This window comes from Primulina tabacum, chromosome 2, assembly GCF_025594145.1.
Source record: "Primulina tabacum isolate GXHZ01 chromosome 2, ASM2559414v2, whole genome shotgun sequence".
In the NCBI taxonomy this organism is placed as follows: Eukaryota; Viridiplantae; Streptophyta; class Magnoliopsida; order Lamiales; family Gesneriaceae; genus Primulina; species Primulina tabacum.
Genome location: NC_134551.1, coordinates 7,652,456 through 7,713,403, shown reverse-complemented (window position 1 = coordinate 7,713,403; position 60,948 = coordinate 7,652,456). Strand labels below are relative to the sequence as shown.

Genomic DNA, 60,948 nt, shown 5'->3' with positions numbered 1-60,948 from the left:
CAAGGAGTTGAATTTATAATTTAAATAATAAATTCAAATGTTGAATTTATAATGTATTTAATTTATTAAGCTCAAAAGTTGAGTTTATTAAGTATTAAATTTTGGAGGTGATTAATTCAAGGAGTTGAATTTATACTTTTAAATATTAAATTCAAATGTTGAATTTATAAGGGATTTAAATTAAATGTAATGGGTATATGTATAATGGGCTTGCAGGAGTACAAGACCAACATACATATTATTAAAGTTCTTAATTAGACTTTAAAATATTAATTAATTAAACTAGTTGGACTAGGATAATTAATTGATTAAGCCCATTAAGTGTTTAATTTAATTAATGGGCCCTAAGCTTATATATATGTGTATTATGCTTAGGGTTAGAAATAATTCATTCACAATTTTTGAAAAACCTTAGCCTCCCTCTCCATGGTGTTTTTCGAAAATTCCTCCATCTTTCTTCTCAAAATTTCGGCCACTCCCTTTTGGGAATAGTTTGAGCCGTCTCTCAAACATTGATCTCCAACGCAAAATATCTTCCATATTTTCTAGTGCAAATTGGAAGAGGAATAGATCATCCAGTCGTGGACCTAATTAGAAGGAAAGAAAGGAGTCTCTTGAAGAAAGTTCGTAGGGATTCATCAAGAGCTAATCCGTTTATACCGGATTAGTTGGAGCCACGTGATTTATTTACCAAAGGTATAACTTTTAAACATCCTATGAATGTTTATGATAAAATCATACGAGCGCCCAAAGCAAAACATATTTTGATCGTCAAAATAAAATAAAAATTTTAAAACTTCCGCTTGCGTTTGGGCGTGTAGAAAACCGAGATCCAACATATTCAACATTCTATTTTTAGATTTTTTTTATATATTTATAAACTTTCATATTTTAATCATGAATTTGTTCATTTGTTTTTTTTTTCATGTTTAGGTAGAAAGTAGACATGTCATTTGAAACATGTTTTTTTCATGTTTACGTAGAAAAGTAGATATGTCATATGAAGCCTTTCTAATTTCTCTATTTTCAGATCACGAAGTGTCTGCACCAAAATACGACACAAAGCAAAAGAAGGGAGCAACATCTATTAAGGATTAAATCAAGTATTAAGGACATACCCGAATCGAGATCTCAGGGTTCAATTGGCATGCAATTTCTGAAAGAATTGTTGGTCATCTCCGTTGTAAAAGCCGGAATTTATGGAACTATTGCCACCAAAAATGTGTCCACCGACCTTGGAGACCCCATCCTCGCCTTGAGCTAAGGCCAGTTCTCGCTGACACTGAGAGATTTCGCGTACGTTCTCTTCTTCCCTGCAAGCTACAAGATTACGGTCCTAGCTCGTATATTACATCAGGAGAGCAATAATGCTTGGAGTAGGTGCGAGCTACCTATTTGGTATGTTAACTATAAAAATTAACATGAGACCGTTTAAATGATATCATTTTATACAAATCTCTGATTTGATCTGATTATGAAAAAACACTATATTTTATGTTAAAAATATTATTTTTTATTTTAAATATAGATCAATTTAATCTTTTATCGTAAAAATAAATATGTGAGATTTTTTAAAAAAAAAAACATACTCGATGATTTAAACTTTTAGCGGTCCGACACGTTTTCGGAGAGTTTTTTTGACATACTAAATAAAAAAAAAAATTTAAAACAGTCCGACACAGAGTTTTGCGTTGCCATATGGAGCCAAGCAAGCCCACTATCATCAGTACCGTCACCGGTCGTACCTTCACGCCTTTGCGATGGTCGAACGAATATTGTATATGTAAAACAAAATTGAGCTCCTAAACCCTAATTTGGAAAACTCCCCGTATTTCGCTTACTCGTCGACAGGATTGCTGAAGAACGATGGACCCCAAATATAGCGGCAACAATCAACAAGATACGCCCCGTATTCCTCATGCCATCTCACCCAGTTACTATTTTTCAACAGAGCAAGCTCATGGAGGTCGTACACTCCCCCATTTCCTCTGATATTCGATTTATCTATTGGGTGTTATTTTTCTTCATTTTTTTATCTACCCATTTAGAATACATTTACAGTGTATGAGTTTCTTTGCACGTTATGTCCTTCCGGAGGATGATTGAGTTGTTTGAAATTTGATTTGTGGGGATGCATTTTTTAGTTTGATCTATTGAAAGTACTTTGTTAGTTGAGTTTTATTTACAGCTGGAGGAACAATTCTCTATGTTTCATGTAAATTAGCTTGTTTTGGAATTTGTCATGTAACTTTCGAATGTTTGGTTTTCATTCAGTATCATGGATTTCTTTTGTTTTGTGTTTTTTCTGTCAGCCACCGATAAACTTTCGAATATTGTTTATTTGATGCTTATTTTCACCTACATAGCTAGGTAGCTTCTGAAGTGAGAATTAACATGTAGTACACGTATTAAAATAAATCTAAATAAAGACGAATGACAAAAATAAGCCAAACGATTCCAATATTTTAAAATAAGAGGAAAAAGTTTGTTATTTCTTTTTTTTTTTGGTTAAATAGATTTTAATGTGTATAACATGAGCTTTATTCTCGTCACATAAGCCATGTAGAAGAATATTGATGCCAAATAAGCAATATTTATAGATTTTGTAGTTTGGGGGCAAAAAAAAAACCTAAAACAGAAATAAAATCAAGATTATGGAGGTAAACAAAACATTTATAAGTTATAAGACTAAAACCCGAAACAAGCCAACTTACCGGACTAAAATTGCAGTTTTCTCGTTTTTAATACTAACATTGAATTGATCATCTCGTTATATTAAAATAAAAGATAAATGTTACTCAAGGTATAACATAGACCCGTACTCTGTCTTTTCACGGATTTGAATTCTATGCTGTGGCTGAAAACACTGCACCAAACACCTTTTACACGAGATGATCAACTGATCATCTGATGGATCTCACACTGTCGGATAAATTTGAAATTTTACACGAGATGATCAGATGATCATTTGATGGACCTCACACAGTGTCAGATAAATTTGAAAAATTATCAGACGAAAGCTGGTGGTGTGTTTTCAGCCACAGCAAAGGATCTAAATCCGTCTTTTCACTTGTTAACTTTACCGTGAAAAGCTGTTTTATTGGAAGTACTGGTTTTGTTATGGGATGTCACATTAACTTTTTGTATTTTATTAGTAGTTTTGTAGTTTCCCTATTTTGATAAAAATGAAAATTGATATTAATACATGATGCATGAAATTCCACTTCCGATGGGTTAGTTTTGACTATTTCATGTTGTTTCAGCTGGGCGTATGGACCCAGAATTTAGGCGGCTTCAACATGGATACATCCGAAACAACTATCCCCATAATCTCCATCAACATCACCCTCAGGACATGCACGAGGTAATTCGAAGGGAAATTGAAAAGGAAAGGATTAGGGAGGAAATAATCATGTCAGAGATTGTAAGAAGACGTGTTCTGGAAGCGGAGGTGAGGAGGGAGTTGATGATGGAGAGGGAAATGGCTATGCAAAGAGGCAGCGATGGGATTCCATATGGTTCATCACCAGTAATGAGGTTGGAATCTCCAATGCAATCTTCACTTTTGGGGACAAGAGCAGAAGGATGGTCTGCAGAGGAAAGACTTGGCATGTCACTTGATGATAAGGAAAAGCAGATAGGGAGGCTTGAAAATGGAGGATTGGATGCTTCGCCCTTTCAGAGGACTGCTGACCTGAGGATTTTAGAGGTTAAGCCTGCATCAGAGGGTAACAACGAAAAAGAAAGAATTCTTTTGCTGGTTAGTACATCCATCTGTCTATTGTGTGTGAGTGTCTAGGAGCTAAATTTTGTGATGACCCTGATAATGTGTACCGGCAGTCGGTTTTAAGTACGTAAAGGGTAATTTAGGTATTCACATGTTGGTATTTGAATTTTCTGGCGCATTTTGTTCACATAATGTTAACCGAAGCTTTTTTCCTTGATAAAGTTGGATCGCTGGATCAAGTAGAAGCAAATATTGGGGAAGAATATCAAGCAGACATCTTCGAACCATCTGGTTTACTACAGTAATAAGGACAGTCAAAGTGATAATCCATAGGTGTTTTAGGTGCATCGAGGAATGCAAATAACATGAATGTAGTTTGCATTCCTCGAGATCATTGGAAGAAGGTTACACGTGAGAAACTTAGACACTATATGATGACCCTCTTGGCTATTTGGTACCTGTGAGTAGATGCATGCCGAATGGTATTTGTAATTTTTGTGATGATTTATGGGTAAATCATTTTTAAAATATGCCAAAACGTGTGGCAAATATGAACTAGGATACGGCATTTACTGTTGTTTCAGCAGGCTCATTTCTTATATTGTGAATGTAAATGAATGGGGTGATTGAAGTAGTAATTGTCTCTATTTTACCTAAGTTCTTTCAACTAATCTAGTGTATGAAAGTTAAACACAACATATTTATCATTGTCAACAATCAGTATATGAATGCAACACATGATGCCATCTGAGTTTTGAACGGAACAAACCATGAACCATCTTTGAAGTTGCCTAAAATGGGATGCGGGAGAAAGAATGTATGGGGTGAAGTTTTTGATCAAAACTGAGTGACCCGGGAAGTATTAATTATAGGAGCGCTTTTACCTAACATTGCAGTGTCTGTGTTCTATTAACGAATTTGCTCATTAAAAGTATGACTTTTCTTTTTTCTTTTATTTTTTGCATTGTTGGTTTCTGTTTCTTCCTCAACTATATGTTTGGTTCTGCTCAGGTATTTGTTTATATGATTATAAACCAATACCTACTTTTTTTGGTTTCTTTGCTTGAATTTTTGTTCTTCTCCCCTTCCTGGTCATAATTATTTGTGCCGCGTAGATGTGGGAAAGGTGAAGAAATTTAGCGATTCATTAGAAAGATTATCCCATTTCTTATTCTTCCCCTCATTCACCTTTCCTACAATGACTATGATAACATTATGGGTTTTGTTTGGATCTTGTAGACGAGGCCAGATGAAAATGTATCTGGCTCTAAAAGGAAGGCCGTAACACCACCTGAAGAGCTTCCTGCTGATATTATTGCAAATAAGAAATCTAAAGAGAAGTGGAGCTGTACCCTTTGCCAAGTAAGTGCCACCAGTGAAAAGGCTCTAGAAGATCATGTGCTTGGAAAGAAACACAAGTCAAAAGAGGCTGCATTGAAAGCTCATAGGGGTGGGAAAAATTATAGCATCGGACTTTATTCCAGTGAAGCTACCAAGTCAAATCCTGTTGTTGGGACCATTGATCCAGGGGAAGAGGAAGGGGTGAAACATAAAGCTCAATCTTTGTTATCTGAGAAGGCGGGGGAGGCATCATCGAAGAAAGATGATTTGCCATTGTTAGAAAACTCGAAATCAGAACATTTGAAGAAAACTCAATCAGAAGTGATTCGAAAAGTTAAAAACAATGAGGATGATCCAAAGAAGAAGGGTTATAAGTTTTGGTGCGAGATATGTCAGGTAGGGACTTTATCTGGTAAAGTCATGAACGGCCATAAAAAGGGAAAGAAACATATCAGCAGATTGAGAAGTTGTGTACGAAATGGTGGAACTGGCTCAGTCAACCAAAAGAAGAGTGCTACAATATCTGATTGTGTGGAAGAAGCTTCTGAAAATGGAAAAAACGTAAATTCAGAAAAGTTCAACCAGGCGTTGGATCAAGCTAGTTCAGAGGATCACGTGCTGTTAGATGCAATCGATTACAGAGAACATGAAGGAGAAACCTTGAATTCTGACGATATTATTAAGGCTAATTTGGATGAAAAGAGGTCCAAAGGTCACCTATTTTTGGATGCAGTCGAGCAGGAAGATCACAAGCAAGTAGGCATAATCAAAGAAGAAACCGGAGATGTAAATATCGCCAAGCCAGAAGGTGGCTCAAAAAATGATGAAGATGAACCCGGAGACCAAGAACAAACTATTTGTTCCATGAGATCAATCGCAAAGCCTCAAGTCTAAGAATATGAATGTTCTAGTGTTTGAAACGTTTATCTGTAGTGACTTTCCTGTTGCTTTCTCATCTTATTCTCTCAAAATGGTTAATGGCTTTTTACATTTTGACGTGTTTGATGAAACCTCTAGACATCCTTGTGAGTTTATTGTCCTCAAACTCGAGCAAGATTATTTGTAAATTGTCCATTTTTATTTTTATTTTTGAATTATGTTTTTCATTAGCTTGTTGGTGTTTACTGGATGCTATAGTTTATTCAACAGTTTGAGATTATAATTCTTAATTCAAATTTAGCATTAAAATATGTATGCGATTGATACAAAAAGAAGAGACAAATCCCAGAAATCACAGCTAAAAGTTTCTCCTCCTTCCAACAGATGATCTTCCTCTCCCAAGCCCTAGCCTCCAACTTGCAAAAATCCCTTCAGTGATGAATTTGGGTTCCTATCTTCATATTATTTTTCTTTAAAAAAAAACCTTTGAAATCTTGATTTTCCATAATTTTCCGGATTTTTCAACACTCTCGCATGGGTCCGTCTAGCCGTGGGTTGGACGGTATCAATCCTTTAGATTTTCTTCAACCCACGGCCAAAAGCACTCACATATGGGTTCTCTTGTGCTTTCCACCGCAACCCACAAGAGCGCGAGTTTGGCCGTACGTTGGGCAGTGTCAAATTGCTTAAAAACACTTCACGTCAAGCGTGAAGGCACACTTGCTTGAGTTTTTTCTTTGCCTTCGATTCAACTTTGGTTATTTTTTTCTTCAACTTTTCCGACACTTCCTTACGTGACATCTATTTGTTGACTTTTATCTTCTCAAAAAAAGCTCGATAAAATTTAAATTTGAAGAACAGAAAGTTTCATCCCACATAATTCAATTGATCACCCAAATCCTCATGTTAAGACGAAGAATAGAACTACGTGCACAAAGTTTCTCCTATTGACTACACATAATTTATGATTTATAGTTTTGGCCAAAAACTATCCATTAATACACTCATCTTCGTGTTACTAAATTTTGTCAAGCAAAAACTTGTATGAGACAGTCTCATGGGTCGTATTTTGTGAGACGGATCTCTTATTTGGATCATCCATAAAAAAGTATTACTTTTTATGTTGAGAGTATTACTTTTTATTGTGAATATTGGTACGGTTGACCCGTCTCACATATAAAGATTCGTGAGTCCGTCTCACAAGATATCATCTACTCATTTTGTCAAGGGCATCTTGCATTGAATAAAACTTTATTTTGACGTATTACACTGTATACAACATCATCATATCGATGTTTCGACCAGAAAACACTAGGGAATTTACTTATTTAAAGCCAAGTTAGAAGTGTATTTTTAAAAATGATCTTTATTGGATTTTATACAATTTAAAGATATTAAAATACCCTTTTCTTATATTTTTCTCTATCATAATATTTATTACAACTTAGTGAAATACTATTTTTTTCGCCAAAATAACTGAAATAAATTTATTCCATTATCTCTTATTTATTTCTTAAAGATAATATTTAGTGACTGTTGAAAAATATATTTAAAATGTGTGTATTGAATATTTGAATGTTGAAAATAAGAGTTGTAAATATTGAAAATTAGTGTGTGATGATGTATGTAATGATGTATTTTATTTTTGGATTATTTGTAAAGATTTAATATAAATAGATCTCTCATTTGTGAAGAAAATCACAATTGAGTAGAGAGAAAAATATTATAAATTGTGTAGTTTGGTAAATTTTGAGAGTTTGAGATTTTTACTTTTTACCATAAATTTTTACTTTTTCACAACACGTTATCAGCACGAAGCACTAAAAATCCTCCATCCTTTTCCAAGCTACAAACAGAAGTAAAAGGTAACAAAAGTAATAATATTTATTTTACTGTTATTTATTTATTGTGTATATATTTAATATATAATATAATGTTATTATTAATAATAAAAATAAATTTTTCAAAAACTTGTTATAAATCCTAGGAGGATGTTAAGACGACATCCCACACTCCCGGTAAGGGATACGACAAGTATAAAAGCCTATAAGATTTTTAAATAAAATATCTTATGACACATCATTATAATAATATGATATGATATACATAATTATTTAAATATGTCTAATATTATATACACCATATTATTACCATAAAATTATACAAATACATACCTTTATTTTTTTATACAACAACGATCATAAACGGTAACAAAACGGCTAGTTTTTGCCCTATAAATATGATCTCATAAACACATTCAATCACTCCAACTTTCTCTTCTTCTCTAAAAATTATTCTTCACTAAATTTTCGAAGAAAAAAGAAGATGGCTTTCTCAAGGTTATTTTTAATTATTTTGGTTATCATACTCACGAGTCTTTTATTTATCGGAGAATATCATCCTCGTGTGTTTTCTTTATTTTTACAAATGCTTGTACTTGTTGTTTATCCATTACTTTGTATTGCAATATTCATTAACTAATAAAATGCATCGTAATTTTTTTTAGTACCACCAAGTCAAATTTGACAAAGCTCGAATTTGTTGCGCTCGACATCACGGGAAAAAATTATATGCCATGGACTCTCGATGTAGAAATGCATCTTGAGTCATTGGGTCTAAGTGAGACAATAAAAGAAAATGGCATATCGACATCACAAGAAAAGGCAAAAGCCATTATATTTTTGCGTCGACATCTCGACGAGGGATTGAAATGTGAATATTTAATTGAAAAAGATCTCATTGCTTTGTGGAAATGATTGAAAGAAAGATTTGAACATATAAGGGAAGTTATACTTCCGACCGCCCGTGATGAATGGAATATGTTAAGATACCAAGATTTTAAGAAAGTCAGCGATTATAATTCAGCGATGTATCGAATAATCTCGTGGCTAAAATTTTATGGACATGAGGTCACAGAATCGGAAATGCTTGAAAAAACATTTTCCACGTTTCATGCATCAAATATTACTCTACAGCAACAATATAGAGTACGTGGATTTGCGAGATATTCTGAACTCATCGCCTGTCTTCTTGTGGCGGAAAAAAACAACGAACTATTGATGAGAAATCATCAGTCCCGACCCACTGGATCAACAGCATTTCCAGAAGTAAATGCTGTAAGTAAAAATGAATTTAAACCTGAAAACCAAAATCAAATTCAAAGACAAGGTTTTGGTCGAGGTCGAGGTCGAGGTCGAGGTCGTGGACGTGGACGTGGACGTGGAATTGGCCGTGGTCGTGGTCGAGGCCGTGGTTTTGAAAACAATAGAGATAGTTATTTTTCTAATTTATCTCAAAAGAGCGTCCCAAACCATCCACAGAAAAGGCATCATGAGAATACAAGTGTTAATGAGAATCACTCAAAAAGATATGAAAGTTCTTGTTTCAGATGTGGTACTCCAGGACATTGGTCCAAAATTTGTCGAGCCCCTGAACACCTTTGTAAACTTTATAAAGAATCATTAAAGGGGAAAGAAAAGGAGACCAACTTCACTGAACGCAGTGACCATTTGAGTGATTCAACTCATTTTGATGCTGGTGATTTTATGAATGATTTCTCTGGAAATGATCAATATGTTGGTGGGATAGAAATGAACAATATTGATGCTGCAGATTTTCTCGATGATTTCTCTGAAAATGAACAATATAGTGGTAGAATATAAATGTACAATAATTTATTTTTCATGTATCCATATAATGTTTTATTGTATAATTATGATATGTGTTATATTTAAATATATATTGCCAGTAATTTTATTTCATTGCATATTTTTTTGAAGTTCAAAAAATGGAAAATGCTATGAGCAAAGCTGAAGTTTGCATACCCGATAGTGGTACAACGCACACTATCCTCCGAGATAAAAGAGAATTTATAGAGAAACACGATGATCACAAAATAAAGAATGATGTTCCTGAAGAAACACATGATGATCACAAAATAGAGAATGATGTTCCTGAAGAAACACATGATGATGAAAATATTCTGTCAGAACCACAAACTGACGAGAATCATGAAATCTCTATCAATTACATTAATACTGGAAAAATATGGAACCGAAAAGATATAGAAGAAATTGATGATATATTTTCTTATAATGTGGCAATCGACATCATAAATGATAATGAAGATCATGAACCAAAATCTTTTGGTGAATGTAAAAATCGGCAGGATTGGATAAAATGGAAAGAAGCCATCCAGGTTGAATTGGATTCGCTAAATAAACGTAATGTTTTTGGACCTATAGTCCTTACACCTGAAGGTGTAAAACCTGTTGGATACAAATGAGTTTTTATTCGAAAGCGAAATGAGAAAAATGAAATAGTGAGATATAAAGCTCGACTTGTTGCATAAGGTTTTTCTCAAAGGCCTGGAATTGATTATGAAGAAACGTATTCTCCCGTGATGGATGCAATTACGTTTCGGTATTTGATTAGCTTGGCGGTATCTGAAAATTTAGAAATGCGTCTTATGGATGTTGTTACAGCTTACTTATATGGATCACTTGATAGTAATCTATATATGAAAATCCCCGAAGGATTTAAGATGCCTGAAGCACAAAGTTCAAAACCCAGAGAATGTTATTCTGTGAAATTACAAAGATCATTATATGGGTTAAAGCAATCTGGTCGAATGTGGTATAATCGACTAAGTGATCACTTGATGAAAAAGGGATATGTAAATAATTCAATATGCCCTTGTGTTTTCATTAAGAAAACAACATCCGGATGCGTAATTATTGCTGTATATGTTGATGATTTAAACATCATTGGAACGAATAAGGAAATTCAAGAAGTTGTGTCATACTTGAAGGAAGAATTTGAAATGAAGGATCTTGGAAAAACCAAGTATTGTCTGGGTTTACAAATTGAACAAAAAGAATGTGGAATGTTTGTTCACTAGATAAATTATACAGAAAAGATTCTTAAACGTTTTAATATGGATAAATCAAATTCTTTAAGTACTCCAATGGTTGTTAGATCATTAAACATAGAAAAGAATCCATTCCGACCATGTGAAGAAGATGAAGATATTCTTGGTCCAGAAGTACCATATCTAAGTGCTATCGGTGCCCTTATGTATCTTACAAATTGTACAAGGCCTGATATATCTTTTGCCGTAAATTTGTTGGCAAGATTCAGCACATATCCAACAAAGAGACACTGGGACGGAATTAAACATATATTCCGTTATCTACGAGGAACGACAGACTTGGGACTTTTGTATTCAAAAGATGCTAATCCAAGTATAATTGGTTATGCCGATGCTGGATACTTATCTGATCCACACAAGGCACGTTCCCAAACTGGATATGTTTTTACTCGTGGAGGCACTGCAATTTCTTGGCGTTCACAGAAACAAACGCTCGTAACAACTTCATCAAATCATGCCGAGATTATTGCACTACATGAAGCAAGTCGTGAATGTGTGTGGTTAAAATCAATGACCCAACATATCCAAATCTCATGCGGATTATCATTCGACGAGAAGCCTGTGATACTATATGAAGATAATGCTGCATGTGTTGCTCAAATGAAAGAAGGATACATAAAAGCGACAGAACTAAACATATTCCTCCTAAGTTCTTCGCATTCACCAAGGAGCTTGAGAAGAATAAATGTATTGATGTTCGTCACATTCAATTAAGTGAAAATTCATCAGATCTCTTCACAAAGGCGCTTCCTACGTCAATATTCAGAAAGCATATATATAATATTGGGATGCGCAACCTACGAAATTTGTGAAGAATTGTTCGTGTCAACATGAGGGGGAGTTTACGTGACTGCACTCTTTTTCCCTTGCCATGGTTTTTATCCCACTGGGTTTTTCCTAGTAAGGTTTTTAACGAGGACAGTATAAAAACACGTAATGAAGACAATCATTATGATCATCAGCACAAGGGGGAGTGTTGAAAAATATATTTAAAATGTGTGTATTGAATATTTGAATGTTGAATATTTGAATGTTGAAAATAAGAGTTGTAAATATTGAAAATTAGTGTGTGATGATATATGTAATGATGTATTTTATTTTTGGATTATTTGTAAAGATTTCCTATAAATAGATCTCTCATTTGTGAAGAAAATCACAATTGAGTCGAGAGAAAAATATTATAAAGTGTGTAGTTTGGTAAATTTTGAGAGTTTGAGATTTTTACTTTTTACCATAAATTTTTAATTTTTCACAACAGTGACAAAAAACTAAAGATTGTGCGTTTATCGCAATCCACCACTTTGACGTTAAAATAATGATTCCGGATATATTAATTTTCTATTTCTTTTATTTTTAAGTAATAACATTAATAAATCAATAATTCATAAGAAAAAATTAATTAGACTATTATTATTAAGAAATAAATTAACATTAAGAATATTCCTGATAAAAATAATATAATAATAGAAACATATCGATGAAAATAATACTAATGTTATCTTAAAAACTAAAATATTAATAAAACTAAGTATAATAATAATAACAAAAGAAATTATCGAAACTAGGGTTGAACAAATTTATAATAAAACAAAATAACCGGCTAAACTAAATCATATATGGTTTTTTTAAAAAATATACATATAAATTGGTTTATTTTTAAAATTTTGATTACTTTTTTATATTAAATCGAATAAACTGATTTTTTTTAATAAAATTTTCCGACATGATTCTGACCATCTAGTGAAAATTTCGTATTTTTCAAATATGTTATGATTTAATATGGATTTTTTAAACTTAGAACCATGTCTATTGGGATACAAATTGATACAAAACTGATTTTAAAATGATCAAATATCTTATTCTTTATCTAAGACATAATTTAATATTGTCATTATGAACATAGGGACCAACTTTGTTTTTAGGAATATTCGAACAACAACTGATTACTGTCATTCTCCTCGATTATACCTCAATTGGCTCTTGACTTGACATTTTTAATAAATATTTTATCAACTACTGCTGTATTTATATTTATTGAATCATTTTGTGCATTTGATAATGTATTGGTCATATTGTACTATATATTTGATTCAGCTATTGACTGAATAAATAAAAGAATGAATGATTGGAACTTTGGACACATGACAATCATTGTAACGGGTTGTTAATCCACTAGACAACGCAAATTCAGTCCGAAAAATAAGTCAAATGAGCAATGGGTTTAAAACTCAGCTGTATAGTTCATCTGAACAATGTGACTCCAGTTCAGAAATATGAGTCCATTTTAGCTTGTAAATGATCGATTGTACAAATTTTATTTGAATATGTGGGAAAAGTGCTTCATCGAATAGCCCACGATATTCAATTAGAATTCAATCACGGTATTATATTTGACATGATATTTCATGATAATAATTTACCATTGTTAAATGTCAACTTTTGTTATAAATATATAAGATCATATTATGTTAGAGTAGGTGTCCGACAAGCCAACTTGTGGCTCGGGCTTTATTGACTCTAATGTAAAACAATCTTTATTTTAATAATATTTTACGATTTTATTCGATTATGGTATTATACTTTATCTGTATACCCATGCAAGCTGCACAGATAAATTCTTTGAATATACAATAGGTACCATGAGGTCTGCGTCGCAACGTAAGATCATGAAACTCTTTAGGAAGTGTACCGTATATTCTAAACAGGTTCCTAGTCGAATCAATCGCCTAAAACAAGGATAAATATCGCTCGAGCTTGAGACTAGCATATGTGGTGTAAACGTCATGTTTCATTGGCAAGGGCATGAAAATGTTCATTCACACAGATGGGTGATCATATAATGATTCACTGAACAATCCTCCCTCGGACTATCCAAGTGGTTCCCACTTATCCAGTGGAATAGTCCGGAGTTATGATTGTGCAACATTAGTCCTTTGACTCGGGACAATGTAGGGGTTATACGTACTAGCATGCACTTTGATCCGTCTACCGACTCCATCGAGGGTCATCAGGTGGCGAGGTTGGTGCAGTTTCGAAATACGTAGGAGCAAATTCATTTTAGTCGGGGATTCACCGTTCGTGTAATGCCTGAAATGAATATCACAAGTTGTTGATTTAGTAATATGATATTACTAAATAATTAACGATTTTTAAAGAATGAAATATGACATATGTTGGCCATATGAAGTCCAAATGATTTGGAATTTGGATATAACGTAGAAAACTCAAAGATATAGAAGTTTCATGTTTTGAGTTTTGGAAATTTTGATCGTTTGACTGGTCCAAAAGGATATACCGGTGTTAAAATGTTAAATATATTATATTATATTATTTTATTAATATAATATAATATAATATTAAAAAAATAAAAAAAAGATTGAATCGGTGGAATTCATATTGAATTCGATTGAACTGATTGAATAAACGAACAGAGATAGGAACAAAGAGAGAGAAAGAAGAGCACAGAGTTTTGAGAATTTCTTTTCGATCGTGCAACTTATCGATTTATCCAATCGACGAACCGACTTCAGTTTTAGGATCGTTGACACGAGATCTTCGATTTGAGGTATAAATTTTATAGTTTTGGTGATGTTTGAAATTCGTCGATTTCTGAAATAAATCTGATAAATTGTTAAATCATACTGAAATTGAAGATTGTTGAATAGTGTTTGATTTTAACGAAGTAGAGAATATTATAGTAGTGTTATTTTGAATTATTCCCAATTTATTATAATTAGGGATTTTTAATCGTTGGATTGAGATTGGAGAGTTGTTTGTCAGTTGTTATTAATTCTGATTATTTATTGGAGTCTACGAAGTATAGGCTACACGTTGATATAAAGTTTTCGTAATTTGACGGATGTTGTAAAATAGCCTATTATTTGAAGTAAATTAATTAGGGTGTATTTGATGGTAGTATTGTGAATTAAATACATAAGAATATTAAATTGTTGAACAATACAAATTTATAATCGAGTTTTATATTTTGTTGAATTAATTGTTGTTGGGCTATTTGATGTTATATGTTGAGGCTGTTATGATTGTGTTGATACGGTGACAATGATCTGATATTGGTGTTGAATTATTTAGATACATCACAAGCTTCGGGATCAAAGAAATAGCCAGATTTTATATATACTCGATTATCAGGTACGTGTTGACGTACGAGCATATGTTGTTATTATTTAGTAATGATGAATACTATTGTGTTAAACGATGATAAATCACTGGATTGGGTTATTTTATATTATATATGTTGTTGTTTATTATTGTCGATTTTGTTGGCTGTCGTTGTTGGGAGAATTCACGTTGATGTTGTTCGTTCAACGATATTGCTGTCGCCGGAGTTGGGGTGCGACGTATCGTCGTCGTTGTTGTTCGTTCGACGATATTGCTGTCGCCGGAGTTGGGGTGCGACGTATCGTCGATGTTATTGTTGCAATGTGATGTTGTTGAGGTTGTTGATAGCTATTGTCCAGAAACGGCAAAGGGAGTATTTCTTTTATCATTTCAGTTATATCTTATGTTGTTGTTAATATAACTGTTATGTATTGCGATGATGATTGTTGTGTATGCTCACCCTTTGGGGACTGTTTCTGTTGGACAGGTTACAGGACTATGCCGTGAGACATGATAGTGGTGAAGGACTAGGTGTGTCTAGTCAAACAGGCCTGTAGTTAATAATAGATAGAGACAGTGTAGTTTATTGTGTTATTTGAGTTATGTGTATGTATTTATTATATTGTTTCTGCTGCACTGATGTAGATAGTGCGATGAGTGCCTTATTTTGTCGTATATGCATTATATTATTACGTCGTTGAAAAGAAAATTTTTATGCATATGACGTCACATGTTGTATGATTGCGTGGCGAGGTTTGGGGCACCAGAGTTCGCCTGCGGGTGAAGATATCCTATGTGATCTTATGAGTTAATAGTGCAAGGAGTCTATGGCCAGAGCAAGAAATGTACTTTAGGGAAAGATGTTTTCCTAGTTCCACATGCCATGCCACTATTATTACTCAAAGATAAATCGTATCGTTATCGAATCCATATGCAACTCTCGATATACCAATGGTTGCAGATTCGACCGGGATATATGTGTTGAAGGGACCGTACTGTACGCTAACCATGACTAAAGGTTCTTGCTGGCAATATCAGTGATACCTAGGGGATCATGGGGCGATGCTACTAGACGCTCTTACCATGATCCGATGGGTGCAATCAGAAATGAGTTCTGACATTCTTGATCAAGGAGTTGATGAAAAGAATGGGGTAAACTAGGGTAAACCCGAATAAGAATAAATGTTATTCTGAATCACATGGAAATGTGAACCCACGGCTAGCTGTATCCCTGAACCATTGAGGGTCACACAAGTATCGGATTCTGTGTTCCCATTCAGATAGTCAAATTTCAAGGAGTTGGAATTTGGCGACTATAGTTTGATGGAGATCAAACAAGAAGCTTATAAAGAAGTATATGAGTTGATTCAATAGGATGGAAGAAATAGAAGTTGACATGATTGCTAAATAAGGAATGAGATGTGAACTACCTATTTTCTGAAGTGTTTTGTGAAGGAGTTCACTAAAACTGGCAGCTGCCTGATATGATAAGTGAAAATTTTGATCTTCGAAATTTTCAATTTTCATTATATGAACAAGATTTGTATCCTTGATACATCGGCACTCTCGGATCGTCAATCGAGGTTCGAACTAGCAAATTGGATTTTCTTAAATTATTGATTAAGAATCAATTATTATTTAGCTAATTATGGATTAAGAATAAATAAGATTTATTCAAAATCGTCTCCAATTTTCTCCTTGAAAAGTGAAGGAAAATTTCGGCCACTTTTGGTGTCTTCTACCGCCGCGCTTCGTCTCCGGATTTTGAAAATTCGGAGGCTACAGTCTCAACACATAAATTTTTTGGATTTTCTAGTGCAAACCAAAAGAGGAAAATAGTTTTCGATCGTGGACCCAATTAGACGATCAAATGAGAATAGCCGTTCGTGAGAAATTACAAGAAGGGCTATATCCGTCTAAACACCAGAATAGTTTGGAGTCCAGTGTTGAGAACGCAAATATATAATTCTAAACACCCTATGAATATTTTTGAACACACGACGCCCAAACAAAATATTTAAACTTCCGCTGCGTCTTGGGTGCGAGAATACGATGTCCCAACATATTATTCTCTCAACATGTGCTCAACTACTTAACATATATTTCATTCTTATTTATTATAAAGTTCATATTCGGAAATGAAACAGTCATTGTCCAAGGAAACAAGGTGCTCTACCTTTCGTGAGAGATGGGAAAGTCATGTAATTACTTTTGGAAAAAGTAAAGCAATGTAAACACTTTCTTTTGGTTAAAAGTTAAATGATTATTTTAATGTAAATTGTGTTATATATTGTTTTATATATTTTCCAAAAATCATAAGATTCTCTTGCAATATATCCGTAAGAAATGTGGTTTCGGATAAGAGAAGCAAGAACCTCCCGAGTCGGGTGCCGCATGTTAACTAAAAATAAAAAATAAAAAAAATAAGCAAAAGTTAAAAAGAAAACTTTTGGAGAGGAGAAATGTATCATATGTATGGTAAAAACTTGTATAGGGCCTGGGCGAAACTTATAATATGGTCCTCTTGTATTGATTCGAAATTCAAATGTATATTAAAAAAATTGAATAGCAAAATCAAAGTATACTCGTTTCTTTCAAAACAAACTTATCCATAGAGCCTTTCATTGATTGGGTCATCTTCTTTTCTGTTTGCTTTTTTTTTTCCTTTTTGAACTTCCAGATGGGTATTTTCTAGGCATCCTATTTCTTCAAGTGATACTACACCAAGAACAACCACAAAAAAATAATTGAACTATAAAGAATTATCCTTCATATTCATAATTATAAAATTATCCAAAAAAATTCACAATGAACTATTAAAATTCAAAATGCATGTGCTAATTTAATTTAACACCAGTTAATTTAGCAATTCAAAATCAAATTCAACAAAAGTCCCAAATTTCAAAATTAGGTTTTGAAAATTCATACCTCTAATCTTCGACGATAAAAAATTTACTAAGGGATGACGAGGAGCAACGATGAGTACTGAAACAAAATTGAGATGATAGAAGACAATTGGAATGGAGGTTAGAGATTGGTCAGATCGTATAGCTTCATCCGCCGAAATCAAAAATTGAGTCTTACGATTTGAGTATTGAAAATGCTGCTGTTATAATTTTTTTATCATATTTAGGTCTTATTATATATATAATATAATTAAAGTAATTATTTGGGTCCCAATACTATTATATATATATATATATATTAAAAAAATTTGGGGCCCCCATCAAAATGGGGCCCTGGGCATGGGCCCAGTTTGCCCTTGGAAAGGGCCGGCCCTGCTTGTATAGGACGGTCTCACGGGTCGTATTTTGTGAGACAGAGTCGTCCATGAAAAAATATTATTTTTTAAGCTAAGAGTATTATTTTTGTTGTGAATATCAGTAGGGTTGACCCGTCTCACACATAAAAATTCGTAAAACCGCCTCAAAAAAACCTACTTCATATGTAATACATTAAGATAGAAGAAAGTAAATTAGTTTAAAGGAGAAATCTGAAATTAAATATGATTAAAGACTACTTTAAGGGAACTCACGCGTTTCATGATGCGTGTGGACTTCGTAACCTCCTTTTCCCTCTCGAATAAGAAAAACATGTTTTTCCCAAGACGCTCACAAACCAAACATCCAAAGTCTCCTCGTCAACGGGGATTGCTGAAGAATTATCGGCATGGATCCTTCATATCAAGGTGGTACGTACAGTCTACCAAGATCTGATCTTCGATGTATGTACAGAATATAAATATATATGTAGTGTGCATGGGTTTATACGTGTATTTCGTTCTTCTAGAGGATGGTTGAGTTGTTTGATGAGATGAGAATTGGTTCTTTAGTTTGATGTATTTTTTCACGTGTACCTTTACACTGAAAAAAAGTATGCAAAGAGGAGGCGTATGTGTAATGATTATTAGCTAATAAAGGTGTTTTTGTGGAACCACTGGTTTCATTCTGGAATTTCATGTTAGTTTGTCTAGTATTTAGCATATTTTTATGATACTGATACTTGTGCATTAGACTTGAAATACCGCTTCTGATGCGTTAGTTTGAACTTTATTTCATGTTTGATTTATGTTGTTTCAGCTGGGTATATGGACCCAGAATTTAGGTGGAATCTGAACGGCTACGGACGAAAAGAATATCCTCATCCTCAAGATATCCATGATGTGATTCAAGGGGGAATCGAAAAGGAAAGAATTAGGGAGGAAATAATCATGTCAGAGATTGTGAGAAGACGTGTTCTAGAAGCAGAGGTGAGGAGGGAGTTGATGATGGAGAGGGAAATGGCTCTGCGGCAAGGCATCGATTGGTTTCCATTTGGCTCATCACCAGTAATGGGTTTGGAATCATCAATGAGGGCTTCACTTTTTGTGACAAAAGCAGAAGGATGGTCTGCAGAGGAAAGACTCGGAATGGCACTTGAGGATAAGGAGAAGCTGAAAAGGAGTGAGAATGGAGGATTGGAGACTTTGCCATTTCAGAGGGGGACTGCTGACCTGAGGATTTCAGAGGTTAAGCCTGCATCAGAGGGTCCCAAAGGAAAAGAAAAAATTTTTTTGCTGGTCGGTATACATCTCTATCTTTTGTGTGTATTGTCTAAGAAATAAAAATTTTGTGATAACCCGAATAATGTGTTCCAGCTTTCAGTTGTAAGCTCCGCCGCCTAAGGGTCATTGGAGGAGTTTCACATGTTGGTAATTAAATGCCCATCAAAGCTTTTTCCCTGTTAAGAGTTGGATTCTTTAATCAAGCAGAAGCAAAAAATTGGATAAGATTTGAAAGCAATCTTAGAATCGATCTCCTTTAATACCTACATGATCTACCACATTTTCTTCTATTACATGTAACGAAGATCGCAAAAGTGATCATTGGTGTTTTAAGGCACAACAGAGTCGAATCAAAATTAGAGTTTAGCATCACTGAGGAGTTGGAACATGAAAGTAGTTTTGCGTACATCTATATCCTCGGAAGAAGGTTACAAACTTAGACATCGTGGGGTTACCCTCTTTTCTGTTTGATGCCTGCATGTAGATATAGACCTAAGGTTACGGGCACATCATTTTTTACGCCGAAATATGTTGGCAAATAGAAACGAGGACACTGTCATTTACTGTTGTTTCAGCAGACTCATTTCTAATCTCGTTGCCTTCTACATTGATTAATGTTGGAATTGTCTTTTTCTTTTCTTTTTCCCTGGCCACGATCATTGGTGCCTTCAGATGTGGGAAAAGTAGAACACTCGGTGATTTATTTGATAGATTATCCCATTTCCTATTCTTTTTTCCCCTATGTTTCCCACCTTCCCGTATTGATTTTGTTTCAATCTTGTAGACCAAGACAGATGAAAATGCATCTGGATCGAAGACGAAGGATGTAACAGCCCCTGAAGTGGTTAATATTGAGCTTCTTGCTGATGATATTATCGCAAATAAGATAGCTAAGGAGGAGTGGAGCTGTGCCCTTTGCCAAGTTACGGCCACAAGCGAAAAGGATCTAAATGAACATGTGCTTGAAAAGAAACATAAGTCGAAAGTGGCTGCATTGAGAGCTCAGGGGACTAGAAAAAACTATAGGATTGGTCTTTTTCCCAAGAAAGCTACCAAGCCAATTCACGTGAAAGAAAAGGGGTTGAAACTTAAAGCTCGATGTTTGTTTTCTCAGAAGGCGGGGAAGGCAACATCAAAGAAAGATGATTTGCCACTGTCGGAAAACCCAAAATCAAAGCTTTTGAAGAAAACTCAAGCAGAAGTGATTCGAAAAGTACAGAAGAATGAGGATGATCTGAGGAAGAAGGTAGAAAAGAATGAGAAAGTCATGAACGCTCATAAATTGGGGAATATTGAGCTTCCTGCTGATGTTAGTAAAAATAAGAAGTGGAGCTGTGCCCTTTGCCAAGTTATTGCCACCAGCGAAAATGATCTAAATGAACATGTGCTTGGAAAGAAACATAAGTCGAAAGTGGCTGAATTGAAAGCTCTGAGGACTGGAAAAAACCATAGCATTCCCAAGAAAGCTGCCAAGTCAATTCACGTGGGAGAGCAGGGGGTGAAACTTAAAGCTCAATCTTTGTTTTATGAGAAGGTGGAGGAGGCAACATCAAAGAAAGATGATTTGCCAATCTCGGGAAACCCCAAATCAGAACATTTGAAGAAAACACAATCAGAAGTGATTGGAAAGTTGCAGAAGAACGAGGATGATCCTAGGAAAAAGGTAGAAAAGAAAGAGAATGATCCGAGGAAGAAGGGTTGCATGTATAGCGAAGTCATGAACGCTCATAAACTGGGAAATATTGAGCTTCCTGCTGATGTTACTGCAAATAAGAAATCTGAGTGGAACTGTGCTCTTTGCCAAGTTTATGCCACCAGCGAAAAGGGTCTAAATGAACATGTGCTTGGAAAGAAACATAAATCAAAAGAGGCTGCATCGAGAAGCTCAGAGGGCTAGAAAAAACTATAGCATGGGACTTTTTCCTAAGAAAACTACCTAGCCAATTCACGTGGAACATTTATCATTATTTTCATGTGCTTTCTTTTCTTATATTTTGATTCTCAACATGGCTTGTGGCACACTGAGATTGTATTTCTTAACTCAAATTTAACATTATAGTAAGTATGTGGTACCCAAAAAGAAAACAAATCCTATAAATCACGGCTAAAAGTCTCCCCTTTTCTTGGCGGAAGCAGGTGACCACATTTTCAGAAATCAACGGAGGAGGACTCAAGAAAAGTTGAATGAAAAGAATGCAATTGTTTTAAAAAACGTACGTCATAACGAAAGTACTGTTGCTTTGTTTTATAGAAAACTGAAATAGCAAGTATTATTGCAAATTAGACATTTCATATGGGATCCTCAAAATGAGTAAATATTCTAGTATTTATACTTGATTAATGTAGTTTACAACTAAGAGCGGAGGAATAATTCTGAGTATACCAGCAGAACAGAAGAAGCAAATAAGAGGTTTGGGGTATTTTGGACCAGACACACCTCGATTTGAACTGATGAGATTCGCCACACCTGCATCTGATTTTCTGGCCATCTCCATAGCGTTGAAACACAAATATATCCAAACTTTATTATTTCCCTAGAATCAAATATAGAAGCCACTCATTCAGAGCAACAACTCCAGCAAATATTTCTTGTTACAGACAACTGTTTCTAACATATATCTTGGTATGGTTACAATACTAGTACAAATCTAGGAATCCTCTATACGTTAGGAATTGCACAAGGCCGTATGCTAAAAGGGATTTGATTACCAGTCACCTCACAAACTTTTTTCCGTTGCCTCAAAAAATCTAAACTCTCAATGCAACAGGATCCTTCCATGATATTTTACGCTTTCCCGCGTGTGACGGACCCTCCCCGGCATTTCGGCAGATGGATAACTTTAAATCAGTTTGTTGCTCTTCATTACCTCTAATCAAACTTTTCTTAGCTTCTTCAAACATTGCTGCATCAGTGCCAAATTGGAATTCCTCATCCCCAGTCTAAAAAATCAATGAAATAATTACCATAACAATTCTCATGAATTTTGAATGTTCACGACTTGGATAAAATTAGTTACGTACCGAGATCTCATTCAAGTCAAAGATTGGAGCTCGGCTATACAAAGAAGCTTCTTTCCCACTAAGACCGCTATCTAGGTTCAAATCAAAAGTCGTACTCGAATTACTCAGAGCTGCCTCATCTGTACCATGGATTCTTGCCTTAAGGTTTAAATCAAGAAATGGGGTTGTGTTCTGAGATAAAACATCTTCCCCGCTATTTTTCCTTCTCTTGTGGTTCATACCAGAAACGGTAATCAATATAGGTCGAGCAGCTTCATTTCCAACATGTAATATTTTGTTATCACGGCGATCAATCACTGTGGAAGCACTACGTAAAGCAGCTTCCTTACGAAAATTATGTTTCTTCTTTGGCTTTTGTTCTGTAATTGGTGGTAATCTATGGACAGTAGCTTCTTTCACGATTTTGGTTCTCTTAAGCGGATTTGGTGATTGTACATGCTTCCTTTCTAGCGAGGAATTCATAGCTTTTGTTTTCATAAGAAGCTCATATCTTCCCCGTAAAAACCTGTGGATTGTAAAGGTATCAAATTATGAAAAAACGATTCTAAAACAAGAAGCAACCAAACCAACTACATGCAGGGATGGACCCAGAAATCGATTGAATGGGGAGCAACAGAATGCTGGGGGGATTCAAGGAGTCCGAAATAACAATTTTCCTCCTGAAACCACTCTTGCCAGTAAATTAAAAATTAACGCCACGTTCCCAGAAATGCAAAAGCAGTTTGGTTAGATTGCGTAATTTACAGAATTAGGTGAGTATTTGCATACCGAACTTCAGCAGCAAGTATCAGCTTTCTCTGTTTTGCTGCCTCCAATTTGCTTCCCATTACAATAGCTTCCTGCAACATGATACAATTACAACTCCTTCTCTTGTCTCTGATAATGAATTTACTACTACCAAATCAACAAAGGGATTTGAAAGTTTAGAGAAGGAATTTCAAACTTGGGAATCAACAAAGGGGTTTGAAAGTTTAGAGAAGGAATTTCAAACTTGGGACTTCAACCATACACATATTTGGTATGCCTGAAATCTATTACAACTGTTAATGCATGAGCTTAAATTTAAAAGATATTTGAGATCTCTCAAAATCAAAAGTACTTAGACAATCAGAATGGATTTCAAAACGAATATTTGGACTCCTCGATTTATATTTAAATTTCCCAAACACTAAGATCGCAAAAAAAAAAAGTCATATTTAAATTTGACTACATAGGGTACTAAAATCACATATTAACAAATATACACCACCAAATTTACAATTCTCCATCAATTGAATATGCCTCACGCGTCATGGATGTGTGAGGACTTGGTAACCCCCTTTTCCCTCGAATAAGAAAAATATTTTTTCCAAGACGCACACAAACCAAACATCCAAAGTCCCCTCCCCTCGAATTTGAGAGAGATACTCCACATAGATGAATAGGCTAAATACAAAAAACAAGGATTTGGATCGGCCTACGTAAGGGGAAGTAATCATTTGAGGACGTAAACCAACTCCATTCAGTGACTCCAATTCAGCTTTCAATAATTTAATCCATTGATTTTATTAGGAGAATATGACTTCCCATTTAATCAATTTTAAAAAGTAACTTCGTTACCAACTATCAAAAATTCCTTAAAATGTGAAAAAAACAATAATGATAATTTTTATCTATATTCATTTATGCATCAATACAAATGATAATATGCAACGAAAGTAAAGGAAAAGAACACATAGATTTACGGGTTCCAAATGCAACTTAAAAAGTTTGTTTGGATGGCTTTTATTTGGATGGAAGGATATGGTGAATTTTAGATTTTAAATTCTTATCAAAATTCACTCTTATTTTTTGATGATTTTCAAATCCTTCAAATTCAATTTTTTAAACCAAAACTAAATTTACACAATTTACATGATTCAATCTCAACACAAAAAGGAATTGAAATTCATGACTCAATTCCTAGTCTCAATCTCAATACAAAAAGAAATTTGAAATACATGACACAATTCCTAGTCGGATTTGGTGAATTTCAAACGGTTCCCTCAACATCTTAAACTTTTATTTCCAATCATTTTCCAAATTGGAGTAATCTGAAGTCCAAAAAATCATAAACCCACTCATCAAAAGCAAATCTTTCAAACCAAATGCAATCTAAAGTTAAACGTTTAAAGAAATTGTTTTGATATATATCTGGAGAAAATTAGCACCACTATCCATCCTAAGTTTAACAAAACAAGAAATCATTTATAATTTATATGAAGTTGAGTACCACGAGGATAAAAGCAATGAAAACATCCTTAGAAAACAGACATTCACTCCACCTTTCCATCTTATACATGAGCTAATTAATTATCCAAAGGAGAATAAACAAAGAACTTGAAGAAAAAAGGGAGGACGTTGACACCAAATTTCATGGATCAAATGGTTTATTAATCATTGAGAATTGTAATCATCCTAAGAACAGGTATCAAGAAATCCGGGCCGGCTCTCAAATTAGGAATAATGAATACTTCCGGTGAAGTGTTCAAAATCCAAAATACCAACAAGAAACGAACTGACTTCTAGATATCAACATAATATCAAGAAACGAATTAATTGTGCCAAATAACAGATAATCAATCTTAATTTTGAAGAAAAACGTCATATAAAGCAAAAACATATCCCCATAAGAGGGAAAAACATATCCCCGACTGTCTAAAAATGTAAGGAAGAATCAGAAAAGAGTAATTCGGTGAAAGAAAACAGATCAATCACACCATAAGAAAAATCTTAACACCGCAAAGCAGAAGAAACCGAAACCCTCAAATCCAAGCAAACCACACATACGAGACCAAACCCACCACGAAACCAGATCAAATAAAGCAACAGATCCTCAAAATAAACAAAAGAAAATCAACACCCACAAAGGGAAAACCATACCCTTCGCAGCTCCTGATAGTCCTGCATAAGAGCCTGATGCCTGAACCTGGACTTGGCATCCTCACACGCTCCGACGCCATAAAAAGGCGTTTGACCCAGAAACACCTCTTTACTCTTCCTAGACATCAGATCCCAGATCAAAGCAAGCCCCTTCGCCAAAAAATTGTGATCTTGAAAACAATTAGTTGATAGATTAAAAAGATAATTGAAGGGTCAGCTGCATAACAAATAGATAGAGTTGAAAACAAGAAAATGAATAGATGGCGATAGGTATGAATAGCAAGAAAAGAGAAAGGGTTGGCAAGCAATAAAGCAAGGTGGTTTGTATGTAAGCAAATAAAGAAAAGATCAGAGTAATATAGATGTGTAAAGGACAGGAAGAGAGAAAAAATTGAGGGGAAGGTGGGAAGGCTCTTTCTTTGCTTTGCCTTTCCCCCTGTTTTCTCTGTGAAAAACTCTGACCGATGCAAAGCCCGAAAAAGCCCACACATATCGGGCAAAAAATAAAAATAAAAAACATAATTGCATGGGAAGACAGTGAAGTCGATGATGAAGATGGGATTTTTCGGGAGATGGCAGAAGGGCATTTGTGGGAAGAAAAATCCGCCTTTTGGTGCTGCGTATGAAGTGGGATTACGTTAATTTTGAGGAATTCCCGAAGACTTTGTTTCCCCATAATTTCTTGCTTGCACATACATAAATAATGGTCCAACTGGGCCATTAGAGAGAAGGTTTGGTTTGGTGGTGTGTGGAGTCTTCTTTTTCTTTATTTTCTGCTGCGTATACACAAAACGTGTCCGTATACTGGAGGAGAGAGAAAAGAGGAGTCTTTGATGTTAATGTAGAGAGAGAAAGGAATTGGGATGAGATAGATGCTGGAAGATGCTGCAAAAGCGACAAGTTAAAAGGGAAGCTGGAGAAGAGACTGGAGAGAGAGAGAGAGAGAGAGAGAGAGAGAGTAAATGTCTCTTGTTGTGTGTTTTTATTTATGTTTTTGTTTTTGATGCCTTGTTTCGTAGGAGTAGTTAGTTTTGGGATGAAATTACAGTTTTAACCTTGCGTCCTAAACCTCATATTTCAGTTAAAATTCGAACAAACTTCTTCTTATACCTTATGGTATAAAAATTCAAGAACATTTATAGAACCTTTGTCTACAACAATCAAAACAGATTGGTGAGACGGACTTACCCGCACAACTCGTCATTATGTGGGCTTATTCGGATCGACCGTCTTTTTGATGGATTAAAAAATTATCAATTCAATCTATCTATTTTAGGTAGTGGACTGACTTGACATACTAATCAATTTTGTGTGTAATTTGGCAAGTTAAACCGGGCGAACTTGTAGCCAGTAGCAACCCATATTAGGTAGTCGCTATCAAAATTGCCACAACTTATTTTACTTATTTTCAAAAATACATCTCTTAAATTACATTATGATCCTCACTGATTTCTATCAACTTATATATATAAAAATTCAATAGTAAAACAAAAACTTGTCCAGATTGAGACCGAGTCAAGATCAAAATCCAGGAAAAGCTTGTCATTTAGTTAGCATAGGAAGCTACAACCCCCCCTATTATTGTTTATTTTGGTTGTTTTTTTCGAGGTATTTACTTGGTGTCCCGTGGTGGAGGGTAATATTGTAATTAAACACGCCAATACCCGAATCCGCTACTTTTCCTACCCAAGGGGGAGGAAGAAGCCATTCATATTTGTATATCATCAAATTTAAAAGTCAGTTTTATCGTTAACTTAAATTGTATAATAAATTCAATTAAGTTCAGGTTTTATTTTCAATATTATTTAATTTCTTTTATTAAATTAAGCTAAGGTTAAAATTGATTTTAAAATTTGATAATGTACCACAATAATAATTTATAAATATTTCATGTATCGATTACGTCATTTAAAATAGTTCATGTATCAATTTGACATATAATAAATGACAAAAACTTGTATGAGACGGTCTCACGGATCGTATTTTGTGAGAATGATCTCTTATTTGGATTTTTCATGAAAAATATTATTTTTATGTTAAGAGTATTACTTTTTATTGTGAATATCGATAGGGTTGACCCATCTCATAGATAAAAATTCGTGAGACCGTCTCACAAGAGACATATTCTTAATAAATAGTTCTATACCAAATTGAATTTTAATCTTTTTTAACATATTCGGGTAATATTTCAACCATCCAATACCAAATTGCTTATACAACTACATCTCAATGGCTTAATCACAAGGATTTCAAAAAGAAATTATAAATTTTGTTATATATTTTTCTATTTGTAAATCTTGGTTTTTTTTATTCTATCAAATTTCAGTTTTAATTCGCTATATTTATTTTTAAAAAATTTAGTTGTTTTGGTGTAGCGCCATGTCAGCTAGCCAAAAATTGACATATACAAGAACAATACTAAGATTTGACTATATAAAAGTTTAAAATTGTTTTTTTTTAAAGAAACAAATATGAATTACCAAAAATTGCATTTTTCTCATACATAGGCATGCGAATTAATTCTAAAGAAAAGTCTATCTAGGTTCATACACCATCCCCAATTTTTATGGATTGGAATGCTTGATTTAGCCATCCAAATTATAACTTATTGATGAGATGAGTCAAAAATTTAGAAGCTAGATTGAAAATTAAGTATTATATGGCTCTAAGTTATTTGTTTTGGTTGAATTATGCAAAATAATATTTTGTATATATATACATATATGTCAGCTTCATCGATGTCTCAATTGTAAATTTTGAACAATTAAATTTTAAATAGAGAAAATGCAAAAACTTGTGTGAGACGGTCTCAAGTGTCGTATTTTGTGAGACGGATCTCTTATTTAGATTATCCGTGAAAAAGTATTACTTTTTATGCTAAAAGTATTAATTTTATTGTGAATATCGGTAGGATTGACCCGTCTCAAATATAAAGATTCGTGAGACCGTCTCATACTCTTGTGAGATGATCTTTGTCTGTGTTTACTTATCAAAATATAATTTTTCTTAAAATTCACGGGCCGTTAATAATTGAATTTGGACATGATTTTTAGTCATTAATGACAAAAAAGATAAAATAATATACGGTCTATGTTCCTTCTCTTGTCTTTTATCATAATAAAAAAAGCAAAATTTGTACAAGGAAATAACTAATAAGCATGATTAACTGAAATCAACCATAAGTCAAAGGCTTAAAGTTGACAAAATCAATGACTCTATCAAATTAAATTGATCGGTTTTTATTTATTTAAAAAAATTACATTAACCAAATCGATATAAAATTGGTTATTTTAGTCGATTAACCATTCGAAAAAGTATTGCATATTTGATAAATCAAATATACACTTAAGTTAACCCTATACCATTTCAATCACTTGATATTAAGATATAATTAAAGATAAAAGTTCAATAAAAAAAAATCAATAATTGAAAGTTAGTTGTATCTAAATTAGTTGTTTAGCCAATTAATACCGAACCGATTAAACCGATAATTTACAAGATCATAACCAACGAATCCGATTTAGATTTTTTTTTTCCCATTTATATCAGTAACACGAATTATAAAAGTAAATTACTAAAGTACAATGCAGCAATCAAGCATATTATAATTCATAAATTTAAATACAATTGGAATTGAATGATTATCCTAATCTAATAACAGCCCCCCAACCTATTGTTTTGTTTTCTTTTCTTTTTCTTTTCTTTTCTTTTTTAATTATTTCTTATATATGAGAAGCATATTCTATATTTTGTGACAGCAACAACTTTAAGATTTGGGCAAGTTCTTGCCAGACAAGAATGTCTGGAAAAGAATAAAAGCTCTCCTAGGTTGAAACATAGGAACCTCATGCCCTGCTCCTCTAACCGTGGCAAATGTTAGACCATCATACACTTCAGTCCATCCCCCAACCTGTAAAACCATTTGCTGTTATTGCCTTGCATGATACCCAAAATATGTTGAAAATGACTCTATAGTTGATGATATCTCTAGTATCGAACATCAACGCCTCTTGCGCCGGGCCTGAGCGAGCATGATAGACCATGCTAGTAACTGTTCCGCGTGTTTAAATGCTTTACACCCAATTCGAAGTGAAACACGGTATTGCACATAGTTCATTGTATGGTAGGTTCGTTGTAAATGAAGTGTCCTTCGGGAGGATGCAGAATTTACAGATCAATGTTGATTCGATGCATGTGGTTAATTCTGGCCCGTCGTTGATAGCAGATGTGTGTTATACACCTGCTAGCATTGAACAAGCCGGGAAAGATCATAGGAGTGGCTGCTGATGGTCAAAAAGCAAGAATGTGGCAGTTTAGGGGGCATAGAACTTAGGTAGTATCAGAATGGAGAGTTGGAACATGATGTGTATTGGGGTTAACGACACTGCTTATTTAAGGGTGATTGCAAAATCCATGTTGGTTTGTGGCAGATGTAAAAGAGTTTACAAGATTGAGCGGATATATTTTTAACAATAAGTTAACCATGTTCGCAAGTCGAGAACCGATATAAGATAGCAGAGGAACGTCAGGGATAGAGGATCAAAGTTATGTTGTAGTCCCTGCTATATAATCGAAGAAACAAATACAAATTTTACCTGATTGCCGGAATACCAAGGATACCACGGAGTTTTGATCTTGAGATTAAGATGGCTCAAGGAAAACCGAGTCGCTGTCACCGGCACCACCGAATCCGTGTCTCCACTGCATTAAACACGAGAAGTTCCGATATTTAGGATTTTTGATATTGTGAAAAATGGAAAATGGCAAAACTGGTGCCAGGTTCATATTAACCGAAAGTCCAAAACACAGATTTTTGGCATATATTTATACCTAAATACCCATATTCTAAGCCCGGCAGCGATTAGTTTTCTGTAGATTGGCAACATTGAAAAATCCGTGTCCTTCCAGTTCCGTAAAAGCACGTCGCTGTCACATAAATGAGTAAAAAAACTCCATCAAATATTTTATAATTCAATTTGTTGCTTCTTGAACTTAATAAGATAGATAAATTGAGCTTGTAGAAAACCTGCAAGCAGTCCATTTGTATTTAATCCCCGTGGTGTTTGCATGGAGGGCCTTCTGCACATCTGGCCGGTTATAGTACTTCTCAGCATAGTTCTCGGAACAGGGGTCGTACCCAGAAAATCTTGGGCGTAAAAGAGTGTTCTTGAGCCTTGGAGTATTCCTAATATTTGTCTTTGTCGAATTGCACGTTGGCGCATAAATGTTATACTGATCTATGTCACCAAATTCGTGGTTCATGGCATAATTCAAAGCTTTATCACATTTGTGTGATGTTTTCACTAACTTAAAATCACATTCTTTCATGATTAATTTATAAGTTCTATCTGATATCATGGAGTGGCTCCACCAATATGTTACGGTTCCGACGTTATCGTAGTAGTTGTCTGTTACAGCGTTCCCAACCTGCATACATGATTCATACACATCTGATTCTGTACCAGTTCATAGTTTTGCAACTAGGGAGGGATCAAGTACAGAGAAGAAAAAAACAAATGTATTCAGATGGTAAAAGGAAACTTACAATGAACCCTTTCAAATTGATGATTGGATGGGAAGATTTCTTGTTATAATCGTATAGTTTATGTGCTAATTGTGGGACATAGTGCCCTATGGAAAGCGGGAAATTTTGTTAGCATTACGAGAGACGACTAAAGTAAGAACCAACGTGGTGGCGATCAATTTACCTGCATAACTCTCCCCAGAGATGTAGAAATCTCGGTATTTGTATTGTGGAAATCTAGACATCCATTTAATGAGGAAAACTAGAGCATCCTCAGCTGTGATGAAATATAGGAAACCTTGATTAGTTGCGTTCTAGCAAGATTCTAGCTGTGTCATTTTCTTACAACATCCATGTTCTGGTTTATCTGTATAAAGTAAGTAACGAGTGTATACCTGTCCTTTTGTCCCCAGAATCTCTTAGATTAGAGCTTGTGTTCGTATAAGAGAAGCCAACACCAGCCGGTGACTCAAGAAACATAATATTTGCCACTGCCACCGTAAAAAATTCACAAAAAAACATGCACTTAAATATATATTTGAGACGACTTTCCGATCATATTATAAGTTTGATCAGTTTACATAACAAGTGATCATCCATCTTCAATTAAAAGTGGCTAAATTTAATGTCAGTTTATGCTCATTTGTACCTCTGTTCCAAGCGTATTCGTTCAAATAGAGAGATGAACCGGTCTTGTTAATTCGAAATGGCCCTAACTCCTCAGATGCTCCATATGCAACAGATGAACATCCAGGTCCTGAACAATCCAATTTGATAGTTAACAATGTGATATTTTTGAACACATCCCATTTTATCAGTTAACATATGTTCCATGGAAGTTTCAGCAAGGTATAAACTTCTGTTAGATAAACATGGCCTGCAGTTTGATATTCCGTGACAAGCGTGATAAAGGAGATTCACGACGCCACAACTTTCTTGGACCAACTAGCATTACAAACAACTACAGTTGGTGACAAGAATAGTTTGTGTACTGATTATGTTGATCTGTGCAGTTCAGACATTCTTGCCGATGATCGAATTATCAAAGTGGTCCGAAGAATGCAAGTTGGTTATGTGTATCAATAAATTTACATGTTAATGGAATACATACATAATAATGCAGCATGCAAGTTAAACCACAGAAACGCAAATCATAAATAAGATAAACATAAAAGGAGTAAGCCAATGGTAGTCGGTGGCAACTGATTTACATTCGTTCTAAATATAGATCAATGGTAATATTAATTTATTTGAAATTTAATATTTATTTAGATATCAGTACTGCTCTTGAATAAGCATGAACATAAAATAGAAGCTAAGGAGTCATTGACAGAAGGGTGTGGAGAATGGTTGCAGGGTAGGAAGGAATTCCAGATAATAAATATATACAATGTAGAAAGAAAATGTTACACAGGAGGCATTTTCAATGACCTCTTTGCCTCACCTACCCGTATAGCCATACAATTAATGAATAATAATTTTTAAATTTCATCCACCATCACATAAAACAATTAGAGTTAGTAATAACATCGTTTGTTTCATGGAATGAAATAATGAATGATATTATAATTTATATCATTCATGCATGAAAGAATTATGTAGTCAGTGAAAATTGTGAATGGTCAATTTAATCTGGCAGTTTTAAATATTTTGAAAAAAATTTTAAAACAAAAATAATTATTTAAAATATATAAAAATTGGAAAAATCAGAATTTTTTTCTTAAAGTATAAAAAATACAATATCATTTCACAAATCTTATAATATACAATGAAGTTATCAACGCAGACTAAAGACAAGTTTACAGCATTGAACATGCTTTAAGGTGTTGCAGCCACTCTCGACATTGTGTGTATTTTTATAGAGTAGGTCTCTTGTGAGACGGTCTCACGAATCTTTATTTTTAAGATGGGTCAACCCTATCGATATTCACGCTAAAAAGTAATATTTTTTAATGGATGATTCAAATAAGATATATGTCTAATAAAATATGACTCGTGAGATCGTCTCACACAAGTTTTTGTCATTTTTATCTTAGATTAACTTTAAATATTATATTTCAGGATTTACTGAAAACTATGATGCAATGATCGTGCTGATTTCAAAGATATGTTGGTCTGGGAGGAGTGTTGGTTAAAGCCATAAATTTTTTTTTCCACTGTCAGGCCGCGTGACAAGGAATCATGATGTTTAAAAGTTGGCAACTTATCCAACTTTGTGGAATTCTAGGTTCTAGCTAACTCGGTCTATCAACTCAACCACTTTCGAATAAAATTAGAGAAATATATAGTTTTAAAGCTATGACACACAGGAAGTTGTGTATAACAGTGGAAATAAAAATTAAATATTGATAAAATATTATATTTGTGAATATGGAAAAAGGGCAGGATTCTCTATAATTATTGAACATTACGGTAACAAATCAGTCAAGTCATCGATTGGGTAACAGTTGTAATGAGACAACTGGAATGAATCTTTTATATCCAAATATCGGAGATTGAATTGTTATAAACAGACCAGTTTGTGTTAGAATTTCGTGTGTGTGTGTGTATATTAAGGTTTAAATGACTTACAGATTCTATATATATTATCTTGATATTGAGATAGTGTTTCCCTGATTAATTTTAACTAAGAACATTAAATTTTTAAGATCTTATGGTATATATTTCGGCATTCCGCTTATTTTAATGCAACACAAAACCAACATCGTAGAGCACTAAATGTGCCTCATATGATGCAACACCACTCGATGTAATGATTCAGATGACGTGACAAATTGTGAAAATGTTTGAGTGATTATTAGAATCTAAGCTAAATGTAACATAAAACTCATCGATAACAAGGAGCTTACACAAAGAACTGTTTTATCTTATTTTGGTTGGGGAAGTAGGAATACATAAAGTTAGTATACTCTTTACACGATCCAACAATATTAGATCACGTGAATCCATCAAATTTATTGAAAACTGACATTATGTATTGATGATCCAAAAACTTTACGATGCAAGAAACATTTTACTCGTAACTCGTATAAGTTTGAACATGCATAGGATATATTATGGAAAAGCAAGGTTAGAAAGTTATTTGACTTTTTTTTTATTTGTTGGTATTAAGCAAGTGAGGGGGAAGAAAAAGTAATGGAGAGTTCGAAAGTCACTTGACTTGAAACGTGGTTACATATATAAAAACAAAAGTATATTCCATTCTACCAAACTACTTAAACAAATAAGTCCAGACATAAAGCCACGATCAAATGGCAGCAGACCTTTTAGTGCACTTTGCTATCATTCAAAAGGTTTTTTTTTTGTTTCTTTCTTAATGTTTGAAAGTTCATGGAAAAAAAAAACTACACATTTCTTGGTGTATTTTCTAACCCTTAGACATATAAAAATCATATGAAGGATGGGCAGTGGCATAAAAGGGAGCTGTCACGCGTTCCTTGTATGCATTGAAGAACGAAAAAATAAAAGAAAAACTCAACACCTTTCTAAGCCAACGGTGTCAAAATCAGATACGATTTACCAACTCAGCACGGTTCAACCCGAAAAAAATCAGGTTTAAGTTTTGAGTTTTCGGGTCAGACCAGGTTAGACACGATATCTATTGAAAAAAATGATCGGGTTGGATTGGGTTCGGGTTGACCCGAAAATTTTAATTTTTTTAAAAAATTATAATTAATAAATATTGCCTACATTTTTATATATTGTATGTCTGAAAAAATATTTATTGTATATTTATATCATAAATTTTCATAATATAATATTTATTTTGAATATTTTTATTTTTTAAACAATTGTTTATATGATTTAGTAAAAATATTTTATTTTTCTACCATTAGACTTTCAAATTTAAATCTATACGTGGGAGATTTTGTTATTATGTGTTTAAATTAAAATATTTTTTTTTTGAATTTTATTCAATTTTTTTTAAAAAAAAAACTCAAAATCGAGTTAATCAAGTTGATCGAGTTAACTCGAGTTTGAGTTCGGGTTGAGATTTTTCGAGTTGGGCCGAGTTGAGCAATTTTTGAATAATACTATTGCTCAATCCGACTCAACCTACCCGACCCATCCGAATGGACACTTTTATTCTAATCTAAGCAGGTGCATGCGCATCTTAAAGAGGAAATGCAGGGGTTTGATAACGTGGGCAGGGGGTAGATGGGTATCATGGGCGAGAACAGGAAGTAGGTCACTTATGGACGGGTGACTTTTGGGGTTTGCTGACACAAGCAATGTAACAGCACAAAATTAAAGGGTGGGCCTATGGATTGGACTTCTTTTCCATTTTAACTTAATATTTGTCTTTTAATTTGAAATGCAAAATTTTCAAATTTATTCCAAACATCTCCTTAATTAATTTTGTTAAACAAATTTGAAACATTATTTTATTCATGAATCGAGTTGACTCGTCTCATTCGAAACATATACATGTTCATTCATTCCCAAAAAAAAAAATTAGTATAATGCGTGCAGATGAGTACTGTACACATTCAATATTTTGACCATACATGCACGTATATGACATCGGCATATTCAAATATTTTGATTTTTCAGTGTTTTAGATTTCAATATAATATATTCTTTAGAAAAAATTTAGTAATCATTTGATATATTTTATTTTATATGGAAAATTTAATCATTGATTCCTTCTCTGGCAGCTAAATTATTTGCATAATAATGCCAATTGTTATATATTATTATCTCTATTTTACCAAATATAATATGTCACCAATGGAATGTTCTCGTGACCAATTTCAAATTACAAATATTTTTTATTTATTACATAATTATACATATTTTATTAAATTTTAAATTATTATGAAAATGAAAAATAGAAATGAAATAAACACTGACCTCCATTGAGCCAAAGAACTAGAGGCTTCTTGTCTGCGTGATCGGTAGCCTCCGTCAGCCAATAGAATAGTGCACGTCCCTCCTCTTCATTCACCGTAACATACCCGGAGAACTGCGCGAACTTCACCGGAGGCTGCCCCGGCAACGTCTTTATGCGGTCCAACTCCTGCTCCTCAGTGATCAGCGCCGCGGAGCTGATAAGAAGTACCGGACAGATGGAAACGAAGAGCGACAGGAGTAATGATCTCCGCGAACCCATTAGAGTAGAGCTAGTTAGCAACTTAGTTTGAAACAGAGATTGGAGCAGATTCACAAGGCTTTTAACCACAATGTTGGGTAATTTTGTAGTGAATTATCTGAATTGGCGCATTAAATCGGTGGTCAGAACTGTGGACCCTTTCGATTTCCCTTCTCCAAGCGCGAGTGCTTGAGGATGGGAATTTGGGAGAGCTAGCTTATAAACATTGGCTCACTAGTTTGAATATATTATTCTTCGCTTAAATTTAAAAATTATTCAATGATTTTTCTAAAAAGATTTAGCATTTAAAAATATAATAGATTTTTCGATTTGGTATAAATGCGTTTGATTTTGTGTTTTGTATATTCACGGGGAGTAGGTCTTTTGTGACACGGTCTTACGAATCTTTATCTATGAGACGGGTCAATCCTAACGATATTCACAATAAAAAATAATATTCTTAGCATAAAAAGTAATATTTTTCCATGGATGACCCAAATCAAGATATGTCTCATAAAATACGACCTGTGAGACCGTCTCACACAAGTTTTTATCATTTACGTGATAATTGAGTTAAAATTTAGTTTCGAGATAATTAACGTAAAATTGTGGAATAATTGACCAACTTTATTTTTATTGTCTTAATCTACAATTAAAAGCTTGTCTTATTTCTTCCAATTATGCGTGAAATTACACGAACTCTAATAAATTATTGATCAATTAACTTTGAATCTCAAATATCCATTGGATGCTTCAAATCGTGAAAATAATTGCCACGCATTAAAGAGTCTAGTTGTCAAAATATGTCTCAATATTGACAAAGAGCATGTCTCTTGTCGGACGGTCTCACGGATTTTATCTGTGAAACAGATCAACTCTATCGATATTTACAATAAAAAGCAATATTCTTAGCATAAAAAATAAAATATTTTTTTATGAATGACTCATATAAGAGATATGTCTCACAAAATACGATCCTTGAGACCGTCTCACACAAATTTTTGTCATTAGTAAATCGTTTTTTTTTTTATATACATACCGAAATTATTGATTTTGAGAAAGGATTGGGTTGGCCGAGTAGGAGCTATAGCCTCTGTCCTAATTTCTCGTAATGGTTTTTTTTTTCCCTAACAAAATATTCGTTTACAATTGTTACATACGAAAGTAGTTTCAAATACATTCAACCTTTCTAAATCTTCACATTTTAAATTTTTTTTTCACCTAAAAACTTTCGACTCTGATTTTACCATATATATATGTATAATATTTATATAATATTCGATAAATGTATGAAGAAAAAACCCCATCATCACATGTACAGACAGACGAGGATATTATACAACTTTAAAAGTTCGGGTGAATATTTAACAATACATATGAGGTTTTTTTTTCAATAGACTCGACATGTATTAATAAATTTTCACTCTTGGATGCATTATTGGGGTAGAAACCTAAAGATAACTTGAATTTTTTCCGTTCGTAAGTTTTTTTATCACATATTTTTAACCTTTGAAATGAATGAGGCTTCTTCAAATTTTAGTCAATGATAACTGTAACCATATTTTGAGTAAGAAACACAAAACATTATATACTATTTTGAAGGCACGATAGTATAATATTTATATATATATATATTAATTGACTTATGAAGTCTAAATTGGAATGATCTTTTCCGAGATAATAGAGATATTGTTTCCATCTTCATCTACGTTTGATGTAGTTGTACATAAATAGGGGTGTCAATCGGGTAGGTTGGGTCGGGTTTCGGGTCAACCCGCGGAAAATTTTTTTTTTCAACCCGAACCCAACCCGAAAACCCCCAACCCGAACACGAACCCGTATAACCCGACTCAACCCGTCTAACCCGAATTTTATTTTTTTTAAATTTTTTTTAAAAAATTAATGAAAAAAATTCAAAAAAATAAAAAAAAAATATTTTAATTTAAACACATAATAAAAAAATTTTCGATTTAAATTTGAAAGTTTAATCGTAGAAAATTAAAAGTATATTTACCAAATCAAATAAAAAATTGTTAAAAAAATAAAAATATGCAAAATAAATATTAAATGATGAAAATTTATCATATAAATATACAATAAATTTTGTTCAAACATATAATATATAAAAATATAGGTAATATTTTCAAAAAAAAAAGTTCGCGGGTCAACCCGCGACCCAACCGATCCAACCCGAAACCCGCCTAACATGGCACTAACCCGAATCCACCCAACCCGAACCCAACCCGAACCCGAAAAACCCCAACCCGAACCTGATTTTTTTCGTATTGGGTCGTGTCGCATTTTGACACCCTTATATATATAAATGTATTTATATTCATTCAATTATTAAATATCGATCCGTACGTAGAAAATACCATTTTATTATAAGCATAAAAAGTAATTTTAGTAGATTTAATGCTTATAGTATAATTTTTTCTTTTTTTGTTGGGTACAATAATTGTCTCTGCTTGGTAGAGCGATCGAATCGCGGTGCTTGAGCTGCTGTGCGGTTTAAAAGATTTGAGTTGCATCATTACCACAAGCTATAGCTTTTGTTAAAGCGGCAAGCACTTGGTCCTACAATTGATATCAGAGCCAATGTTACGGGTTCGATTCCCATTGATTGCAAAGAGTACAATTATTGGGAGGGAGATTGTTGGGTGCAATAATTGTCCATGCTTGGTAGAGCTATCGAATCGTGATGCTTGAGCAGCTGTGCGGTTTAAAAGATTTGAGTTGTACCAAACCACCAACTATAATTTTTGGTAAAGCGATAAACACTCGGTCCTACATTTTTCTTTTTCGTTTTCGCCATCTTTGAATGGTCATTGTCCTTTAAGTTATTGGGATTCGGCTATATTTCTAGTAACAAGTTTTAATTTTGTGAAATTAAAACTTGAAGTGCATTAAAAATACTCATCAATGACTCGTGAGATATTATTTTTTGGTACAAAACGGTTGTCATGCCACTGGCACTTTAATAACTTGAGATTGAGATTGAGATTGAGAAGGAGAAGTTGGATGCAAATAATAAATGAAGTATAATAGATTTGGGTGTTTGTCGACTGTACTTGGGGAGTTGCACAATAGTTTCAAGGTTTTTATTTTTTTTTTTTTAAAAAATTAGTTTAAAATATATAGTAGATGGTGGAGTTTCGCAAAATAGGGCAAAACGCCACCATCAGTGACGAATATTGCAATATATTTTGAAACGTCTGTCAGTAATAGCAGCGGACGCTGCAAAATTGTTTCACACTCTAACATACCGTTATATTTGATTTATACATTTTCTCTGAATTCCATATCATTTTTTTTATAATTCAAAATAATTTTCAAACAATATTTAATATATTTTTATATGCATTAGTTTTATTTTTGGGATTATATTATTTAATTCATCAAAATTGGATCGTGCTACAATAATTGGTTTTGTTTTTAACTTTCAAAAATCTCTTGCGTGATTGTCGACACCGCGACCCTAAGTTAGACATGTCCGATTGTATTATATATTATCACCCTGTCAAACAAGAACCAGAAGTAAAGAAAAAAAACTCTTTCAGGGTTGTCGTAGTTGGTGAATTAATTGATAATTGGTAATATATTCAATTCAATGTAACAATATTTTTTCAGACGAGTTTCTCGTATATGGTTTGTCCATTGCAGTTTACTCGACTAGCGTAGTTTACAGACTGTGTATTACATTATATAACCCGAGTTTTTATGTGGTGCATACGGAAGGGTATTGGTTAGGAGTTTTATCATAATTTAAAAAATGATGAAAACATCATATTAGATTATGATAAATATTTAATTTGATTATAATGAGAGGAAATAGAGTAATTTATATGGTGATTTTACTGATTTTTCCTGTTTAATTTATGACAATTGAAAATGAAAAGCATACTGAATTTGACCGACGACTATTTAAATAGCTAACCTTTACTTAATTAGTCACGAATTAACTATCATTGACCAATTTAATGTCTTGAAAAATAAGGAAAAATGAGGTTGCAGGATTAAAACGAGTGGGCATGCATAGTCAAAATATGTCTTTGTACAAATTTTCAGCACACCTTTATTATACAATTTTACTTAAATTTTTTGGGAGAGGCAAAAACAAATAATAAGAAGGAATGTGAAAAAATATATAATTAATTTAGACTCATAATCAATAAAAAAAAATTGAAAAATTAAGGGGGAAGGTCGCACCCACCCACGACCTTGGCTCTTTTGTGGTCACCACAAGTTTATTATACAAGAGATTATTCAATAATTAATTTTGGAGTAGGTCTCTTGTAAGACGATCTCACGAATTTTTATCTGTGAGACGAGTCAACTCTACCGATATTCACAATAAAAAATAATACTCTTAGCATAAAAAATAATATGTTTTCATGGATGACCCAAATAAGATATCTGTCTCACAAAATACGACCCGTGAGACCGTTTCTCACAAGTTTTTTCCTTAATTTTGATGCATAGATTATGTATTGTGAAAATATATTTATTTTTGATTAATTTCAACATTAAATATATAATAATTATTTAAACAAGTTAATCTGCAATTGTGTAAACTCGAAGATATTTAATTTCAAAAAATATTGATAAATTCCATAAATCACAGTTGAATAAGAACTACGAACACAATGGCCATGTGACCGAATCTCACCAGTGATTAATATTGAAAGCAAAGTATCCCTAAAAAATCTAAAAGTCGGTTCCATATGTCAATGGATATCACACAAAATATTATAAGACCGTCTCACAAAAAACTTGCTCCTATAATAATTGGACCAGTATAGGAAAATAAAGTCGGATGATTTGGATAATTTATTATATTTAAAATAATCCAACAGAATGTTTTAAAAAATTTCTCAAAAAAATATTTTTTAATCAAGGGAAAAATCACCCACTACAACGGACACATCCAGCATAAAAATCAATAAAAAAAATGTGTAAATATTATATGATCAATAATTTGGGTGTGTGTGTGTGTGTGGTGTATATATATTATAATAGAAGGAGGCCGGCTGGAATCAGTAGTCAAATATTTTGTGTAGAACAGTGAATATATACATTTTTTTTTCCCAAAAATGCTTTTATGATATATATATATATATATATATAAACTAGAGGATACCTAAGAAATTGGAAAGAAAGAGGGGGATATATATATATATATATATATATATATAAACTAGAGGATACCTAAGAAATAGGAAAGAAAGAGGGGGATATATATACAGGGGAACCAGTTTCATGAGCCATAGCCACCGACCTAGGCACCTTCCTTATGGCCTGGATTGTTTGAGAGCCTTAGCTCCTCTTCTGTGCCCTGGATTTTTTCAGGGCCATGGGGGAGGCACCTGGCAGCGTTGTTTAGCAAGAGTTATGAGTTTTCATGGATCTTTGTCACCAAAAAGTGTTTTTTGGTCATATTTTCAAGATTTGTGACTTAAGTATCAATCAATTTGAATGAAATAACATGATGAGAGATAACATAACATCGATTTTGAGATGATCAAACATATGAAGAGCATTTTTGAATTCATTTTGATTTTCTCCTTTCTTCTCAAAAAAGAGTTTGCTTCATTCTCTGGTAATGGAATTTCTGATTTGTAGTGTTATTATCACAAGTCGAAAGTCGTCGTATCTTGAGAGATGATAATCATATACTGTGAGTATCATGTGCAGACCAATTCTTCTTAAGGACAAAGTGTCCTCTCTTGCTTCCACTTCTAATTTTCTAACATAGCTTCTCGAGTCTTGTTCTAGTTGCAGATCCCATGAAGTTGTTCTTAGAGAATCCACAACACAAGCCGGAGATGAGAGGCTTCGTCACATATCAAATTCTAGGAGTCCACACGAGTCGAGTCGAACTCGAGTTAGCATATTACTTGAGATCAACTCAATTTGAATTTTGTCTTCTCGATTTATGCATTATATATAATATTTTCAATTTCAAAATATATGTGAGTAATAAATATATATATTTTTTAGAATTTGAAATTCTTAATTTTTAGCCAAATAACATATTTCAAAGTAACGAGTTTCAAATCCACGACGAAATTCCATAATCATTCAAACAAAAGATTTGATAAACAAAATATCTCAAATCTATAGGTTTCAAATCCAAATCCTTCCATCCATCCATCCAAACACAAATTATATAAAATGCATTGCTATCTCAAGAAAAAAAAATTGATAGACTTAATTTAATTATGGTGATGAGAGTCAGAATCAGTAGATCGCGTTAGTAAAACCAGAAGATAGTATAAAAGCAGAAGTTCTCGTATCGCTTTAACAAAGCAGTATTCTTCGAGTACTTATCAGCTTAGATAAACAGAAGCGGAACTTGAATTTTACTAAATCAGAACCTATCGAACATATATTAAATGTTACCGTTACTTTATCAAGTACGAGTATTAAATGCCTCATTAATGCTGAATAAAGTCATTTAATACGTTTTACCTATTTTGGTATGAAACAAGACTGATTGTTCTGAGGCTTTTTGCAGAAACCTTTTTCGGTAATAAAGCTGACTCTATCAGAAGTCAAAGAAGCCGTTTTGTTTATAGACGTTGGAATCAAGACTTCTATAAATACACAAGATCAATGACGTTTATAGGTTACCCAACAACAATCACATTCTATATTATAAGAACGTCGATTTGAGCACTCCGAACTACTTATCATCTTCAAGCTCAATAAGCACACGCTTCATAGTAGTTATCTGATCCTTTGAGATCATATTGTGCTGACTGTTTCTTACTCTCTCTACAAGTTATTCACGTTATTATATTTTTTATGAGAGTTTGTAAACTGGAAAAGAGTCTTTTCCAGAACTTTGTTGTATTTATTTTATTGTGTTGAGAAACTAAGAGTTTCAGTAGGCAAAAGATAAGTCCTGCTGAAGTGGGTGTGCACAAGTGTTGTACTGTAAAATACAAAGTCTTTTAGTGATATCTTCTGGAAACAGAAGAAGGGGAGACGTAGAAGATTTCATCTTCGAACTTCCATAAACAACCATTGTCTACTGCCTACTATTTTATTGTGTTTCACCGTACTCCATCGGATCGTTTTCGCACTTATTATTGTGATCTGCTGGAGTTACTCTTGAACAAGATAAGCTATAATCTCTTACAGGATTCTAGCACCCTTTGCAAAATCGACCAACAAAGGAACAAGTTTATTCACCCCCCTCTAAACTCTATATTGATCCCCAACAAGTGGTATAAGAGCAGATTTTTCTTGTTCTATATTTACAACAGATATGGCACACTTCAGCAAGGTTCTCATGTTCTCAAAAGAAGACTTTGATGACTGGAAGATCCAGATGCAAGCTCATCTTGCAGCTCAAGACGATGACATGTGGTTTGTCATCACAGATGGTCTGTTGAAAATCTTAAAGTCTAACACTGTTGTTGCTGTTTCTAAGGAAGCACCCCAGATGGTTGAGAAGCACAGAAGTGAATTGACTGGCGAAGATTTAAAAAAAGCCAATCTTGATAATGTTGCGAAGGACATTCTCTACAAAACTCTCGACAAAAATACCTTCAGCAAGATCAAGATGTGTTCTACTGCTAAAGAGATTTTGGAAAAACTCATCCAAATCTGTGAAGGAAATGAACAGACAAAGGAGAATAAACTGTCTGTAGCAATGCAGAAATTTGAGAATCTCAAAATGAAAGCTGGAGAAACTCTGAATTAGTTTGATGAACGTTTCAGCAGCTTGGTTAATGAACTAGCAGCTCTTGGGAAAGAATATGGCAACAGAGAAATAGCACTCAAAGTGATGAGATCTTTACCCAGGGAATGAGACGTTAAAATAATGGTTATGAGAGTCTCTAAAGATCTAAACAAGTTGGAGCTACATGACTTGTTTGCTGACTTAAAAGCCTATGAGTTTGAACTGGAAGTAAGGAGTGGAGAAAAGCCATCATCGAATACACCTACCAAGGCTCTTGCAGCTACTGCTACTACTACTACTGCAGCTGTTCCAAGTGCATCACCTGCTACTGCTACTGCTACTGAAAGCACTTCTGATTAGACTGCTGAACAAATCAGCAATGATGCAATGTCTTTGTTCGTGAAGAAATTTTTGAGATTCATGAAGAAGAATCACCGAGTTTATCAAAGCCCTAACCGGAATTTCAAGAATGATTCACCACCCGGTGACATGGCGTATTTTAACTGTGGAAAGATCGGTCACTTTATTGCTTATTGTCCAAATCCAAAGAAGGATGATCAAAAGAAAAAAGAATAAGAGAAATGACAAGAAATTCAGAAAAGACCGCAAAGCGATGGTTGCTGAAGAAAGCAAATCAAAATGGGCGGATTCTAGTTCTGAGTCTTCTGACTCAGAAACTCATTCTAGCGAAAGTGATGCAGAAGAGATCAAATGTCTCATGGCAGATATTGAACCAACCTCGACATCTGGAGAGGTACTTGACTTTGACTCTGACGAATTTACACGAACTGATTTGATTAAAGCACTGCATGACATGGTGGAAGAGTACTTGAGACTTTCTCAATCATTCGAGGAAGTTAAGATTGAAAGTCAAGACTTAAAGGATCAAGTCAGTAAGTTCACTTGCTTGCAAGAGAACAACTGCAATAATTTAAAAGTTGAGATGAGTAAGTTAAGAACTGAGAATGAAAGAGTGAATATAGACTATCAAACAATGAGGTCTGAAAACCAGAAGCTATCTGTTTTGGTAAATGCATGGAACAAGCCTTCTGTTTCTTTATAGAAGATGCAAGAATTACAGAGGCAATCCGGTGACAGGAGTGATCTCGAATTCAACAATAATGAAAGCACTTCTGAAACGAGTACTAAGACAGAATTGGATAAAGGCAAAGGGAAATTCATTCACTTTGTAAAATCCAATGTGGTATATGAACCTATAGTACCAACTGTTTGAGTTGAAAGGACTGTAGATTAGATTAACAGAAGAAAGAATTATGGTCTGGGTTATGTAGAACCTAAGGGAAGAGTTCACCGGAGTTCTTGATCCAGCAGAGGATTCAACTCAGGAGGACAACCCTCTATGAAGGTTAAAAACTACCAGTACTATAATTCTAGACCTGTAAGAGATACAGACCAGACAACAAAAACAGAAGGGAAGAACAACATTCTAATATGCATTCTGTTAGAAATAGCAGACCTTCTGTTGCACACATCTCTTTGGATACCCGAAGTACAAGGTCACCTAGAATTGTACAAATGTGGGTTCCTAAAGGACTGATATGATTGGACCCAAATAGATTGGATACCAGATACTAAAATTTGTGTTTGCAAGAACATGAGAGAAAAGCCAAAATCAGCAGCTCCACATAGTATCTGGACAGTGGATGTTCCAGACACATGACTGGACAGAAAAATTTACTATCAGAAGTAATGAGTTGTACTGGACCAAAGATAACCTTTGGGGACAACTCAAAAGATAAAACTGTGGGTAAGGGTAAGATTATCCATGGTAACATTACTATTAATTATGTACTCTTAGTTGAGAATCTTTGTTACAACTTGATTAGCATTAGCCAACTGTGTGATAATGGTTACTTTGTGGCTTTTCAGAAGCAAACATGCACAGTTAAAAATGCTTATGAGTCTACTGTATTAAATGGAAAAAAAGAAGACAACACATACAAAGTTTCTTGAAATAAAGATCATATTAATGTTCCTACATGTTTAGTTGCCTCTCTTAGTGATAAACATTGGCTATGGCACAAGAGATTGAATCATCTGAATTTCAAGTCAATCAATAATCTCAAGAAGCAGAACATAGTTGATGGTTTGCCTGATATAAACTTCTTTAAAAATCATGTATGTTTTGCATGTCAATTTGGTAAGCAAGTCGGATCTAGTTTCAAGAATAAAGGTAGTAAATCAACTTCAAGGTGTTTGATTTATTGCATATAGACTTATTTGATCCAATCCCTATCATGAGCTTAGGGGGAATGAAGTATACACTTTTTGTTGTTGATGATTTTCTAGATTTACTTGGGTAATATTTCTTGCTGGAAAATATCAAACTAGTAGCCTGCTGATCAAGCTTCTGAAAAGGATTCAAAATGAAAAATCAATTTCTGTCATTAAAATCTGAAGTGATCGGGGAATTGAGTTTACTAACAAGATTCTTGAGTTATATTTGGATGAACATGGCATTCATCATGAATATTCAGCTGCTAGAACGCCTCAACAGAATGGAGTAGCTGAGAGGAGAAACAAAACTCTTAAAGAAGCTGCTAGAACAATGCTGGCAGATGCAGACATCTCTCAGCGCTTCTGGGCAGAAGCAATCAACACAACATGCTACACACAGAACAGAACAATGATCAACAAAAGGCATAATCAGACTCCGTATGAGATATGGAAAGGGAGTAAACCTAATGTATCTTATTTTCATGTATTTGGTTGCAGATGTTTTGTTCACAATAACGGTAAAAGTTATTTGTCTGCATTTGATTCAAAATCAGATGCTGGACTCTTTCTTGGATATTCAGTAGTAAGCAAATCTTTCAGAATTTTCAATAATAGAACTCTTAAAGTTGATGAATCTATTCATGTTGTTTTTGATGAAGATAGCAGTGCTCCTAGAATTTCTAATGTGTCAAATCTAAGTAACAGATTAGATAGGATTCATCTGGAATTGGATAGCGAAGATGATGCAGAACCTAGTGTTAAAGATGCTCAAAATCCAGAACTGGACATTCCTCTGGTAGAACCAATTGATCAGACACAGGATATACCAGAACCAGAAGTGAACATTCCAGAACATGTTACTGCTTTAGCTGAGCCTGATTCGAATCCATCAAACCAGGAAGAAATTTCTTTAAACCATTTTGTCTGGAGAAAATCCAATCATCCATCTTTGGTTATTGGTAATCCAACAGCTCCATTAAGAACCAGAAGGCAAATGATTAAAGAATATATGCATGCTGCTTTTATCTCTCAGGATGAACCAAAGAAAATTAAAGAAGCTCTTCTGGATCCCAGTTGGATCGAAGCTATGCAAGAAGAGCTAAATCAATTTAAAAGAACTGAAGTTTGGTTTCTTGTACCTAGACCATCTCATCAAACTATTATCGGAACACGATGGGTGTTTAGAAACAAACTAAATGAAGAAGGCACTGTGGTCAGAAATAAAGCAAGACTGGTAGCTCAAGATTTCATACAAGAAGAAGAAATAAACTATGATGAAATCTATGCACCAGTAGCAAGGCTTGAAGCGATCGGAATATTTTTAGCCTTTGATGTTTTCAAAAACATCAAAGTTTATCAGATGGACGTGAAAAGCGCCTTCCTAAATGGTCTACTGCAAGAAGAGGTCTACGTTGAACAATCTCCAAGTTTTATTGATCATTTCTTACCGAATCATGTATTTAAATTACACAAAGTCCTGTATGGTTTAAAACAGGCACCTCGAGCTTGGTATGACATGCTCTTACAATTTCTAGTCAATCATGATTTTACAATCGGAACAGTAAACAAAATTTTGTTCACTTTAGTTAAGAATAAGTACGTTCTGTTAGTACAGATTTATGTTGATGACATTATCTTTGGGCCAATTAATCCCAAATTGTGTGTAAAGTTTTTTAAATTAATGCAAGAACAATTTGAAATGAGCATGATGGGAGAATTAATATTCTTCCCAGGACTGCAGATCAAGCAACTTGATACTGAAATCTTCATAAATCAGGCTAAGTATACTAAGGAACTACTGAAAAAGTTTGGCATGGAAACATGCTCTGCTGCTTCTACTCCTATGACCTCATCTACTAAACTTGACAAGGATGAAAATGGAATTTCAGTAGAGGTAACTCAGTATTGCGATCTTATTGGCTCAATGTTATATCTTACTGCCAGTAGACCTGATATAATGTTTGCAGTTTGCATTTGTGCAAGATTTTAATCTAACCCTAAGCAGTCACATTACATTGCTGCTAAGCGCATACTGAAATATTTGAAAGACACTCAAAATATCGGCTTATGGTATCCTAATGATTCATCTTTCAATCTTATTGGATATTCAGATGCTGATTATGCAGGTTGCAAATTGAACAGAAAAAGCACAAGTGTTTTTGTCAATTTCTTGGTGATAGGCTAATCTCCTGGTTTAGTAAAAAGCAGACTTACATAGCTACGTCTACTGCATAAGTAGAATACCTTACTGCTGGAAGCTGCTGCTCTCAAATAGTGTGGATGCAACAACAAATTAAAGACTATGGAGTTCAAGCTTCTGAATCACCTATCTTCTGTGACAATATCAGTGCTATAACAATCACACAAAATCCAGTACTTCATTCCAGAACAAAGCACATAGATATCATACATCATTTCATTAGAGATCATGTGCAAAAGAAGGATATTCGTCTAGAATATGTCCCCACTGATCAACAAGCAGCAGACATCTTTACAAAGCCTCTGCCTGAGAATAAATTTTCTTATTTTCGAAACGTTCTTGGTTTAATTGATTTAACTTGAGTATATTGTTGCTATCAGTTTGTTAATTAGTATCAGTTATTTGTTACACATCCAATATCAGTGTGTTTATAAGGAAAAGAGACAGTTTGGGGCAACTACTGATATTTTATTGAGAATAAAATCGATGCCATACAACACTGCTCAGACTACTGCTTACAGCATCCTGCCACAACATCAACCAATTATTCAAGTCATGACTCCTAATATTCTTGAAGGCTTGGGCGCATTTTCCATCCTCTGAAGCAAGTGTCATTCCTTCAAAAGCATCATGTGGATCAGCACATCATTCTTGACCAACTCGGATATTTGATCAACATGTGCACGCCTCTTGAGCTTCCTTGCAAGTGATCTTTGCTTAGCAGAAGCAGGGAACTCTCCATCATTGACTGACTGAATGCAGTGAGCAGTAATCCAAATGGACATAACCTTTCTAAAGATGCATTCTTCAGCTTCCTCTTTAAATCCTTGAATATTTTGAGGCGTCCATGAAGGATGAGGAACATGTGTGCTGCTTTCACAATCCATTGGAGTTCAAATGTCATTACGAGCAAAAGTGATCTTTATTTATAGACAAGACTTGAAGGGACATGAGGAAGACAAAGAGTCATCTGGCCATCTGGCCTTAACTTATTCAGACTAAGTTTTTCTCATCCTTTCTTTTTATTTATTTGCGTTAAGTAAAAAGCAGTAGATAAAAAAAAATGACAAAATAGAATATTTCGTTCATAAAACCAGATGCATTACATTGCCCTATCTATTACATTTGTTGATATCAGCAGTTTGAAGTACTTAAGAAGTACTGAGTACTTCAGCCGGAACCTAACTAAAATCTGTTGGAATCCCCTCGCTTTGCATGGTCATGGTTTGTGAAAGGGATTATTCCGCAGCTTAGTCCTTTTAATTTTGAACAATCTAACTGATTGTTCATATTACAGGTCAAGGAATTTTTTCCAAGTCTTCATATCTTGAAAAATGATGTCTTCAGACATCATCTTACGAGAAGCTGGAAATTGTCCTTGCAACTCTTCTGCTGAATCAGACTCTGGAGAAGACTTCTAGAGAATTTTTGCATCATCCATTTGTGATTTGTTATTTGTGTACATAACATAGTTGGTAGGCTTGCAGGTACTTATATAGAGTCTTGGGGAAGCTAAAGAGACGTCCAACTGGTCACATCATGCACGAATATCAAGAGTCATCTATCATTCCTTCAGATCTTGTATCGTTGCATTAATTGAGAGGGAATATTATTTTATTATGTCATTTCCTTTTCCGTGCTTTATCAGAAGCAGAAGAAGGTTTGTCTTTTCGATAAAACAATGTGTCTAATGGTTTTTATCAAGATGCTGAAAGTATTTCAGTACTTCATAACTTCCCGTAGATATTATAATAAGACGACAAACTCTCTTCTGATATTTTTAAGTAACCGCTTGGACAGCCTGCCTATTTTAAAATTTTGGCGTATCTGACACTCTCTGCTCAACTTTTCAAATTCAACCGTAAATATATTGACACGTGTCCTTATGTTTCACCTACGACTGTACATTCTAGATTTTAACCGTCTTTTCTCAGTCATTTCACCTTTACAATTTTAGATCTTTCGCATACTAGCTACTGCTTTCTCTCGCATTCACACTCTACTGCAGAATCTACTCCAAATTCTTTTTGTTTGCAGAAATGGCTGGAGCATACACTCTAAATGCTTATCAAGTTAATTTTGCTTCAGTCCTAAAAATCAAGGACGAAAATCTTGTCAGCATGTTTAAAGCCATCGAGAAATCTGGTCTCAGAAGGTTTTTGGAAGCACCAGCTGTTATCTACAAGACTGCTCTCTTAGAATTCTATGCCAAAGCAACAGTTGACGAAGAGAAAATCATCTATTCCCAGGGAGGTGTATCCATTTCCATTGATACTGCTCTATTGGGATCGACCTTCTTTTTCCCATGCTCAGGTATCTCTGACTTTTCGGATACTTATAAGGAGGAGATGTCGTCTGACCTCGTCACTTTCTCATCTTCTGGAGAGGAACTCTCTCCCTCTTGCTTCAAAAATCTTCTGAAGATGGAATATCAAGTGCTTGTTGATATTGTGGCAAAGTCACTATTGGTCAAAGTTGGTACTTTTGAGAGATTGACTAAGGAGAAGGTACAAGTGATGTTGGCCATCACTTCTGGAGTAAAGGTGGATTGGAGTGGATTGTTGTTTAGATTTGATATAGGGGGATTTTACTTGTTTTTTTCTTATCTTATTATGTCGCATTGTGTTGCATTTATCATTTAGATTGCATGCATTTTGTGTTGTTTTAGCATAATTTATGTATTCTTGTTGCTCATGTGATTAATTGGTGAAAATGCAGGAGATTTGTGAAGAAACTGAAAATAAAAGCGAGAAATTCGAAAGTCATCCGTCCGGGCGCGCATTTACGTCCGCCAGGGCACATCCAAGGCGTGAGAAAAAGAGGTTGGTGCGAAAGCTATCCGCCCGGGCGGAAACTTATGTCCGCCCGGGCGCATCAAATGAAATGTGAAAGAGAAAATCTGCGAAAGACATCCGCCCGGGCGGAAGCTTATGTCCGCCCGGGCGTGCCTGTATTTTTGGAAAAACTTTTGGATGATTCCTTTCCTTAGTTTTTGGATATGGGCAATATGGTAAGGATCCTTGGACGTTTTTTGGGAGGATTCAGACATATTGGAGTAGCCGCCACAAGCTTGAAGGAGTAATTCGCGCTTGGATTGAAGATTCGAAGATTTCCAGGCATCGTTCTTCGTGTTTTTCGTCAATTCTAGTATTTCTAATTTAGTTTTCATCTTTTAAACTTTGTTTTGTTTATTTCTAATATGAATTTGAGTAGCTAAACCTTTATTATTTGTTGGGATTTAAGGGGATCCTACCCCGAACTTTGATTTAAATTAATTCACATATAGATTTCTTATTTATTCTTGATTATACTATTGTTTTATCGTGTTGTTAGAGCGTAGCTAACTTTAACAACGTTTTTATATTGCGAGTGAGTTCGAGAGAATAACTTGTGATAGAAACGACTGATATAATCCGTGGATCTACAATTTACATAGATATATGAAATTGGATACGCACCGATAGTTATAGTTCTAAGGGTCGAAAACTAGGGGATTTCATATATCGACATGCAATTTGCTCTTGATAAATAATTAAAGACATTTAATTACTTCATTGAGTAGAATTAGTTTGGCATAGCTCGAGAGAGTGTGTTCAATTGAATAGAAAATCCTGTCGGAAGCATATAAACATTATCGAACGAATTAATTAATTCAGGAGGGGTAGGTGAATCGAAATTCCCAACAAATTCATTTCTCATTGAATTTTAATAAACCATTTTAGATATTACATTTCACTATCCAATTCTTGAATCATTTTATTTGCATGTTTATTTGATCATAGTAGTAATAATCATTCAATCAATTTTCGTTGCTAAAGATTTAATAACTGAAGATAATAATTGTCAAATACAGTCTCCAGTAAAACGATGCTCGTACTCATGTACATTATACTATTACTTGACATCGTGCACTTGCGATTAATTTTTGAGAACACAAAATCATATTTTTATTAAGGTTCCACAGTGCAAGTTTTGCTCGATCAAGTTTTTGGCGCCGTTGCCGGGGACTGTTAATTCACAATTTTATTTTTAGTTATTTTCTTTAGCATTGTTTCATTTTATTAAGTTAACACTTCATATTCTGTTACAGATATCTCGTCCAGTGCATGCCAAAGTCACTTGACGTGGAGCTTGAGCAGTTTGACCCTGAAATTGAAAGAATTTTCCGCAGGAGAAGACAGCAGCAGAGACTGAAAGAACTGATGGAGAGGCACGAGAACGATCATGAGGAGGAACACCATGATGCTAGACATGTTGAGATGCCACGCCGCATACCGATGCTGGAGTATGCCCAATCTTCTTTGGATTGAGCACGCCCCAGCATTGTGAGGCTTATTGTGCGGGCAAACCACTTCGAAATCAAACCAGCTATAATTCAGATGATTCAGAACACAATCCAGTTTGGAGGATCTCAAGTAGATGACCCAAACACGCACATCGCAGATTTTCTTGAAATTTGCGACACTTTTAAATTTAATGAAGTTTCTGATGATGCTGTTAGGTTGCGTTTATTTCCTTTCTCCCTACGTGATAAAGCTAAAGCATGGTTGAATTGTTTGCCTGTAGGTGCGATCACCACATGGGAGGACATGGGGAAAGCGTTTTTAATTAAATACTTTCCTCCATCTAAGACCATGAAGCTGCGGGCAGACATCACAACATTTGCTCAATTCGATCAGGAGTCTTTATATGAGGCATGGGAGCGCTTCAAAGATTTATTAAGAAGATGTCCTCATCACGAACTTTCACTTGGATTAGTCGTTCAAGCCTTTTACTATGGCTTGCTTACTCCTAATCGTACTATGATAGATACTGCTGCTTGTGGGAACCTGTTGAGAAAAACTGCTGAGGAAGGATACGAGTTACTGAAGGAGATGGCTGCTAGCAGCTATCATCCTCAATCTGAAAGGAACAACCAGCGAAGGAGTGCAGGAGTTCACCAGGTAACTGACCTTTCTGCTATTACTGCACAACTTGATATCTTAAACAGGAAACTCGACGGGTTGAATATGAGTGGCATGACTATGCGTCTTCAAGAGATATTTTGTGAAAAATGTGGAGGAGAACACTATGTTAAGGACTGTCAAGACAGTGGTCCTTTCTATGCGCCAGAAGGGGCACCTGTAAACCAAGTGGGAGTCCAAAAACGTCCAAGGAATGATCCGTACTCAAACACTTATAATCCTGGATGGAGGCAACATCCCAACTTCTCATGGGTGGTCAAAGCGGTCAGAATCGACCACAAGGAGGATAACCATACGGGAAACAACCGATGTACAGATCTGATCCTCCTAGAGAAGAGAAATCCAATTTGGAGCAGATGATGTCTAAGTTCATCTCATCTACCGAAACTAGACTCCAAAATCAATATGCGTCAATAAAGGGGCTAGAGAATCAGATTGGACAGTTGGCAAAGATGATAGCAAATAGAGAGCCGGGCACCTTGCCAAGTAACACAGAGACCAATCTAAAAGAGCAAGTGAAGGCCATCGAGTTGAAGAGTGGAAAGATCTTAGAGGCCAGAGGAACAGAAAAACTCAAGCACAGGATGAACAGACTGAGTCCTCAAAAGGTAAGTCTTCCAACTCAACACCAGCACCCACTGCACAATCTAAAATTGTTATCCCTCCATCTTTTCCTGCAGCATTAAAAAAGGCAAAACTTGATGCACAATTCGGTAAGTTTCTTGAGGTATTTAAAAAATTGCACATCAATATTCCTTTTGCTGATGCTTTGATGCAAATGCCGAGCTATGGTAAATTTCTGAAAGACATCTTAGCTAATAAGAGGAAGTTGGAGGATCACATGACGGTAAAATTGACTGAGAATTGCCCTGCATTGGTACAAAACCAGACCCCACCAAAGCTAAAGGATCCAGGGAGTTTTTCTATCCCTTGCATGATTCTTGATGCTGTTTTTCCTAAAGCTTTATGTGATCTTGGTGCGAGCATTAATCTTATGCCTTTATCTGTATTCAGGAAACTTGGATTGGGCGAGCCTAAACCGACACAGATGTCCTTGCAAATAGCCGACGGATCCGTCAAACATCCACGAGGAGTCAAAGAAGATGTGTTGATAAAAGTGGGAAAGTTTACATTTCCTACATATTTTGTGGTGTTTGACATGGAAGAGGATAGAGAGATGCCTTTGATTTTAGGGAGACCGTTCCTTGCAACTGGCAAGGCCGTGATTGAAGTGCAAGAAGGGAAGTTGAGATTGAGAGTGGGAAAGGAACAAATCACTTTTAATGTTTTTAACGCTTTTAAGCACCCACTGCACACTAATGATTGTTTTATAGTTGATTCATCGGATTCACTTGTGTGTCAATTTTTGCAGGATGCCATGAAGGATCCATTGGAAGCAACTCTCACCACTGAATTGAAGGAGGATGAACTTGATGAAGAAAAATTTGTAAGAGTGGCGTACTGTGATGCCAACCATCCATGGAAGAAGCCAGAAAGGATGAAATTGGAGGACATGGGGTATCGAAGAGATTTGACCCCTCAGAAGTCAAGCATTGAGGAACCGCCAACACGTGAGCTCAAACCACGGCCTCCACACCTGAAGTATGTGCACTTAGAGCGTACAAAGCTAGCACCTGACAAGCGCATCACGTCGAGAGAATTCAAAGAAGGTGAAGCGGTGCTGCTATACAACTCCAAGTTGCGCCTGTTTTCTGGCAAGCGCAAGTCAAGATGGACGGGCCCTTACAAGATCACCAAAGTATTCCCCTCGGGAGTATTAACTTTGCGAGATGGGAAAAATGAGCTGTTCACAGTCCATGCTCAACGACTGAAGCATTATTTGGGTGGTGCAGTGGAGCCACAAATTGGAGTCACTCGATTCCAAAACAGTCAGAGCTGAGAGGAACCGACAGTCATTCTCTCGACTATAAATTGAGAACTACCCCTCTCTCCCTCATCTTGCATTTAATTCGATTTTATTATTTTCGTTTTTTTTAGAGTTAGTCATTCTTCTTATTTTAATGTTCGTTTTAGGCATCATCCCCTCTGAGGAGCATGAGGAGGAGGATCAGTGAGAGGGGAGTCACTTCTATCCCTTCTTTTATTTATTGCATTTCGTTTCGTTCATATTTATTTATTTCTTTTTCTATTACATGCTTAGGGTATATTGTGTCCATTTTGTTGTGCCCTATCTGTCTCTTTTCTATCGTCTGTTGCATTGGGGAAACTGCTCGACTTTAGTATTGGGGGGTGGATGGGTGTTGTGTTATGTGTCATTTTTTTCTTTGTTAGTTTTATTTGTTGGCATTTAGTGTTCGTCATTTTTGCATTGGTGTGTCAGCCGACAGTGTTTGAAGTAGACTTATTAGCCAAGGATGATTAAGAAGTGATGAGACATGCCCTGTCTGTAGATTACTTTCACTTCTTTAGCACCTACTGTGGTAAAGACATGAAGTTTTATTTAAAACGTTGAACTTTCTTTGCACAAATGTTAGAACTAGAAGCATGCATGATAAGATGGTCAAAATTTAAAACTAAAGTGGGGAACGAAGATGTTTGAAGGCGTAAATTGAACTTGACGATATTCTCTTGAATCGAGGTATTTATCAGCATCGTAAAAAAAAGAGAAAGTTGGAGATGTAAGGTGTGGGGGAGCCGAATAAAGGAATGAAATCCTGTTCCTGGCTAAAGTTGGAGATGTAAGGTATTGTGGAGCCAAATAAAGGAATGAAATCATATTCCTGGCTAAAAATGTAAAACATGGATTTGAATCTGAAATGAAAAGTTCTAATATAGTCTTTTCATTATTGTATTCCTATTCAGAAAAAAAAAAAAGAAAAAAAGAAGAGAAAAATAGTTGCTAATGGATACTGAGTGCAGAGGAATAGAGGAGAGTAAGATTTACACTAACATGCTGATTTAAAATCTGACAATGGTTGAAAATAGATCCCTCTATAATTTGTGATGCTAGGATTAACAAAACACACACACGTTCAGGCTTTATTTGAAACGATGTCTAGACCAAGGGAAGTGCGAAGAATTGTGCTTTTGCATTGATCGACAAGGGAATATGTTGAGTTTCGTTGAGGCTAGTTGATGACTATGAATTCACTGTCGAGCTACTTTGTGTCATATTCTATTTTGTCTTGTCACCTATTTTGCTCGAGGACGAGCAAAAAGTTAATATTGGGGGGTTGATATAGGGGGATTTTACTTGTTTTTTCTTATCTTATTATGTCGCATTGTGTTGCATTTATCATTTAGATTGCATGCATTTTGTGTTGTTTTAGCATTATTTATGTTTTCTTGTTGCTCACGTGGTTAATTGGTGAAAATGCAGGAGATTTGTGAAGAAACTGAAAATAAAAGCGAGAAATTCAAAAGTTATCCGCCCGGGCGCGCATTTACGTCCGCCGGGGCACATCCAAGGCGCGAGAAAAAGAGGTTGGTGCGAAAGCTATCTGCCCGGGCGGAAACTTATGTCCGCCCTGGCGCATTAAAGAAAATGTGAAAAAGAAAATCTGCGAAAGACATCCGCCCGGGCGGAAACTTATGTCCGCCCGGGCGCGCCTGTATTTTTGGAAAAAATTCTGGATGATTCCTTTCCTTAGTTTTTGGATATGGGCAATATGGTAAGGATCCTTGGACGTTTTTTGGGAGGATTCAGACATATTGGAGTAGCCGCCACAAGCTTGAAGGAGGAATTCGCGCTTGGATTGAAGATTCGAAGATTTCCGGGCATCGTTCGTCGTGTTTTTCGTCAATTCTAGTATTTCTAATTTAGTTTTCATCTTTTAAACTTTGTTTTGTTTATTTCTAATATGAATTCGAGTAGCTAAACCTTTATTATTTGTTGGGATTTAAGGGGATCCTACCCCGAACTTTGATTTAAATTAATTCACATATCGATTTCTGATTTATTCTTGATTATACTATTGTTTTATCGTGTTGTTAGATCGTAGCTAACTTTAACAACGTTTTTATATTGCGAGTGAGTTCAAGAGAATAACTTGTGATAGGAACGAGTGGTATAATCCGTGGATATACAATTTACATAGATATATGAAATTGGATACGCACCGATAGTCATAGTCCTAAGGGTCGAAAACTAGGAGATTTCATAGATCGACAAGCAGTTCGCTCTTGATAAATAATTAAAGACATTCAATTACTTCATTGAGTAGAATTAGTTTGGCATAACTCGAGAGAGTGTGTTCAATTGAATAGGAAACCCTGTCGGAAGCATATAATCATTATCGAACGAATTAATTAATTCACGAGGGGTAGGTGAACCGAAATTCCCAACAAATTCATTTCTCATTGAATTTTAATAAACCATTTTAGATATTACATTTCACTATCCAATTCTTGAATCATTTTATTTGCATGTTTATTTGATCATAGTAGTAATAATCATTCAATCAATTTTTGTTGCTAAAGATTTAATAACTGAAGATAATAATTGTCAAATACAGTCTCCAGTGGAACGATACTCGTACTCACGTACATTATACTATTACTTGACATCGTGCACTTGCGATTAATTTTTGAGCACACACAATCATATTTTTATTAAGGTACTACAGTGCAAGTTTTGCTCGATCAAGATTCTTGAAGGATATGGTTGTGAGGAAGAGTTCTGATTTTGCTGTTCAGATCAGTAAAATGCTTAAGGATGTTGTTTTTCTTTCACTACTGAACAGGACGCTTCTTACGTAACAATGACCGATGCTGACAATGTACTTGCTTTAAGGCCAAAGCCATCTGTGGCTGAGTTCTCAATCTAAGGCTCAAGGACCTCAGAAGAAGATCAATAAAAAAAGAGTGGTTATCTCCACTGATTATGATAAAACAGTATCTGAGGAGTCTGCTGCTCCTACACAAGCATCTATTCCTGCCACCCCTAGCAATAAGAAGGATCGCACGGTGCTCCGCATCAAGAAAACAGCAGCCAATGCTGATTTAGACACTGTCCCTTTGAGACAAGTGTTTCCAGAAGCCACCTCTTCTTTGCAAGAATTTGTTCCTGTCACTAAGCCAGCAGCCACTTCTTTTGCCACCACCTCGTCTACTGCTCCGACTTTCAGACCCTCGTCTGGAGTCGTCATTCGAGAATCAACTATAGGGTCTTCTGTTTTTAGACCCGTCTTGACTGTTCCTTTTTCAAGCAAAGGGAAAGGAAAACTCGTTGCAGAACCACAATCTCTTGGCGTCAAATCATTTTTTCATACTTATGTTGATTTTCACTTGGAGGAAATAGAAAAATCTGCCAGTGAAGTCATATCTTTCTTTGATGATTGGCATAATGTTCGAGTTTTCCATCCAATCACATTCTTCAAAACACCAGACGCATTTCGTAAAATGGTAAAGAATGAAGAGAAGGTGTTCGATCTTTCCAAAACTGAAAATGTGATTGAAGCAATGAGACGATGAAGTTTCATTCTTGAGCAGCTGAAACGACATAAGCTGTAATCAGTTTTAAAGACTCTTCAGTCTAATTTTGATGCAATGATTCCCACTACTGCTCAGGATCAGAATGTGATTCATATTCTGACTGACCGATTGAGAATGATGAATGAGCAACTTCTTGCTAAAGAACAGACATTTGAAGAACCTGTACAGTACTCAGTAGGCTTTATTCCAGACTTTGCTCAGACTAAGCCAGTAGAGGAAAGGACTACAGCTCCACCAGAAGCTAAGGTCTCTAGTACTCCTGCATCACCAAATTTGCCTACTCAATCATCTTCTCTTATTTCTGTTCGGGAATTGGCTTCAGTTGATGAAGTAATTCAATCCATTGTTGTTACTGTCTCTACTGCCCCAGAATCTACTCAAGCTGATGATGTGGTTCATACAGAAGCTCATCCAGCAGAACAACCGACGGAAGGATCAGATGTTGCTTCACTACTGCCAAATTTGGAGACATTTTCTGCGGAACATCAAGCAGAAATAGAAGCTCTGTTGAACATTCCATCTGAATCCATTCCAGCTGATGTGCAAATGGTAACCACTGAAGCTAATCCACCAGAAGAAAGTGCAGCTCTTGACCACTCTACTGCCTTTAAAGGAAATTCTGCTGAACGGTCCCCTGCTGCTACTACTGCTCCAACCGAAATTGTCTCTTCTACTGCCTTGATTGTCCCTCTTACTGATTCACCGGCTCACATAGCTCATATTGCTCATCTTGCTGAAATCTCAGAACGTCTACTCGCAAGAACTCCACCACCAGAAGAAGAGCACTTTGATCTTGAGTCTGAGATTGATACACTGAGACGTAATATTGAAAGAGTTTCAGAGATCGTAAAACAGTTGTCATGCGATCATGCTGGTGAAATTAGTGCCACCAACTTCTTCCGTGAACGCATTTCGAAACAAGTCATTAACACGGCAGAATCATTGGCAATGCTTGAAGTTGAATCCAGCCTCTTCAGGAAAAATGTTTTACTAGTCATGCTAACATCATGCTCAGTCAATCTGATGTTATTCGAACTGTCTCTGATCATGACTCGTCTCTTCGCTCAATCTCAACTAAAGTTGAAGCTACTAATTCGAAACTTGAAACCATCGATGCCAAGATTGAGTCCCAATCTCAATCTCTTCAGGCCCTTAATGATCGCGTTTCGAATCAAGTCCCATTTCTGGAGATGATGAACGATAGCATTATCAATCTTACTGGACGAGTGGATGAATTACTCACTCGTATTGATGCCAAAAAAAGGGAAGCAGTATGTAGGACATAAGAAGGTAGATCTGGAGGACATCATCATCAAGCAGAATCGTCTTTCAGAAGCCAAGATCCTCAGGATGAGGATACACTGTTCAAGGATATCGAAACTGATGATTAATCTTTTTGATTAATACTCTTTTTGAACTCTGTTTTACTGCTTATTTACTTATCAATTATTTGGTTGTAATTGCTATCTGTTTTTGATATAATTGTTTTTCTTTATCTTACTAACTTCTAGGTTTTGGCATCACCGCAAAGGGGAAAATTGATAGACTTAATTTAATTGTGGTGATAAGAGTCAAAACCAGTAGATCGCGTTAGTAAAACCAGAAGATAGTATAAAAACAGAAGTTCTCGTATCGTCTTAACAAAGCAGTACTCTTCGAGTACTTATTAGCTTAGATAAACAGAAGCAGAACTTGACTTTTACTAAATCAGAACCTATCGAACATATATTAAATGTTACCGTTACTTTACCAAGTACGAGTATTAAATGCATCATTAATGCTGAACAAAGTCATTTAATATGGTTTACCTATTTTGGTATGAAACAAGACTGATTGTTCTGAGGCTTTTTGCAGGAATCTTTTTCGGTAATAAAGCTGACTCTATCAGAAGTCAAAGAAGCCGTTTTGTTTATAGACGTTGGAATCAAGACTTCTATAAATACACAAGATCAACGATGTTTATAGGTTATCCAACAACAATTACATTCTATATTATACGAACGTCGATTTGAGCACTCAGAACTACTTATCATCTTGAAGCTCAATGTACAGAAAAGCAGCACACGCTTCATAGTAGTTATCTGATCCTTTGAGATCATATTGTGCTGACTGTTTCTTACTCTCTCTACAAGCTCTTCACGTTACTATATTTTTTAGAAGAGTTTGTAAACTGGAAAAGAGTCTTTTCCAGAAATTTTTGTTGTATTTGTTTTATTGTGTTGAGAAACTAAGAGTTTCAGTAGGCAAAGGATAAGTCCTGCTGAAGTGGGTGTGTACAAGTGTGGTACTGTAAAATCCAAAGTCTTTTAGTGATACCTTCTGGAA

The 60,948-nt window shown here is 34.9% G+C and overlaps 3 protein-coding genes and 1 non-coding gene across 8 annotated transcripts; 1 reads left to right on the top strand and 3 right to left on the bottom strand.

Annotated features, from left to right (window-relative positions):
- Positions 1-1,673: 1,673 nt before the first annotated feature.
- LOC142529048 (uncharacterized) lies at positions 1,674-21,595 on the top strand. 5 transcript variants are annotated; one of them, XM_075634447.1, is made up of 3 exons: positions 1,674-1,966; positions 3,264-3,760; positions 4,967-6,177. In XM_075634447.1, exons 1-3 carry the CDS (start codon positions 1,867-1,869, stop codon positions 5,960-5,962), a joined length of 1,593 nt encoding a protein of 530 aa, XP_075490562.1. In that variant the 5' UTR covers positions 1,674-1,866; the 3' UTR covers positions 5,963-6,177. The 5 variants fall into 5 exon arrangements, with proteins under 5 accessions (XP_075490562.1, XP_075490539.1, XP_075490554.1 ...); XM_075634424.1 differs by lacking the exon at positions 4,967-6,177 and adding an exon at positions 20,324-21,595 and having other exon boundaries at positions 1,679-1,966; XM_075634439.1 differs by lacking the exons at positions 1,674-1,966; positions 3,264-3,760; positions 4,967-6,177 and adding exons at positions 18,548-18,687; positions 19,094-19,554; positions 20,324-21,571.
- A 444-nt stretch (positions 21,596-22,039) lies between these two features.
- On the bottom strand, positions 22,040-26,371 carry LOC142529072 (uncharacterized). The gene is made up of 4 exons (XM_075634467.1): positions 25,462-26,371; positions 23,329-23,399; positions 22,561-23,065; positions 22,040-22,479 (listed from the first exon to the last, which is right to left on the bottom strand). The coding sequence occupies exons 1-4, from the start codon at positions 25,585-25,587 to the stop codon at positions 22,288-22,290; spliced, it is 894 nt and encodes a 297-aa protein (XP_075490582.1). The 5' UTR covers positions 25,588-26,371; the 3' UTR covers positions 22,040-22,287.
- Positions 26,372-29,032: 2,661 nt separating this feature from the next.
- On the bottom strand, positions 29,033-36,301 carry LOC142529042 (serine carboxypeptidase 24-like). Its single transcript, XM_075634410.1, has 9 exons — positions 35,840-36,301; positions 31,635-31,742; positions 31,381-31,476; positions 31,170-31,262; positions 31,007-31,092; positions 30,488-30,888; positions 30,292-30,387; positions 30,057-30,162; positions 29,033-29,371 (listed from the first exon to the last, which is right to left on the bottom strand). The coding sequence occupies exons 1-9, from the start codon at positions 36,096-36,098 to the stop codon at positions 29,228-29,230; spliced, it is 1,389 nt and encodes a 462-aa protein (XP_075490525.1). The 5' UTR covers positions 36,099-36,301; the 3' UTR covers positions 29,033-29,227.
- Positions 36,302-52,843: 16,542 nt separating this feature from the next.
- Positions 52,844-52,949, bottom strand: LOC142538112 (small nucleolar RNA R71). The gene has a single exon (XR_012818652.1). It is a non-coding gene; the product is annotated as a small nucleolar RNA R71 (small nucleolar RNA).
- Positions 52,950-60,948: the final 7,999 nt, after the last annotated feature.

What these genes read in the sequence shown, in the direction of transcription:
- LOC142529042 (XM_075634410.1), bottom strand. Translation starts at nt 36,098, where the DNA reads ATGGGTTCGCGGAGATCATTACTCCTGTCGCTCTTCGTTTCCATCTGT. An exon ending in CTTAGAATATGGGTATTTAG is followed by an intron (nt 30,163 to 30,291) that starts GTATAAATATAT and finishes TGTTTAATGCAG; the next exon opens with TGGAGACACGGATTCGGTGG. An exon ending in CTTGGTATTCCGGCAATCAG is followed by an intron (nt 29,372 to 30,056) that starts GTAAAATTTGTA and finishes ATGGTTTTACAG; the next exon opens with GTTGGGGGATGGACTGAAGT.
- LOC142529072 (XM_075634467.1), bottom strand. Translation starts at nt 25,587, where the DNA reads ATGTCTAGGAAGAGTAAAGAGGTGTTTCTGGGTCAAACGCCTTTTTAT. An exon ending in ATACTTGCTGCTGAAGTTCG is followed by an intron (nt 23,066 to 23,328) that starts GTATGCAAATAC and finishes TACAATCCACAG; the next exon opens with GTTTTTACGGGGAAGATATG. An exon ending in TTGACTTGAATGAGATCTCG is followed by an intron (nt 22,480 to 22,560) that starts GTACGTAACTAA and finishes TTGATTTTTTAG; the next exon opens with ACTGGGGATGAGGAATTCCA.
- LOC142529048 (XM_075634424.1), top strand. Translation starts at nt 1,867, where the DNA reads ATGGACCCCAAATATAGCGGCAACAATCAACAAGATACGCCCCGTATT. An exon ending in AACAGAGCAAGCTCATGGAG is followed by an intron (nt 1,967 to 3,263) that starts GTCGTACACTCC and finishes ATGTTGTTTCAG; the next exon opens with CTGGGCGTATGGACCCAGAA. An exon ending in AAGAAAGAATTCTTTTGCTG is followed by an intron (nt 3,761 to 20,323) that starts GTTAGTACATCC and finishes TCAATCTTGTAG; the next exon opens with ACCAAGACAGATGAAAATGC.